Raw genomic sequence first — 71,402 nt, forward strand, 5'->3', positions numbered from 1 at the left:
ATAATGCAGGTTTTACATACTGTATCTCAGTACAATATTACAACACACTGTATTCATTAAAATGCACATTTGATGTGTAGCTGATCAGGTCATAACTGCACATGACTCTTGTACAAATTCCTTAATCTGGCAGTGGCAGTCAGCATTAGTGTCGCCGTCTTCAGGGCCCTCACCTACAACGGTGTCTATCTCCCGGAGCATCTGCAGCTCCACATCTGGATTTTGTTTGAGCAGCAGCAGCATGAAGAAGAGGCTGATGGACAGAGTGTCGGGCGCCGCGATCACCATCTCCAGCACACACTGCACCACGTTCTCAGCAGACAGCTCGCCGTGGTTCTGAAAAACACGCAGCCGACAGTCTTCAAATCCAATGGCACTTCACTGACACAGTGGCGGGACGACGAATATTTCTACCGGACCGACCTGTGCAAATATGAGCTCTGTGGTGAAGTTGATGTCGTCGAGTTTATCGGCCTGCTCCACGTCTCTCCTCTTCTGCCCCACAAGGTCCGCGATGGCATCGTGCAGCTCCTGGCTGTGAGATAACAGACATACAAAACACTTGGTTGGAGAAAAAGAACAAGCGAACGAAATAGCTGAAGGCGGGGATTATGTATGAAGAAGCGTGATCGCACGGACGGTGAAGTGGTGAAGTAGACTTACACTGTCGTCTTGTGCTTCTGGTGAATCCAGTCAAACTTGAAGTAGATGTCGGGTTTGATCAGCACACTCTGCCACGTGTCAAAGTACTTCTGAATCTTCACCAGCAGCTCTTTCTCTGCACACGGAGTTCAGAGATGCATCAAATGAACCCGCTCCCTCCACTGACCCGAGTTCATTTAACCAAAGACTGACACAGTCGTCCCACCCCAAAAACAATATCTCTCTATTTTCAACTCGCGTCACAACATGCTATAGATTAAGTAAGAAATGATTGCGCGCCCCCTCACCATCGACAGGTACGTCCAGGAAGAGTCTGTTGGAGATGTCGACCACGGTGCAGCGCAGCAAACTGAGGACGTCCACATGACCCAGACTGTCCAGGTCATCCAGGTGAGTCTGGGTGGAGGAGACACAAACCTCCACTGTCCTCGGCAAACTCGGACCCGTCAGAGCTGACGGAGACAATCAGATATTTTAAATCACTGAAGCACTGGATCAGATGGTGTTGTCTGCAAGGCTGAATGTGTGGGGACGTTACCTTTGGTGAAATAGGTGCGTATCTTTTTCCATAGATTTACGTTGTTGTTAAATATGATGCCTCTCTCGTTCATGCCGATGCAGCTCAGTCCCTGCTCGCTCCCGAAACGTGAAGAGTAATGTCCATTCTTCAGCACGTGGTGCACAGCTGATGCCCTTTATGGTGAAGAAAAGAGTGAATTAACTGCAGATTACCATTTTTACACTTGGACCGACTGTAGCTTCATACTAAGAGTTAACAAGATGAGCAACCTGCTGATTATGAGCGTCTCCTCTCCGTTGATCCAGACCCTGACAATGTCTCCGTACTTGTTGTTGTAGTAGTTGCTGGCTGTGCCTATGCCGGTCCAGATGAATCTCACGTACGACAGAAGTGGCCCCAAACCCAGACAGAAAGAAGGACCTGTTGTGGCAAGCGACAGTTAATGTACCTCAGCACAAAAGCGGACGCTGCAAAAGATGTCAAAGGCCGAACCACTGAACCCACCTGGTGCAGTGGTTCTCTTCTCCGCGTGGCTCCAGGCAACCAGCAGCAGACACACGAGCAGTATTAGGGTTCTGGTTGCCATAGAGATGCCCGGCGAGCCCACCGCCGTGGCATTCAGGGACGTGGACACCAGGTCTGCCAGTGCGGCCTCCAAACCGACGGGAGTCATCGCCAGGTCACAGGCAGGGCTCCGATCCATTGGAAGACAGATTTTTTAAACGCGACTGCACAAACCCAGCGATCCGGTCAAAGAGATGGAAGCTGCCTCAACAACCTCCGTCTCTTTATAAGCTGTCAGTGCTGGTAACGCGCCAGGTCAGGGTAATGCAAGAGCCACAACAGAGGAGGAAAATGGTAAACAATACACGTCCAACCTTGAGGGTCTGGATCTGTGCCAGTGCCCTTGAGCGAACAGGACTCGGTTCAAGAGCGTATGTGCTGCGATGCGCTGCTGGAACAAGTTTCTATTAGGTGGTGTATTTGACATTTTGATGATGAGAAGCAAGCGTCACTCCTCCTTTGAGCATCAAAAGAATCGGGTTGGAAATCCTGCGAAATAGCATCTGGGCTCCGGGATAAAATGAGAGTTATTGTTTCTTGTCTTGCAAAATTAAAACGTTTTTTGAAGAAACTTCAAACTTGAAGTTTCTGTCATTTTTTTCTTCTTTCAACAAAAGATGAAAGACAAAAGATGGCTAGAATTAGATTATGATAAATACTGTTACTCTCATTACGATTTCTTTAAATGTTGTGTTGGCTTTTGAACGACTACTGTATTCGAAGAGATTATTTAGAATGCAAATTATTTACGATTCCTCCCAGATTCCTCCATTAGACTCTGCACTGTAGATGGAGAAGCAGAGCTGTGATCCGTCAGCTTAGATCTTCACGTATACTGCAACACAATCTTAGAAAGTTATGAAAACAAAATCATACATACTGACTGTTGTGAGATGACAATGATGATAATCATAGCACAAACTCTGTAGCAGCCCTTGCATTTGCTTATTTTGTTTGTTTCATCAAATCTTAATTGTTGCGTATGTAATGTATGTACCAATTTGTAATATCAACACACAAACACACTCACACACACCACAAATATATATTGTCTCATTGTCATATTTACATTTTTCGCGTTATTGCTTTTCGTGCACTATGAAGTGTCTCCTACCACTACTCACTTTTTTAGCCCGCGAGTATTTTATTCTATTTCATCTCATTTTTTCCATTTGTGACGAACACCGTGCCATTTGGCTTTGACGCTGCCTTTGTTCCATTTGCTCTCCGTGTGTATAAAGGACTCTGTGAATTCACCCACCGCCCACACTCGAGTCCAAGAATGTGAGACGTTCAAGTGGCCGACTGTGCGCTGGGGCCCCGGCCTCGGGAGCGATGGCTCGGACCTAGATCGTTCTGAGTGATTACGCAGAAACGAACCCAAAACTGAAGTTAACGTAACCTTGCCTCTGACCTCTGTGTTGTGGTCAACCACATCTTTGTCTCCACCACATGTGTAGGGACTTGTTCAGACATGAAGAAAAACAAAACTGTAGAGAGTCGAGGAAAAGTCGAAATGTCAGGACATGAAGGATGTCTGAGCAGAACCCATTCCTCCTCTGTTACTTCAAATGTTTACATTACTATATTACATTAGTATCTTAGTTGGGTTTGTTTGCTGATAGAACGGGAATAAACCAACATGTTAATAACTTTCATAACATATTTTACATGAATGGTCTGCGACTTCCTGCAGTAGCATATCTTTCTCTTTTTGCAGACGATTGTTTTATTAGCAGCTTTTATTAGGTTTTTTTTATTTTCTTCATATATATAACAGTGTAATGAGAGAGAAAAAAAAGACTTGAAGCTTCTTTCACAGACAGGGCGTTGGGGGTGGGAGGATAAAGTTTGTAGGAAGACACAACTGGTCACTTGGCTGTCCTTGACGTGGAGCTGCAAGATGGACACGGACCCCCTCAGCCCTCAGCGGTAAGAAGAGAGATAAGGCTCATGCTTTCAAAGAAGCTGCACCTCAGGGAGGAGGAAACACAACCAGTGAAGGGTCCACAGCAGAAGATTCGAGTGGGCATGTTGACATATTTGCACTACATGGTTCATTTTAATAGATCCCCACTTTATCTAAATCATTTAGCAGTTTTCCAAACGTTCAAGTGTCCAAATATGAAGTCATCTTTGGTGACTCCTCTGTTACCTTTATTTTTTGTACATTATTATATTACATTAGTATCTTTGTTTTGTTTTTTTGCTTGTAGAAAAGGAATAAGCATGTGTTCTGAAAACATATCTTTAGTATGTTTAAATATTCTCAAGAGTATAAGTAGTTTCCATATGATAGAGATATGGAACATGTAGGAGAAGAGGGTGGATGTGAATTCAGACCCATCGCCCGATGCTTTGTGACCTGCTGGAACAAACTTTTGTTGATTTTTTATTTATCAATTTCAAAGAGTTGGCAAAGAGATGTGATAACTCACTCCCTAACCACCTCTCCGACAAAAGGGAAGACACAACTGGTCATTTGGCTGTCCTTGGCGGACATGGACCCCCCTCAAGCGCCCTCAGAGGAGAGATAAGGCAGCTTTCAAAGCAGCTGCACCTCAGGGAGGAGGAAACACAACCAGAAAAGGCCTACAGCAGAAGATTTGTGTGTGCATGTTGACATATTTGCACAACATGGTTAATTTGAATGGATCCTCAGTTATCTAAATCGTTAAGCAGCTTTCCAAACTGTTAAGTGTCCAAATATAAAGACACGTTTGAGACAGCAAAGGGACGACCTCAGTGCACTTGAGACTGTACTGTGTGTGTGTGTGTGTGTGTGTTTACATGTGCACATCTGCTGGAGCGATTCAAGCTGTCCAACTGTCAGCTGTCAGTGACCCACAGCCTCAGGCAGGAGCCCACACGCTGCAGCCCGGGTCAACAGGGCTCACGACCTGAATCTAACAGTAACGTAGTAATGTCTGCTTTCTTTCACTCTCTCTACCTCTTCCTGTCTGTGTGTGTGTGTGTGTGTGTGTGTGCGCGCGCAAACATTATATGGGGCATTGCATTGCTGCAAGGGCATGGACTGTAAATCAGTGAATCCAGCACTGCTCCGTGTCAGCAGAGAGTCCAATTAACCGACTCACACGCTGTTCAGTTAGTGGAGTGATTATTTGTTTCTACACATATAAGTAAGAGGCAAATTAGTAAGTAAAAAAGGAGACAATAACAACCTCTCACAGTGAAGGACGCGTCAAATGTCTGTATTTTTGTCCGTTGAACTGTGTTTTTTCTGGTGAAATGTCACTTTTCTGGCCCAAATAAAAGCAATGGAAATGGGTCACTGTCGCAGTCGGCGAATAGAAGCTGTGAAGATGTGACAAGGGGAAGAAAGCGTCGCATTTACCAGGGGAGAGATGAAGGGAGGAGACGGCCATGAGAGGTCATGGAATAAGAAGTATGATGATGTTATTTGATTGTGATTTGATATTTTCTTTGAGTTTGAGATTGGATTTGTAATAACAAATAATAATAAACGTACGTGTCAGTCAACTATCAAGTATAGTGTCTAGTGCAATGCAAGCATTCACGTGTTATGTATTTGAGTGTTTTGTCTGTGTGTGTGTGTGTGTGTGTGTGTGTGTGTGTGTGTATGATGTCAGTCTGCCCACGGCGGTGCAGTAGAATGGGTTGTGATGAATATAAATCAGGTGACTGAACAGGCGGGGGTTTCTTCCCAGACAAGCTCAGAAGATTGTGTAATGCCCACTCCTACATTACTGGTTTAAATGCACACAAACACACACACACACACACACAAAAACACACAGACACACACACACACACACACACGCACACTTGGTGAACCACACAACAAGCACTGTATGTACCAGTCTGCCTTCAGATACACCACCCGGGTGGAGCACAGACACTGGAGCTGACCGGACTCTTTCGAATAATCTGGACTGGACCTTTATATTCAGTACAGACTTCCTTCCTGTTGGATTAGTTTGGCTTTAGAGGAGTTATTTGAGTTTCGGTGGCAGCATCTTGGACTACAAGGTGATAAAACTTGGATCTTCTCTGTCCTGTTCACAGCGGTACTTGTACTTCGTTGCCCTGTGAATGCTGCGGTTGGCAGGTGACCCTCAGAAAAGAGGAGGAGAAGTGGTGACCATGTGGATCCCGACACCCAGCATGACCGTCCCTCAGCGGATGGTGCTGTACGGGACGTGTGTTGTGGCGTTGATGAACTCAGTGGGCCTTCTGGTGCTCCTGGTCCAGCAGAATCAGCAGCGTGCCTGGCTGGAGCAGACGGAGGCGAGGTTGACGGAGGTGGAGCAGAGCTCGGTGGTGGAGTTCCTGCAGGAGGTGCCCAGGGGAGCGGCGGGGATGCGAGCGAACGCCGGGGAACACCCACAGTACCAGCAGCAGTACTCGAGGAACAAGAGGAGCGAAGAGCTGGAGAAGGAGCTGCAGGAGCTTCGGCAGGAGGAGGAACAGGTGCTCCATTCGCAGGAGGTCAGCCAGGAGGTGGGAGGGGAAACAGAGAAGAAGAAGAAGGATGAGCTGAAACACAAACACCGACACGGCCAGAGTTACCACAAGGCACATGTGCAGGACGACATGATGATGATGATGACTTACTCCATGGTCCCGGTGAGATGAGACACCTGCTGGCATATAGATTTCTATACTGTACAGTCACTGTGTGTAGTCTCTTGTAACGCTCCTGGGACCTGGGAACATCAGGGGCTCTGCAGGCTCCTTGTGCAGTGCGTGGTTTTGATTTATTGGAGTTTTTCAGTATAAACTCTAAAAAATAGGGACATAACAATAATGCTTGGGCCTTGTATTGTATGGGGGCCAAAGTTACAATCTAGTTTGTGGGCCTGTATAATTTACCATAATTAATTTTATTGTGATCACATGGCGCTTATTCTTAAATAAATCCTTTATTAATCAAATTACAACAAGCTTATAATGAATTGAAAAATGGAACTTTTAAGAACATAATGCGCAGACTGTGGGTGAAATTTAGAATAAAAGTAAATTCACTCTTGTAATTAGCATTTAGTTCTACATATTTACTTCACGGCATTTACAGTTAGTTAGCTACAGTAAGTGATTACTTTGCAGATACATTTTCTACTAACTATGATCAGTTTATGAAACATGAGGCATTGATACAGATTTAAAAGCCAAACAGGATTTAAAAAGAGGTTTCTTTACATGGTCAGTAATAATAATTCTATGTACTATATTAAAAAACTTCTTCCACGGGCATTTTGCTGCACGAAAACGTTTTAGATTTGATACTTAAAGTAAATTTTTCAAATATGGGGTCAATGGTGGACCAGAATTCATTTTTGCTACAGGGCCCCAAAGTTGGTTGGAAAACAATTTTTTTTAATTGTATTCTGATAATTTTGTCCTTCTCTTCAGATCAAATTGCTGATCGACATTTGTAACAGCACCAAGGGAGTCTGCATAGCTGGTATGTCTCAGTAATTTAAACATTATCATGTGTCCAAAATATGACTTTTCATTCTCTCAACATCCTCAAACCTTCCGTTGCAGGACCTCCAGGACCGCCTGGTGAGTGAACTTTATCCTGGATCCAAAATGTTACACCTACCAATGCTGTACAGTACAGTAGGTCTCCTTTGTGGTGTAGTGACCCATATCCTTGCTGAATATGTTTCCCACTCAGCGCTCGGTGAAGATTTTTTTTTTGTGTCACTGTAGGTTTGCCTGGTGCCGATGGTTTGCCCGGCCTGCCTGGCCACAATGGGACTGATGGCATCCCAGGACTGAGTGGACTGCCCGGGGCTGATGGAAAGAGAGGGAAAAAAGGTGAGGAACAAGTGACTCACTATTCTCTTTTCCACTCACCATCCACTTGTATTAATGCCACGGGCGATGCTGGCCACTTAAGTGAAGAACCACTGGCACAATGCAACAGTGAAAGGGTGGAGACAAAAAATCACCAAAATACTGCAAGAACCTAAAATCGCACGCACGCACGCACGCACGCACGCACACACATTACGTACCAATACATTCAGCCTCCTGATCTATCTGTGAATCATACTGACATCAGATTTTCATTGTGAGTGCAGTCTGCCGTATTTATGAATGACTGAAGAGGTCCAAGCAGCTGATGCCTTCCTCTCACATTCTCCACTAATGTTATTCATCTCTGTGGTTTTGGGCCTCGGCTGAAAGAAGCGGAAAGTGCTCTCCCTGTGTTCTCCCACATCGCTCTGTTCTCCTCCACAGCGGACGACGTGATTCACCCCCAGCAAGTCAATGGATTCATTCATGTTTATGAGAATAGGGAAAAGTGTACCGAGGCTATGAACGTGATCTTGGAGCTATTTTTTTGTCCTCCACAGGGCCACCAGGTGAGAACGGAGAGCCTGGTGAAAAAGGAGAGCGAGGAGAGCCTGGTCCACCCGGAGAGGATGGGCAACCATCCAATGACGTCATCATCGAGGGCAAGTAGAGCTTTCGTCACATGGACCATTTTGCATCCCCCCGACTGTGATATCCTCACAATCCACCTATTTCTGAAGCCAGGTGGTTTAAATGTTGTCCCCTGTTCTTTGCATCAGGTCCTCCTGGTCCCCCAGGACCTCCTGGGCCCATGGGCCCTCCTGGACCTCAAGGACCTCCCCGGACACGGCACCACAGAGCCCACCTTCAGGCTGCTCAGACGCTGGGTGAGAGTCCTGTTTTGAGACAAATGACATTGACATTTAGGTGTTGACTGCTGGAGTTGTGGAATTGTAGATGATTATTTGTCCATTTATCCAAGCACTTACAACAGACATGGATGAAAAGTTATTCAAGTGATTAGAAAGTTGAACATTTTTAAATGTGAACATCAAGATACCTTGTTTTGTCAAGTATCGATTTGTGTGGTGATTAAATAACGAAAAATTACATTATTTCCGACAGGGCTGTTACACGCAATTCCAAATGATGAAACTTCATCTGTGATGAAGCTGCAAGAGAAGCCCACGAAAAAGAACGGTGGGTCCACGTGTGCATTATGTGAAATGATGTGCGGTAGAGTAAGTAAGCATCTGAGCTCGTTGTTCCTTGGTTTACCCCTCAGAGTGCCTGATCAAGTCTCTGATCAACCCCAGGAACGTGACGAAGATGGAAAGCACATTCGGCACATGGATGAGAGACACCGCCCAGGTGAACGACGAGCGGATATGGGTGGCAGAGCACTTTTCTGGTAGGTAGGCTTACAGTCCGCACGAATACGGACAGAAGATAGTATTTCAAATCCAGGTTAATACTGTTAATGTAATACACCTATGCAAGACTGTAAGACTTTTAATATGCAGTATTGTTGAACATTTCTCTTGCTCCTCCCCAGGTCGTGTAGTGAAGGAATATGACAGCATCGCCTCCTTTCAGAGCAACAGCAGTGAAATTGTAGATGTCAGGAAGTTCTATCAGGGCTGCGGCCACATGGTTCACAATGGTTCCTTCTATTATCATATTGCTGGTTCTTCCAGCATTGCCAGGTAAGCCTAAGGACGATGGTGAGTTGGGTGCTTTGCTTCAGTTTCCCTTCATTCCATTAACAAACATGCTGCTTCGTTGGCCCACAGATTTGACTTTCACACCAAGAAGCTCCACACTCTCACCATAGACAACGCTCTGTACAACAACCTCGCCTACCTGCTCCACAACTCCAAGACCTACTTCAAGCTGGCGGTAGATGAGAACGGCTTGTGGCTGATCTTCGCCTCCAGCGTGGACGAGAGTGTCACCGTGGCCCAGCTGGACCAGAAGACCTTCTCCGTCACCACCTACATCAACACCACCTACCCTCGCACCAAGGCCGGCAACGCCTTCATCGCCTGCGGTGTCCTGTATGTGACCGACACCAAGGACACCAGGGTCACCTTCGCTTTCGACCTGCTGAAGGGGAAGCCGGTCAATATGACCTTTGACCTGAGGTCTCCCGGCGGAGTGCTGGCAATGCTCTCATACAGCCCGAAGGACAGACACCTGTACGTGTGGGACCACGGCTACGTCCGGCTCTACGTGGTCCACTTCATCTCTGATGATTGAAAGACACAGTCTGAAGATGACCGACGACATACAGATCAACCTCCCGTCTCCCAACTCCTCACTTCATCCTTTGAAACAGGTCATACTTAGTTGTTTTTCAGTCTCATCTTTATCCTCCTGTCACACAAGGAAATCAATGTTTGGTCAATAATTAGCAATACCGTCAAAAACCATATATTGCTGTATTTATATCCTATTTGTAATGTACATGTGAGATTTTTACTAATGGTGTGATAACGTTTTATAATTTTTTTTATCAGAGTTCACAGTTGATACAAATCAAATTTATAAATAATCCTTCGTGCCCGTTGTGTTGTGAACTGTTACATTATTTTGTGTATTTGCATGGCAGTTGTCTTTTATTTATTTTTGTACAGATGTACATGTACGCCTTCCTCGCCCTGGATATATATGTCTACATAGAGTCAAACCTGCCTTTGTAGAGAAGTAGCAGGGTCCCTGGTCACTTATTCCTCTCAACACGAAAATAAAAAGAACAAGTGTCAAATCACCCTGATGAAATCAAAAGAATTTATTCACTTTACAAAGGCAAAACTCTGACCATGACCTGTTCTCTCACACACCTTTAGGCTCAAGTGCCCATCGAAGTGTCCACCCATGATACTGGCTCGTCTTTCATTATTACATGCACACGTACACACTGGCACACACACACACATCAGACACTGGTAGCACTATTGGTAAAACGCAAAGGATACATACAGCACACATAGTGGGCCGAGAGAGGGAGAGAAACACAAATCTCTTTAATAAATACCATACAAACACTTAACAAAAGTCACAACTAATCCAGCTGGTATGATACGAACCAAAAAATAAAGAAATGCTTCCATGTTTGTACAAGCTGTTGTGGTACTATATATATATATATATTGGATAATTCATATATATATATATATATATATTTATTTATATAATTTATATATTAAAACTATTTAAAACATGTTACTACTAGGCCAAATAAAGCCAGACATTCATTTGTATATAACAGTTTCTTCTTCAATAACCTATTTATTTGAAATAAACTTTTAGTGTCTCCAGAATTTGAGTGCAAATATCTATCTCTTATGGACGAAACGGTAAAAACAACTAGCGAGGTAACACCCACACACACTTACGTACAGTAGACTGTGTTGCACATCTCCCAGTCCGATGCAGTAAAACCCCTTACATTCCTAAAATAAAAGGCAATAAGTTAAATAGTTTGACAAAGGAATGGCTAAACAAACAAACAAACATAAATAATTTAAATGTAAAAAAAAAAAAAAAACTAATTCAAGAAAACCTTGTGCAAAACTAGAAGTGAACCTTTGTGTTTCTGCTCTGAGTGGGCGTTTGGGTTTGGACCAGACGGATGGAAACATTGACATCACAGTAACAGGAGTAAAACACATCATCTTCCAAACAGGAATGTTCTAGCAGTGAGTTTGCCGCACAAACAGGCATTTGAGGGCAGGTGAGCGGGCAGGCGTAATGATGGCGCACACAGCAGAGTGAAAACACACCCCACGAACCAACCCCCCCCTCCGGGCCAGGTTGAGCCCACACCAGGTGAGGCCCGAGTGAGTGAGTGGCAGCCAGTGAACTATGGACAGGGGGTGGGGGTGTCAGAACAGGAGCAATACACCATCATCTCTTCCATAAGGGCTGAGAAAAGCCGGGCAAAAAGGCAGGGGGGGGTGGGGGCCAAACCATTGAAACAAAATGCAGATTCCAACAACTCGATTCACACCGGAAACCACTGACTTAATAACAAACCACAGTGCTGGTTACAGTAGATGCTAAGAGATTTCAGCTGTGGGCACAAAATGACGACAGTTACACACTTTTTAAAGTTTTTGCTTGAGCACTTTTACAGAGCACTATCAATAGACCTGTGATTGCACCGCGTAACGAGAACAGGACATGCATAGCTTCCCTATGGACACACTCTAAGTGTAGAGATTCTTCAATAAAATTACAATAAATCTAGCTTTAAAATCAAGTATGATAACTTCTGTTCGCAACTTTGCTTTCAGCCTTTTGGGGAAAAAAATATTTGCAGCTCTGTTTGTCATTCTGGGTTTGATTTACGTCAACAGTAAACCCATGAACACTGCACACTCTGAAAGATGCCAAAAGCGTGGTGGTCTTTTGACCGACTTGTCCCCCATCAATTATTCTACTAATGCCTAGTGAGTGTTACGTAAGCCTTTTTGTGTTTCGTCTTTCAGTCCCTTTCCTCTTTGGACTCTCAAAAGTGGAAGTAGGGGAGTTACAGGACGTCAACCAAGCTGCTGGGGATATTGTAGCGGTCGGGGAGGACCCTCATCTTCAGGGTGCCGTCTGCTCCGCAGGTGAAGATGCGATTCCCCGGCCGCGTCTCCACCTGCATCACACCGGCGCCGATGTTGCGGAAGATGGACTGCTTGGCATGCTCGCTGCTGAAGGAGTGCATGAGCCCGTGGCCGGCTAATTTCCACACCTGAAGACGGAGAAGGCACGAAAAGAGGCATAGCAGATGTTGATTTGTGTTTTAGTTGTCACTAGAGTTGCCAAGTGCAAAATTCAGTATGTAAGTAAGTATGTCTGTTTGTGAACAGCACATAGTTGACAACTGAAACCCAAGAATGCTTTGCCATATGCAGAACAGTATAATGAGCACTAAGCATTTGCCTACCACCAACTTAACGTTTAATAACAGGTTATATATTGTTTGTTTAATCTGAACAAAAACTTGTGTAACCAGCGGAGTGACGTTCAAACAAAAATCATAAAAACTTCGTGGTTCCTGTTTCACAAATGTGAGGGTTTGCTGTTTTCTATTATACTGAATATCTTCGTGTTTCAGTCTGTTGGTTGGATAAAGCAACAAATCAGCTGAGGCTGTATGGAACTAAGATGGTATTGTTATTTTATCAAACAATCGTGTAACTGAGAATTCAACTGGCAGATTTATTGATCCATTTTTATTCCACCCAGTCAATTCACTTCTCCACTATGCAGAATATGAAAAAACAAGGGGTAATTTTCTGAACTTATCTTTTTACCCAAAATAAGACATTAATCCTCAGTATGACTGTGAAAGATCGTGTGCTGTGGCGGGTCAGTAGGTGAGTGTTGGGGCCTGAGTCACCTTCATGTTGCCCTCTGCGGAGCCAGTGACGAAGAAGTCCTCGAAGGCATCCAGTGCGAGGGCCTTGATGGCTGAGTCATGGGCCTGGAAAGTGTGGAGCAGCTGCCGCTGGCGGATGTCGAACACGCACACAAAGCCCTTTCTGCCTCCAGTGATCAGCAGCTGCTGCTTGGGAGCATACTGCAGCACAGTGGCCCCGTTCTCATGGCAGGGGAACGCTGAGAGAGTGTGTGGGAAGCAATGTGAGATTGAATCAAATAAACAACGGCAGGGAAAATCATTCAAATTTGATAGTTTGAGGCATTTTTGGATTTCCTACCGTGGATCATGGTATTGCTTGGTGAAATCAGAGTATCCCACAGGCAAACGTTTCTGTGGGCAAATAAACCAAGAATAGTATGCGTTAGTCTACACTAACCGAAAAAGAGTAGTGTTGGTTGAATAGTGGTGTATCTCAGTGCCGATGCTGACCTGTTGTCGTTGGACTGGCCAGCCGTGGCGATGAGGCTGGAGGACGTGATGAAGGCAAAGTCACCGCACGTCTTAGTGTGGCACTGCCAACTCTGTCGCGAGGAACAGGGTGAGGGGGGAGAAAAAGGAGTGCATATTAATCTTTAATTCTATATCAAGAGGGGTGGTGAATACAGAGGTGAGGGAGGTGGGAGATGACACCACTCACCAGGTACGGTTTGGGATTGGAGGATGTCTGGTTGACCTGCCAGAGACTGAGGAAGCCCTCTCCATCAGCGACTCCACACTACGGGAACGACACAGAGCGATCAAAACAATCACACCAAATAGACAAAACACTGCAGTGTGTGTGTGTGTGTGTGTGTGTGTGTGTGTGTGTGTGTGTGTGTGTGTGTGTGTGTGTGTGTGTGTGTGTGTAACTACCTTATTGCCCTGGGAGTTGAAATAGAGCCGGGTGACTCTAGCGTTGCCTGCTTGTCTGAAGCAAATAAGCTGTTGAGGTCTGTTCCATTCAAACATTCTCACACTACCGTCCTGAGCCCCTGTCATGTCTGACACAAGAACAAAAAGGAAGACCGACATGTGGCAAAAGAAAAAGAGAAAGAAGAAATGAATAAAGACATATTATGTAAAACTCTTCTGGTACACTGGCGATGACTAGATATGCACAGGCACTTACAATACTGATATATGGGGTGGGATGTCATTCTCTTCACATTATTCAGATTCCTCTTCATAATCTGAAAAACAGGATAAAAACATGAACATGAAACACAATTTACCAAGTGTGACCTCACTTGATTAAACATTCACACTTGATTCACATTCATTAAACTTTAACGGATTTCGACTGCTTTATGGGTTTTCACTCAGACTGAAACTTTGACCGTGTTTATTTTGCATATTTCAACGCGAGTCGACAGACTTTTAATTTTCTTCAGGAAGTTTGGGCCTTTTTCAGCTCATCAATATTTCTGTTATGATTTATCAGTTTCTGCAAATGTTTTCCTATTTATTTTTTTGGGGAAGTTGGAGGATGTTGGATTTTTACTGCAGAATAATACAATGCTCTAGACTGATGTTAAATCTCTTGGCTGTTTAAAGTCATAGAAAGCTGTTTCTGCAAACATATTTAATGTTCATCTTGGAACTTGTTGACACGAGGACAAAAATATGAACAAAATCTTTCTTTTTAAAACAGTACAATACACCCCCTTCCATAATTCACTGAGCCTCTATAGCTCCCATTGTCCTGTCTTGCTCAGTGCATCACCCTCAACATTTATCAACATGACTGGGACATGGAGAACCCTGGCTGCATGTATGCGTGACGCAAATCTGTACCTTGGGTAGCCAGCCGCCTGTGAGAGCTGCTGCTATCTGTGTTTATAGGCATCCATCTCTGCCATGGAAACACAACTCCTCCCTAATACGGCCTACATAGACTCAGCAGGCTCGCTGTTTAGTCGTCGTGGCTCAGTTTGGTTCAACAATGATAAGGATTAAAAATACACAAGACTGCAGGACCAAATCCAAGTGGTCCAGTGCCATTCTGAACCTGAATCAGAGGCTCTTTTAAAGTCTACATTTGGAAAAACCCTATGTTAATGAATTTCTAACCCATACAGCTCTTGGGGACCACAGGTTGTCAGGAAATAACAGTCATACCCCAGGTACTGCGCTGCACACAAGCTCCAAAACAGAGCTTAGTTTCCCTCTGGTGGCAAATTCTAAAACTGCATTCCCATTACTGTTTGATTGTGTTGTTGTTGTACGTCTAATGTTTGTAGTGAACAAGTCCGTACCACACTGGCTCCCATGCTGGTCTGCCCACTGCCAAGCCATGGCATGGATGCAGAGACCGGCATCTGCGGTGGTGCAAAGGGGACAGAGCTGGCCTGGGCGATGTTGGTGTGAGAAGAACGGTGGTCTATGTCGTCAGAGCTGCAAAACAAAACATAACCACAACATTTCAGTTAAAGGCGATTCCTTTTAGAGATGTCTGCAGTTTGGGGATATAGAGCATTCAAATTGTTTCTTTGGGGATTCATTTTCCGCCATGAATCTGACCTGCGGGACTCCTTATCAAAGTCCTCCCCTATCCAGGTGTAGGGCTGGACAGCCACTAGAGTGGACACGTCCACCTCCTGGACGTCGTGAGTGGAGGCCAACACTATCTCGTTGGAGTTCGCCTGAGAAAGGAGGGAAGCAGGGAGGGAAGGGAGATGAGTAGGGTGGAAACGATAACGTTAAACTTCATAGAAAAGAGCAGATACGTATAAGTTTTTGCAGAAAGAAGTTCCTGGTAAGGATTATGTAATTTAAAAAAATTATCAGTGTGTCTCTATGAACTCATTCCTTGGAAACAAATGACCATGGTCTCTCCAGGAAATTATTTTTATGGGCTTGTAAAATAAAAGGTTTCCTGATATTTTTTTTAATCACACACACAACTGACCTTATTAATGGCAAATGCCATGATAATATCAGACTCCTTGTGAATGATTTTCGCCTTTCCTCCTGGGTACCCAAGATCCGCCTCCACCTGGAAAAGCAAAGAAAAAGAAAACATCACACTTTAAGAAACGCTAACGTGACAGGGTTCTCATCTTCTTGGAAAAGAAATCAATGCTGAGTAGCCTCTTCTTCAGAAAATACTAAAAATATGGCACTGTCTTTTGGACGTCAAATCGCTCTATCAAAATATTCTCACTTCACACGAAAGTAGCGTAAAGTACAGACACATTCACAAGGGGAGAAGAGCAATCATAGGAGAAGGTAACATGTAAAGATGTAAAAATAAATATAAATGATTGATTTGAGATTCCCCAGTGATTAAAAAAAGCCTCACGCAGCCTTGACAGTGAGCATGCAAGTTAGTAAGTCTACTGAATGTGCCAACGCAAGTCTTTTATTTAGATTTTTTGGGGGGGTCCAGCAAAAACAGTCCAGCTAGAAGGGAAAAGGTGTGAGACACACAGGGAGATGGGTTATTGGAAGGGATCGAATGTGAGGTTATGTGAGTGGATGCTAAAAGTGTCCCAGTGAGAGGAAGAGATCAGATGTTAGATCTAAGTGTAAGAACCTTGAATCGATTTTTTTTTTGCCAGATAAATTGTCAGTGCAGTCACTATTGGTCCAAGCTGGAGAGGAGACAGCGATAGCTTCACCCAGTTTTGTGCCACCTCCAATCATAACCTGCAACCCTGTGAGGCTGGTGCAGAGTAATTTTTTTTCAAGTTTTATGCACTTGCTCCTTCAAGCTTGGCTTTACAGTGACTCTTCCAGACAGACGGACGGACGGCTGACGGACAGAGCCGGGCCCTGTGCTGGTACAGTAAATGATACTACCTTATAGGGACGGCTAGCTCCTGCTATGCAGTTTTGGCTTATACGGTCCATATGGTTCTCTACAGACTACACAACACACACGGAGGCAACACAAACACAGAACACAGCAACACAGCACGACACACAAAACACATGCACGAACACAGAAAAAAAAAACATGGAATAAAAACAAAATGAAAAAGATTGACATGATGTATACTTGGTGATCAGATGTCTAATCTCAATCAATCTCATTAGCAGGGAGCAACAGTCACGTAGCTGGAGATATGAGCTGTGGATCTGCTACAAATCTGAAGTAATCTCAATAGTCCAGTTAGCAAAAACCAAAATGATTGTTGTGATAATTATAAACAAAGCATTTGGGACAATAATCACAGTAGGTTTTGGCTAATTTTGGACAGTGATTACATATTAATCGATAGCTCCAGACATCAGAGATGTCAGTGTTTTTGATTAAAGATGTGTATGGAGTCAAGCCCATGATAATGACAACAAAAATATCAACAACACAGATAAATGCTCAGTGAACACTCTGTGTGCTACAGTGAAATGATGGATGGATTAACATGGGCAAAGACCCGATTTCAAAATACCCCACAGATACAGGCATGTAAACATGAATTTTGGTCAGTGATCATCTTTAAAATATAAATATATTGATAAAACCTCAATATATCATTATCTTCAAGCCCCAAATGCCGAAGGACATATTCTTGCTTCCGTTTTCTGTTCCTCTTGGTAACATACTGTAGACAAGAACTAAAATCTAATGAAATATTTAAACTGTATTGGCCCAAATATATATAATAAATATAATCAGCCCCTTTTACAACACCTGTTACATGAAAAAATGATGACATGATTGTCCTTTAATGACTACATGTATCTCACTCATCACAATCATTATGAGCATCATGTTTCACATCGGCCAACTTAAAGATTCTTTTTTATGTGAGAAAGTTGCTTTTTTTAAATGTAATTTTCAAGAGGATATAGTTATATTTGGGCCAGTACAGTATCTGTGTTAGGGTAGGTGAACAAAAATAAATAAAAAGAAAAATGCATAGATTCTGGTGTAAATGTGACTCAATGGCAGGTTTAATCATATTCGCAAATGAACACTGAAGGGGGGGGAAACAAGCAGACATTATTTTTAAGGGATGTGGGCAGCTGACCTCACTCTGCTTCCTTTTCTTAGTAAAGATGTAACGTATCAAAGTCTCCTGGAGAACTTCCTGTTTGACCAGGAAGTGCCAAAGACGACGAGCTGGAAAGGACTGTTGGTTCTTTGTCCTGAAAGAAAAAATACAGACAAAGATTTGTTGATCACATTCCATTGTTGATAACATTGAATGTGTTAAGATCTGATACTGTCTGTAACAGTTAAGTGTTAATGCTTGAAGTCACATGCAATGTTGCTAAAATCTCCCAGCCATGATGTGTGTCTATATTTTTGCATACTGCATATGATTTAATACTTACTTGAAGGGTGTGTTGTCTGGCTCCAGCATGGCCTTGTGTCGGAGAATGGCAGGGCCACCTCCTGCGCTGAGGTCAGTAGGGTAAGTGTTGATGTAGTTGGGAGGCGGGCCGTCAAACTTGTTCATTCGCTCCAGGAGAAGCTGTTCCCAATTCTCTAAAGTCTTCAGCACAGCGTTGCAGAGAGGGGAAATGACTGGCAGGTCTGTGACATAAACACATTTACATATACATGAATATATACAGTAGTACCTCCAATGTATATTTAGCAAATTATTCTCAAAATATACAAAAATATCTTCATTTAGAATAAATCCTACTGTCTATTTGATTTAAGAAGCTGCTTAGGCTCAATGATGAGGTGAGTGGTACCTGTGAAGTCGAGGCCGGTGAGAGGGAGGAAGTTTTTGACATTGTGATGAGCCAGTTTCACCATGACCAGGCGGATCAGAGTCCAGCTATGCATCACACAGGCAGAAAAACAGAAATGCATGAAGATTAACATCACAGGTTCCAAAACTGGATGATATATATATATTAAAAAAGGACAAAGGCTGGGTTCTACCTGTAGGAGTTGGGGTCAGAGTGCTCGTTTATCTGTGTGTCAGAAAGGAAGGCGTCATCATCATCTTCGTCATCCTCTGCGCCGCTCTCGTCTGAGTCACACAGAGCGTTGCTGTCCGACAGCGGCAGGAAGGGCTGAGAGGGAGGAAATAATGATAGAGAGAGAGAAATCGACTTAAAAAGGCCAGAAGATTATAAACCAGTAAACCAGAGATGTCATCAGTCACTTCCACAGGGGGTCGCTGGGGTCGCGTTCAACTTCTTACCTTGGCCACAAAGTAGTCCCACATGCTCAGCTCTGGGGGAATGAACTTCTCCCGGTATGCGGGTCTTTCCGCGGGCACTGGAGGTGGGTTGACTGGTGTCTCCTTCACGGGGCGTCCAGGAACGAGCATCCTCATGTTGAACCTGCGCCTGTATCGGTCCACGTCCTCTGCTGGGGGCTGGGGGGGAGCCACTGGATGAAGGAGAAGAATGAAGAGATAGTACCTTTCAAACACAGTGAACTCTGATCAGGTCAATTTGCAGCAGAGGATGACCTCAGACTCAACGTCACTTTAGGAAGGTCAAGAAGTAGATCGGAAGGAAGTGACCTGCATTCACACTCCTACACAGAGCACAGTACACTGTACATCCATGATAGTTGGGGGAAAAAACTTCTTGCGGCCGCAATATAACTTTAATAAGTCAGCACATGAAAAAATATCAATACACTTGGAAGAGAGGAGATGCAAATGCACAAATACAACCATTTTGGATGTAGGCACAGGGCAAGACTCACTAGGCTGTGCACAAGCCTGCACCATCATCCTGGGTGACTATCTCTGGCATCGCACCAGACAGAACAAGACAAGACACAAACCAGAGTGGACACAAACATACACGCGCACACACACACTACAAAGACCATTGCATAATTGAATCAGTAAATATTTGATACACAGAAAATGCTTCAAACAATGGTGAAGTTGTTGAGCAGTTGTGTGCTAAGCATTTTTTATTTCTAGTATCCACAGCCCTTGAAAGAGGCAAACGTGATGAGATTGGTGAATGTTTAAAAATGGTTGTTAATTGGAACATGACAGGGAGGCATCAATATGCTAAACACGTGTATGACTGTCTGTTCGTGACATGCATGTAAGTGTGCAGCAGTAGCAGCGATCAAAGGGTAGAGTCTTAACTCCAATCAACAGGCTGGCATTTAAGAAACCCCACCTCCTCCTCTCATCCACCTCTGCAAAAGGCTCTTGGCTTAGCCGAGAGCAATCTGACTCTACTGTGATATAGAGTCTAAATGCCAGCTCATATCTTCCTCCCCCACAAATACAATGTGAGCACAGGTTTGCTCTGGCCTAACCAATATGGATGAGCAGTGTCGGGTTCAGTCAACAGATATTTCTACAAATCTAAAAATCTGGGGGGGAAAAAGCTAAAACGAGTCACACAGGAGCTACGATCTATCTAGAATGTAGCTATTTCCTCTTCTACAAACTACTTGACAAAAACAGAACTAGTTACGCAGTTGCAGCTCTACAGATCAGGAGTTTAATAACTTCTCAGGGTGTACCTGGTTTAGTCTCTGTTTCACATTTATTCTTTGGGGGTTGCTCAGCCTTCACCTCTGAACAATCTTTGCTAGGCCCAGCAGTTGCTTCAGTGGTACAGCAGAAATGACAGTGACATGAGCATAGGGGACATTACAACATATACATGCAATGCAATACACTCACACGCGCACGCGCACACGCAGCTGTTGCCTTATCATAACACTGAACACAGATGACTGTCTTCATAGCACTAGTGGGCTTTGTTGTTTGTAATGGGCATTCAGTAGCAGCTGCACAAAAGAGAGAGGGCTACGTCAAGCATTTGCAACAACGCAAACCTGTACATTTACCATGCACTGCAATCCTGCAAACCAGCACTGCAATCCACCAGCCCAGTTACTCACAGCTGGCCTTAGTTGCTTGTGCCACAGTGCCCAACCCCTCCGCCCTCGAAAAGGGAGGAAGGGGTCGTTTGGGGCGCTGGGTGTCAGTGGGGATGGGAGTGGGGTTTGGGGTGAGGCTGCTCTGCTCAGGTCTTCCTGTCTCTTCTTGAGACTCCTCTGGCCTGGCTGCCTCAAAATCAGCTGGCACTGGGACACAGGGTAGAGGGCAAACTAACACAGGAATCTAAAACAGCAGCAGCATCTCAGGAGCATGAACAGGACAGGACTAGGTGAATATCGGTTTAATCATTTGGATAGACCAAGAGGGATGGAAGCATTGCCTCAGATTCATCAGATCAGAGAGAAGTCAGGTTGTAGAAAGCCAACAAATGGAGGAGAGGGAGGTAACAGGAAGAGCAGAATAAAGGGATAAGGACAGATAATGTAGACCGTGGAGAGGACTTCAAACAACAGTGACATGATGGAAATAAAGGTATAAGTAGATAACTGCAAAATGATAATTTTACCTGGTGGGGCCTCAGGCCTCTTTGGCTTAACAACGAGTTTGGCCCCTCCTCCAAAGACAGCGGCCCACATGCGGTTGTTGAGCGGGTGTGCAGCCAGGCGGAAGAGTTCATTGCTGCTTTGAGTGCCCAGGCCATGAATGAGCAGCGCAAGATAAACAGCCACGACCGCTTCACACAGCAGCACGTTGAGCCTTGGCTGGTCCTCCTCCCTGGCAGACGTCAACAGAGAGATCAGGGACGACACACCTGCAGAGAGAGGACACAGATTGACTGGTAATTTACAAAAATAACTTCTAGTGACATACAAAAACACAATCTCTACACAATACAGAACACCCTTCTTTTCTTTTCTTTTGGCGTTCACGATGGCGTGATCAGTCTCTGCCTTTCCGTTTCCTTCCCAGAGGCCATGAAGCTCCTATTATAGAACACCATCTGCCTCGCTGCATAAACACAGACTGCCCTGCTTTGCTCTGCTCTACCTCATCCGCTGCTTTTCATACACTCAATCATGTCTTTGATGCTTTCACACATTTCTCCATGCGTTCTGTGAGGAATATAATCTCTCACAATTTCAATCTCATTAAAACTATTTTTTGAGAGAAATGTGCCACTAATAAGCAAAACCTGATAATAAAGTTGTTCTTTAAAAAAAACAACTAAAAAAACTAAATTTTTTTTTAATTCTCTGCCTCTAGTATAGAGTTTAACTAATTTCACCCAGTGGTAGGTGAAGCAAGGGACTTGTTACCTGGCCATTGTGCAGGAGCGGAGTTGGGAGTTACATGTTCTTCAATGCTTTCCGTGCGGAGTCGTTTCCTCTCACTGAGTAACAGGCCCTGGTACACCATACCTGTAAACTGGTTGGCCTCTGTCTGGGTGCTGCAAAGCCAACAACAGAGAGGTAAACCAGGAGTCTCAACCACACAAAACCAATGACAACATTTTACCAAAACATTTTATTTCCTAGAATGAAACGAGAAGATAAATAAACTTCTCTTTTCTGTGCTGGAGTCAGAGTGTGGTTTAGACGAGCTTAGCATCAAGCAAATTTCCAAAACTACTAGTTTAACTAACACCTATTTTGTCTTTGAGTGAATATAGCAGTGAGTGAACTTTGGGAACGCAATAGTGAAACCAACAACACCCAAAAAAAAGCATCTATGGTGCTGTAAAACATTTTCATTTCAATGTGTGCAATTAAAATCATGCAGAGACTGTCTAACCTGTGGCTCTGCACTGAGGCACAGTTACCTGTAGCTATGGCTGTCACACAGTGCTTGATAGATGCAAGCAGACAGAGAAGCTGCTAGAGTGTGTAGAGTATTGACCTGAGGGGGGAAAAACAGACACATTTCATTATTCAGCACCAAAAGGAAACATCAGATGGCTGTGAAAATGTTGTACGATTAAATATACACGAAATTAGATTATAACTTGAGTTCTGACCCGATCATCCATGATGTGAGGATGTGGAGTGGCCTCCATGTAGGTGATGGTGTGGAGGATGTCGTGAATGTGGTTGCTGAGGTGGAGAACGGGATTTGCTATGACCGTCTTGGTGGGCGCGATGCAAGCTGATAGCAGAGGCAGCGTCGTAGGCAGAGGGAGGGGAGACTGCAGCTGTTTCACCGTGGTCTCCTACGTGAAACAAGAGAATGTGAATTTGATTTTGCTGAGCAGAGATTGATTTTTGATGGATCCTGTGTCGGTGTGCATGTGGACCTGCTGGCTCTCCTGCAGAAGGAACAGAAGCTCCATGCGAACAGAGGTGACTCCCCCTCCCTTGGCTCCATGGAGGCTGCAGTAGGACAGAAACACCCTCAGCAGGGCCTGGTTCTTCCTCAGCCACGCCTTGCGTCTCTCTGAGTGCTGCTGCTTGGCCTGAAGACGACGTCGCTCCATCTGGTGACGCTCGTAGGCCCCAGCCTCTGTCTGCTCCAGGGCCTCATCTGGTATGTCCACCGATGCTGTACGCTCTCCCCTCCGCTCCACCTCTGAATCTTCCTCCTTCCCCTCCACCTTTGTGTTGACAATATTTAAGGTCAACCCCTTGGAATAAGACCCTACTAAAACCTTGCACAGCGTAAAGGAATATAAATCGAAAAGATGGCTTTTTAATATTATATATAAGTGTACCTTGTAGTTGCAGATCTTATGCATGCCTGCGATTTCCTTCTCCAGCCAGTTGTAGAGCTGAAAGCGGAGCTTCCCTCCATCCACCTCAAAGCCTGTGGCCAGTGTACGCAGCTCTGTCATCAGGATTTTCAAACAGGCACGGAACTTCAGCTGCTCGGCTATCACATCCACCTCTGACTCACCCTGAAACATATGAGAGGGAGGTAAAGCAAAGCATTTAGCCTTTCTTACTGGTCACTCGGACATTTACTGGAGATTCTACAAGGGAAAAGTCTGGATCATTATTTGCGTAGCCCCACTTCAGTGCATGTCTGAAAGCAGCTTATACCACATAACTCATTACAGGAACTGTCCTAGTCCAGGGTTTTTTCTTCACATGAAATCACAACAACAGACTGTTTTCTTTTCGAGGATTAGGAGAGACAGTTTTAAGTTTATATAGTAATACCAGACTTTGCAAAAGGACAGAAAAAAACTGTCAGTTTTAAAAAAGGGACATTTTCAATGTGTCATGCATGTGTAATAACGTTATCGTTCCCGTATTTGTAATTGTTATAATGGATTCTAGTACAACATTCCTACCTGTGATTCCACTCTTTGGAGTCCAGGCCCGCCAATGCCTGAGCCCCCGTCTGTTTTGTTGTCAGGCTCTGGTTTCTTCATTGTCAGACCATCATCATCATCATCATCATCCTCCTCATCTTCATCATGTTCTTTGTCATCTCCCCAGTCCAGCTTCAGATCGTCTTCCTCAACCTTCACCACAGGTTGGCTCCAGTCCAACCCACCTCCACCATCATTTCCTCCCCAGGTTTGGGAAGGGGGTGCTGGTGAGCCCCAGTCCACACCTCCCTGGGTGCCATTTTCCAGGGGCTGGGTTGAATTTAAGTTGGCCTTGGATGACGCTTTGCTGAGAGGTGAGGAGCTACATTTTTTGGTAACTTTGGGAATCTTGGATAGCACTTCCAGAGCCAGAACTGGGCAGCCCACCTACAGAAGATGTAGATACCATTAAAGCCAATAAACACTTCCTAGAGAATATAGACACTTTGCGTGTTGGATTTTGTAATTAACATTTTATCAGACAAACAACTGTAGTGAGAGGGGCAGATTAAAAAAACTAGCATTGAAGTGAGTGGTCGCATTGCTGATGAGCCCACCTTGAAGTGTGCATTTGCTGTAGTGAAGAACAGTTTTCTCTCTATAAGGTTGATCTCAACTGCGCTGCTCTTTTCAGAAGTGAGGCCCACGGTTGTTGCTGTGCCCTCTGGATTTGCAAAGTGGCGACGGATGATCAAAGGGTGTGTCCTCAGGTAGTTATAGAAACTAAACACCACAGGGTTGCAGGATTTAACCATCTCATCTAACACAGGGGGGGGGGTGAAGAAAAGGGAGAGGAAAAAGGAGAAGCCTTTAAGATTGCATACAATGCAAATAATGATCACAGAAAACAGGTTTCGTGGCTCTTGTCCAAATCCTCTGATCATTGATTTATGACTGAAAGGTCTGCAGGCAACTGACCAGGATTCTCATCATCCTCTTTGGGGATTCGCTCCAACAGTGTGTCCAGGGCTCGGGTGTAATCCTTCATAATCCAGTAGGCTATGCTGCGGAGGAATGGGTCGGGGTGCAGTCTGGAACAGTGGTAGCCACTTCCATCCCTGTTACAGCCCAGCACCTTCTCATGAAGGAGGCCTTGGCAAGTGGAGGAATTCTCAAAGTCAGCCTCATACAACCTTGCTACTATCATGGCTAACTGGAGATCCTCCATCTTCTCCATCAGCACCTGCACAACGAGGTGAGACTGGGTTAAAACTGCAGATTAAACAAGAAATGTAAGTACACATTTAAGTAGAGAAATCTGAATAATCTTAAGGTAGCAATTTTCACAGCTACCAAATAATGTAACCGACGCTTACAAAACTCATGTTTCCATGTATCCTTTTTTGACTATCTGCGTATTTTGACTGTGTGATATGGAAACCTCAGGCCAAGGGAAACCGTGCAGGCTTTTTGTGCATGTTATCAGTGTAATTTAGACTTCTCTCATGTGATTAAAAGGCTGCAGGATAAACAGCTCTCTTAAGAACAGATATCTGCACTGTTATTGATGTAGTGATTTTGCTGTCCCATTCAGACAAACCTTTCGCTCTCTGTTTTGTTTTTCAGCTTGTTTACACAGTGAGCGAAATGGAAATGGAGTTCGAGCCCATTCAAAAATGATCAGTGTCTGTGTATCATGTGTGTGTCTGAAAGTACAGATGATTGTGTGTGTGTTTGTGATTGTGTGTGTGTGTGTGTGTGTGTGTGTGTGTGTGTGTGTGTGTTCTTCCCACCTCTATTGCGTCTTTGAGTGATCCAGCCAATAGAAAGAAGGCAGCGGACTGTTCAAAGCGCTGCTTTCCCAGCAACGAGAAAGCATTTTTCAGAGCTGCCTTTCGCCAGCGGTCTTCGCTGAAGTTGTTCTTGAAGAACTGAGTCATCTTCTCCTCGTGCTGAGACCTGAGCAAAGGGAACCACACAGCTCAGAATCCCATCAAGGTTTTGTTAGGAGTCTTCACTGGTATCAAACATAACTCACAAGTAATCATGTGTTCGGTGACAGACAGTCCTACCTGAAGAGCCCCCACAGGACAGCTTTCTTCTTCATGGCCAAGTAGAACAGTGCAGCATCTAAAGGGTCGTTGTGTCTCTGGAAGGCAGCTTTAGCTAACTGATAACACACACAAAGTAATTAAATCAGTCACTTCAGTTTTCAGTTATTGTCTGGAATCATGTTCAGTGCACCTCAAGAAATAAAATATCAAAGCTCTAACTGTGAATCACAAATCTTTATTTAGCTACTGTTAAAGACCTTTGTGCATTAACTTTTATTGTTTTCTCTTTCTTTTTAGAATAGCTGCTTAACAATCATATACTGTACAAATGTAATCTTCATTGTGGGAAATACATTTTAGCTAGCTAGTACAGAGAAGATGAATGTCTCCAGATACAATAAATGCCCCACTGACTTTGAATCCTGCAGACAGCGCAGGTTGAGCAACAAAAGATTTACAACTGACAGGAACACCTGACATGAATGATCATCTTTTTCTAGCATCACCGGGTGTTATTTTTTTTAAATGCACCTTGTATTAATATGTCTGAATTTGTTCCGGTACCTTCTCGACCATTTTCCGCAGAGTGTTGATGTTCCGTATCCACCAGCCCACTCCAACAGCTCTTAGCTCAGACCACTGAGGGTCGCCTCTCTGCATGGCTGGGATCATGTTCAGCTGCTCTTCCTCCGCTTCTGAGTGGAAGGCCCATGCAAAGTGGCATGTTGATAGGCCTGGCAGGGCAACCGACAGGGGTAGAGGGGAAAATGAGATATCTGAAGTTCAAAAATCTACAACTCATAATCGCAAGATCTGATTGTGTAGTGGCAATATTGTCACACAAAGAAAAGGAGACATAAATAATATATGTGTCACAACAGCAGTAAAATGAGCAGCGTGTTTTACCCTGGTGGAGTAGCTGCATGCGGTACAAAGGGGGCAGAGAGGTGAGCAGGCAAGTGTGAAGACGCATGGCCAGCAGGTACCGCAGGCCACACTCATCGAGAGCCTCACCACCTGTACAAAACACAACACCAGGGAAGTGTCAGGTCTGTCACTGTAAAATGCCAGAGAGCATAGACCTTTACAACTCCTGTATCACTTGAGTTCATTGAATCCTGTCAGAGTGAGACTGTCTCTGTCCCTGAACCTTCTTACCCTCCCTGTGCTTACTTAGCCCTGGAACAACCTGCTAATGTCTTCTTCTCAAAAGACTAAATAAAAAGGATGGAAAATTGAAGAAAGAAGAAAAGATAATGGAAAAAAGGGCAGTTCAAAAGGAACAGCATAAGCACTGTTGTTTATGTTCATAAATGTTTGATGGCTGGAGATTAACCCAGGAACATAGTTTTTTAGTTTGTCTATAACCTTTTGTCAGCTGAAATACAATATTATCTCTAACCAAGGGTAACAGTTAATGAAGTGGTAGACACCAAGGGGGGGGCAACATGCCAAATAACAATACAAGCCCATTCTGCTGGTATGACTCCATCTTGTATCTTGCTGTACATAAGTAATAAGACAATATTTAATTCATCCTACAAAGAATTATCTTTCCCCCCTGGAGGATCAGAGATAAAGGCTACATCCATACTACCACCTTTTCATATTAAAACAGCGTATGAAGACAAAAGCGATTTAGCTCTGTATTGGTGTTAAATCCTTGTCCAGACCAACACGCCTAAAATCATGTCACATGACCATTCACACACAGTACACATGCGTGCCGCTGTAAACACAAAGCAGTGTGTCTACCTATTAGTCGCTTATGGCAGAGTTGTTCACTTACAGAAAAAACTACAAATGACAAAGAACAATATTGAAGAGTAGGACAAGGGATTTTTTTTTTTTCTGGTGGAATTGTTACTGACAATAATAGTGTTTACAACGTTTTTCTTTCACCACTGGAAGTTGAGTCGTGACTGATTAAAAAATCAGAAAGTGAATGCGGATGACTACTTAGGTCGAGCAGCATTTCCAAACTTCTCAGTTTTAGGTGCTCGGAAACTCCGGAGTAATGTGGACGGCAGGTGTAAACGTAGCAGCAGTGATACATAGTAATGTGGATGTGGCCAAAGACTAAAGACCCTGGAGCTGGTCAGTGTCAGGTCCGGCACTTCGCAGAGGAGGATTCTCATACATGAAAGAACTTGAATAAATCAAGGTCACAACCAAAAATGTAAATGCTTGGGTTGCCACGGGTGACTGCCACGTTGATTTGAGCTAAAAATCCACACTTGAAAAAAGGGCAACATAGATAAAACTAAAATGTAAAAAAAAAATAATAGAAAAAAAAGATCAGCTGCCAAATAAAACACCCGAGAAACTGAACTATTTTGTTAGATGGAAATATGTATGATATACTGAAAATTGTGAAGACAATCAAGCATTTGATCATTAAACCTATTTCAGTGCTGTGTTACGATATAAGGTAGGGTGTGTTTATTGTGGTTCGATATCATATTTTAATGTGCTAATGACGCCTGTCCAAGAAACACAGACACAACAGTCTTTGACCTCAGTAAACATTGGTACAAATATCTTCTATGTTATTAATCTTCAGTACATATCACAAGTGCGATTACAACCAGCAGATGTACTGACTGACCTGTGTACTGTTGATCGGCGGAACTGGTGACCTCAGCACTGGTGGTTGCAACAGTATCGGCCAAGGCCACCAAGAACATCTGCTCTAGTCTGGTCAGCCCTGGTAAACTGGAGTGCATAAGGTGACTGGACAATACCTGGACACAAAAGTGAAGACGGTACTGTAAGTAGAAAGCGAGCAACGAGGAAACTCGGAGCAACAGGCTGAAAGGCATGCAATGATACCTGATGATTACCCTATTTTTAAACAGTAGATACTTCCTCACTGACAGAATATTTCTCTCATATATTTTGATTCTTAGCTGCTGATAAGCAAAGTATTACGATATCATCACTCACATAATTCCAATAAAACTGAAGAATGGAAAGGACATCTATTTTTTTATTATTTTTTTAGGGAGCCCACATGGACATTCCAATTTCCATTTTTTATTTTAATTGGAAATGGGAAAATAAAGCAATACCTGGGCATGCTCTGGTCCAAAGTAGGTAGGTCCATATTGAGAAAGGTTTATAACTCGAGACTTCTTCTCTGGTTTGTCGGTGGCGAAGTTGACAAAGTCATCTGTGGTAACTGCTTGCACCTGTTACCACAAAAAGAAAGAGTTTCACATTTCAGTGGACAACACCTTTAACAACAGAAATCACAGCTCTCTTAGTAACGTACCTGGAAAAGGTCCGCGTACTGGTCTTCTGTGAGGTTCTGGGATCCCTCGCCGTCAGCCACCTTATTTCCTTTTGCAGCCTCTTCTGCCCCCTTGTACGAGGTGTCCAGATCAGCCAACATAAGCGCGTACAGGGGCAGAGGAGGGATTGAGTTGATCTCCGTGTAGTCCCTGCCTCCGTCACGGCCTGCCACAATGGTGTCTTTTGCTGTGCTGCCAGTCACGCTGATGGTTCGGGACAGATGTCTCCTTGCGCCGCCCTCACCCGCCTCAACATCCCTCACCACGGCAACTTCCCCGGCAATACACTTTACCAGGTGAGCGAGGATGGCCTGTATAGAGAAGAGCAATGGACGGTGTTTACAACAAAGCAGATTAAATGAGATAGATCGTCACATGTCCAAAATGATCTATTAGACAGTGTTTTGGGGCTTCTGTCTTTTTGGTTAGTCTAGTCCAGAAAAGCAGGGCCTCATGCATCTAGTTTACTAGAGGTTTTAATCATTTTTACTATTTCTAAATAAAAAAATGAGAGCGTTACATAATCACTTTGCATACTTTGGAGTCACTGAATGTGGCAGACTCAGACTCACCTTGGCACGGCGAACCTTGCCCAGGTCCATGAGTTCTAGCAGCTGGGTGGGATGGTACTGTGGTAGAGTTGGGGACAGAGAGTGAGCTGCCTCAAACAGTCCCCCTTCCTGAAGTCCCGCAGGAGCACGAAGGGCCTCATCCACTGCAGCGCTCCCTTCAAACACACTCTTGGACCTGGCTCGCCCTTCAAAGACTGACGAGGAACCTGCGGTTTGAACTCCAGCAATGTCTGCCGATGATAGGTTGCCCTCCTCGCCCTCACCAGGCTTCTTGTCTTGATGCCACTGGGCATACACATGCATTTCGCAGTCCATGCCGACCACCAGGATGCCGTCCCGTACCCAGGACAGGGAGACCGGCAGAGACGGTGTGCCATCCACTGAGGACAGGAGGTCCACAGACCGAAGCAGGATCCAGCGTGAGCGGATGCCCTGTTTGATACTGCCCCCTAGAGGAAGGGTGATGACAGCCACCCCCTCTTTGCTGCTAGTCGGCTCATTGACCATGCCAGAGATCCGTCCATACATGAGAATGTTGGATCCAACGCCCACAGTGAGGATGTGAGATCCATCCTCCTTGGACAGCCAGTCCAGATGCACGTAGTGCTTTATGTTGGGGGAGCTATGGTCTCTGCTCATGTACAGGTCAGACCTGGAATGGAAAATATCATTATTAACTCATGAGACATTCAAAGTGGTAAAAGTACAGTTGCAGAGAGAACATGACACAAACACTTAAGCTGTGTTTCCCCTGACCTGCTGTAGACAAAGAGGTTGGAGTCCACACTGACTCTTGGATCCAGGGTTGACGAGGGTCTGGTGAACTCGTCCAGGTGGAGAGTTTGCTCTAAAACCCACTCAGATCCACCGGTGGACTCACACTCATAGATTGACACATGCATAGAAAAGTCTTTTCCAGAACCCTGCAGCTGAGGACAAGAGGAGCACTTAGTGTAATCTCCTGGAATATGTCAAATCTGATACTGTAGACACTGTGAAACAGTCAACCAGGCAATGTGGGCTCTGAAAACCCAGACTGCTCTGCATAAACCTCATCCCACATAATTCAAATGAATAATAGATACGGAAATGGACATAGATCCTCAGATAATCAGGTTTCATCACTTCCTTTTTCACTAAAGGCTAATGACTGTTTACACAGATTCTAAACACACTGCAATGTAGAATGTGAATAATGCATATGTTTATCTAATTCAGTTCCTACCTCACCACTCTCTTGAGGGTGATATATGGAATTGCTATATATTATCGCACAGTCAAGGCAACACTCACTTCATTCACTGCATTTACATATCTATTGGAATTGTCCACCCCAAGGTAATTGCCACACTTAAATAATCCCCACATTGCTACAGATTTTATAATACAATTCAAAGAAAATGCCTAAAAAAAGCCAAACTCTAATTTCCTACCTGTCCTTGCCGTGGCTGTTTAAAGGCCACAGCCAGTCTGCCGATGTAGGAGCAGGACACAGCTACAGGCCGCCCTGACACGGACACAGCACTGTTGTTGTCCATCTCCTCATTCATCAGGGCCCAAGGCTCCCAGCGATATGCCCGGTTGTCGCGCTCATTCTCACAATACCCATCATCGCCCTCCACAGCACATCGCCAGAACCGCACGCGAGAATCAGAGCAGGTAGTAACAATCAGGTACGGTGCCAGGCACACAGGGTAGATGGAGGAGGAACTTAGATGACCTGACAGCAAGAGAAGGCAGAACCAAAACTGAGAAAAACACGTTCTGCGATTTCTCTTTCATTTGGTAACAACAGAATGGTGTGGGTCATATGTGTGACAACTGTGTGCCCATCCCAACCTGCAGAAGGGGTGGCCCTGGTCACTTCCACCCCGTGGGGCAGGTCGAGCCGCTTGCTGTACACAAGCTTGGAGCTGAGGATGAGTTTGCTGGCTGATTGCAAGTTGGCTGTGGAGGCTGACCGAGGCAGGGGTCTGATAGGAGAGGTCTCAGGAGATGAGTCGGCATTCGCAACTTGATTGGGAACCATTAGCTGACTCTGGAAGCTATAATCTGGCCTTGGTTCATCTGTACAGGGAGACACAGGACTATTATAGACAGTCTAACCCTCAGTAGAGGCAGCTGGACAAAACTGGTTTACAATGCATGTTTTCATATTTAATAACATCCTGAACACTTCCAAGTAAGGCAATGACTATTCAGCTATGTTGACCCTACACTTACCAACACAGGCCTGCACAGACTTGAGGTGCAGGTGCCACATCTGCAGGACAGAGTTCCTGTTGAGATCCTTCTCTATCACCACCAAGAAGAACTTCTCAGAGAACGGCGCAGGTTGATAGTCTGGATTAAGTAAAATGACATTATTATCTTTCACACACACTAATGTATGCAGAGTTTTAATTCAACAATGTGCTTTACCTTCAGATGGAAAGGCCGGTGTGTATGCTTCCGGCTCCTTCTGAGGTTTGTAACCTAGAATGAAGTCCTCTTGGAAGACATGCAGCAACTGGGTGTTGGCGCCACACTGGATGCACATGGACACATCATCAAACAGGTCACTATGTTAACTGATCAGAAGGTTTCAGGATTTAAAGCTGAGTTGCATCTAAAAAAACCCACAGAGCAGCTCCGTACCTGGTTTGTGATGACGTCCAGCTCTATGATACAGCCAGGTCTGGCAGTGGACTGCTGGCTGACGATGTTAAAAACTTCGCCCACCAGTTTCTAAACAGAGACACGTATGGAAATGGTAACGTATCCATACTAGTGTGGTGAAACAATACTGCAGATTATGTTTTGAAAGATAAGGTTAAGGTGGTTGTTCTGCAGCAAGAGAGAGAGAAATGTGTATGTTTATGTCGAACATAGCCACATTTCCATGCATATGAGATCTGTGTGCCTGTGTAGAGTGTATTAAAGTTATTGTGAGTTTGATCAATGTGGTTGTATTAGATTTGTGACGTTTCATGGTTGATGTACACTCATCTTTGCTTTGAACACCATTCATGTTCCTTAAAGGCCTTTAGTTTCAAGACTTTATGTGTAAGAATCGGATACATAAAATCCACTAAACAGAGACATTAAAGATATTAACACATCCCAGTGAGCAAAAAAATAACAATTTTTGTGTCCACTCACAGATGTTTCAGGGTCTGACAGCTCATCCAGCAGTTTTCTGGCATCCACCACAGCTTGATAGAGACGCAGGTTTTTGCCATCTGATGCAACGAAGCAGGCGCTGGCGCTGTTACAATAAGTTCCTGAGGGACACAACACAAAGTTTGTAGGAAAGTCCTGCAGTGCCAAAGAATGTATTAATCACTGTTTTGGGTTTTCACAGAAAGTTGAAGAATCAAATCCCGAGGCATGTGTCTTAAAAAAGAGATTTTAAACTTGAGAGATATTTCCTAAATAATTAAGTTCCTTTCTCAGGCAACAGAAAACCAGGATCTACAGAAACTAGATCCTGGTTGTTGCAAGTTTAATTGGAAAATATATTTTGTTACTTTCCAAGTCAGTCATGAAAAAAGTTTTACATTTTGGTAGGCAACATTAAGCGTGGACTTAGTACTTTTTTAGTGCAAATCTGGCTTCACTTTAAGACTTCAGAGTGTTGGAGACACAGCACATTGAGGTTGAAATTTACATCCCTATTAAAAATGTATGGTGTGTTTACCAAGCACAGAGCTGGGTACTAGTGTAGGCAGCCAAGCAACATTGCTGAAAGCAGAGGTGTGCAGAGAGTTGATGCGGGCCAGTTCGGAGACCCCTCCGGTGCAGGACAAGGGTCCAATGTGATCCACCCTCCACAAGATCAGCTCACTGTAGATGGCGTTGGGGTCGTGGAAGGTCCTTGTAGCTGCATTACGAAGCTGCTTCCTGCTAAAGCACAAGTAACACATACATGTACATGCTCATCTGTGGCATTTCAACCATATTCTTTCTTCTCATCTCCTTCTTACATTGTGTACTGTAAAAACATACAGATACAAACTAGTAGGCAGTCTCTGGCCTCTCATGAAACTGTAGCTGTATGTGTTTCTATACCTGGGAAGTCCCTTTGGTACGGGAAAGGTAGGAGGCTGCTCTCCCTCCAGGCTGCCAGGAGCTGATGGAGGTGTGAGCAGGGCATTGTGATGAGAGGAGGTCAGCAGCAGTGGCAGCACTGTGTGACAGGCTTGGTCATTCAGATGGAAGCGGTGGCCACAGTACCGGAACTTGTGAGATACGGTCAATACGTTTGAGAAGGCAGAGCGCTCGGCAAACGTCACTGCCCACTGCAGACAGAAGGTACCAGGGAAAGTTAAGTGAGGGGCTGGGACTTCTGGATACACACAACCTTACATTTTACAACACAATCCATTCATTCAAATTTTCTTGAACACCATGGTCAACATTCCCGGCAAACTGTTTCTGACAATCTTTTACCTGGTTGAGAGATCCATCGACATGCTTGGAGACCATCATGACAGCAGGACTGATACCAGGGCGAGGGTTGAGAGGGGGGGCCAAGGCGGGTGAACACAGGCTGGCCGAGGTGGAAGCAGAGTGGGCGACACGTTGGACCACCCTGCCCTGCTCCCCTCCACCGGCACTCTCACCCTCAGTCAATGTACAGGCGTACATCAGGATGTTTTTACTCAGTGAGTTGGCATCACCCGTAGGAAATGCCACTGGAATACGGGAAGAGAAGGACACCTAATGGGAGAGTTGGAAGGAGATAATAACCACTAGGAACACAGACACATGTTCTCAACAGTCCTTCAGATCTATAGAGACATAATGAGCAATGTCAGCTCTCTAGTTCATCAAAACCCCCTCTGTTCATCAATGGTGCTAGCCATTGCCCTAACCTGTGACAATAAAAAACATTGTCTGCAGTAGCTCATATTGCCCGCCATTAATTAATGGTAATTCTTTGAGCAACTGCATTACAGGCCAAAATTAAATTGTGTCTTTCCTCAGTAACACTCTTCCACTTAAACTTTTATAAGTCTTATATATGGCTGGAGAAGTGCTGAGTCACCTCACATTTTATTTTAACAGCTACAATGCTACCAATGTGTGTGCATGAGCAATTCAATACTGAATTTAAAGCAGCACTGAGAAGGAAATAGGTTTCTTACTTATTTGTGGAAATTAAAAGCAGGATCTTAAAAGTTTTTGGTTTTTTTGTATAAGTATTTTTCTGCTCACCTGAACCTGTCTGAAGATGCCCTGGTTGAATTCGTCCAGGTACTTCACGTGCCAAACCAGAAAAGATCCATCAGTGGGATGAATGGTGAACAACATGTCTGGGCTCTTGTTCCACTCTGTGGTCAGAGTCTCCATCTTCCTCTCCAGCAACATGGAGGGCAAAGGCATGCTGGAGCTGGATCCCGGGGAGGATGCCTTGGTGCTTCCCTGCTCCCCCGGCTCCCCCTCTTCACCATGCTCTGAAGAAGCTTTGTCAGATATGTCGTCCAGGTCTAGAGAGGGCAAAAAAACAATGGTATTTTTTTAAACACATGATGTTGTTTTTAAACTGATGTGTTTTAAGGAATGAGGCCAGATTGTCGGTCATACCAAAGTCAAACTTCATGTGGGATCCCTCAGGGTCCAGGGGGTCCTCGGCAGTCTGGTCCAGCTGCTGTTCAGAGAACTTACGGAGCTGCAACATAAAGAGGTCCATTGAAGAGGTGAAGCTAAGGTCCTTATTGTTGAGCCAGTGAACCACAAAGCCCCCGCCACCACTGCCATCGTCTGGGTTGAACACTGCAGAGTCAGCCAGCACTGTTGGAATATCTGACGGAGGAAGACGGAGGTAGGAGGAGGAAAGGATACATGGATAAAAGTGGTGGGGAAAAGGGCAATTACAATATTTTTCAGACAGCTGCATTTAATTACATTACTTACTGATGTGAAGCCATTTAATAAATTAAGTTCTCTAATAAGGATGACACTGTAAAACGATGATAATCATGTGAATTTTAAAATGATCAATATACAGGATCTGTAGCCCCTACCTGTGTTGGGGTTGATACTGGCTGAGATATGGAAGTGACACAGGGCATTGGCATGATGGGCGATGTGGCGGTGAGTATGTGTGTCCTGTGTGCCGAGCTGAGAGGGCAGCAGCTCACTGTGGGCCACCAGAGCAGAGGACCGCCGCCGGCCACGGCGCAGATGCTTCAGGTGGTGGATTGACTAATCAAGCAGAGCATGACGATAAAGCACAGAGAACATTTTTTTTGTTATTACTGATCAGAAGCAGCTTTCTTTTTCTTTGACATTTTATTTTATGATTTTCTTTTCTGGAGAGATCTGACTGAGTAAGTAAGTGCACCTCCAACGCATGCTGGATCTTGTCCTTATTGCCAGCCAGGCCTGGCAGGCTTGAACTGAAGGAATGTGTGTTCTCAGAGATCTGTCCCCCAAGCAGACTGTCTTCTGGTAGCAGGGTCTCCGACCACAACCTACACACACCGTCCTCGCAGGAGGTCAGCAACACGTTGCAAACCGAACCCCTAGGAAGCAGCAGGAGAATCATGTTTTACATGATGAGTAATGACTTTCATTTTATTTTTTTATTACTATAATTTATAAAATACACTACAGATTCACTACAAATATATTAAGTTCAGTGTCCATGTAATTCTTAATAGACATGGCAGGGTATGACTTGTTGGACAGTGTGAGAAGTATTATGTAACATTTTTTTTACGCCATCTTACCATGCAATGAATTATACTGTATAAAGAAAACCTATTAGGTAGGAGTGGAAGTGGGAGGAATAAAATGTAACATTTTTTTTGGATTCTCAGTGTATGAGAGCACATAATCACGGTGGAAAAAACGTTTAAATGGTTTTGCTGGTCAAACTAAATAAAAATTAAGAAACAGAGCTCCTGTTCATTAGCACAGGACTCAAAGGGGGGATAATATTTTAATTTCCACAAATTAAGAAAATTAAGCCATGCTTTACAACAAACTTGTACAAGAAAGAGCTAAAAGACACACGCTACTTGACTTCCTGACAGTGTGAATGTGTGTGAATGTGTGTGTGTGTGTGTGTGTGTGTGTGTGTGTGTGTGTGTGTGTGTGTGTGTGTGTTTTCTTACTTAGGCATGTACTTGCTGGTCTTCCTCCAGGACATACCAGTGACCGAGCGAGGATGGGCCAGGTAAACAAAGGAGAAGTGAACAGGAGGATGCTTTTTGTCGAAGGGGTCGTGCACCACCACTGCAGAACGCCAGCCCGTGGTGGGATACCACACCTTAAGTAAACAGTCATCCTGCGTACGCAAACACACAGCATACATCATGAACGAGCATTAGCACAGGCCTCACAATTACAGAAGATGTTCGACAATTTGTTGCATGAATCCTATACCTTCCCAACTGTTGCAATGTACTCCCCATCAGGAGACCACTTCGCAATGTGAACAGATGCAGCCGTTCTAAGAGAAACACGAGCATAAACAATGATATCAGCAATATTCACTTCTCCAAAGGAAACTCATGGAAAAATACAGCGGTTCTCGTGTCAGCTGTATGCGTGTGTACTATGTGCCCGACCTACTGCTGGTAATTTCAGAGACTGCACTTCCCCATTCTAGTGGATGACAATAACTAATAGGGTATAACATGACTATGTCTGTTTACAAAGCTCTAGGCACAGGCCACGGACTCAAACGAGTGGCTTACAACAATGTATGTAAACATTTCAAGTAAGGTTGTGTGCAGATTCGTTTGGATAATCAGTAGGGACTAAATCTTTACTGCAGTAGAAGGAGAAAAAAAGTCAGCTATCAGAAAAAACAGACATATAGCTCCTGTTTCACTTCCAACTAGCCAAAGAAGAAGAAAAAAAGCAGAACCCAGAACTAGACCGTTCCATCAAAGATCCTGAAAATCAATATTCAGTCACACAACTGACACTTAGCTTTTATATCTACAAGGACAGGCTAGGTTTTGTTTGTTTTCTTTCATAAAATTATGTTTGACTCCAACAGAACAAGAGTTGAGAGGAAGGAATGAAAAAAATGAGGACACACAGGTCTGATCAATCTACTGGTGAGCAAGTTGTCAGGATATTTACATAAGGGACCATCTACTTCAAAAGCAAACAGTCTGTCTTTATAACAGTACTTGGCTCTTGAGTAAATTATCTTTGAATCTTGATTCTGTTGCTATCTAATGCACAAAACATTGAGCAGCAATCCTGTCTGATGCTTTTACAGTGTGCGCAAAAGCAAAAAACGCACTTGCACTGCCAGACACAGTTCCAGTCATTGAGGACAGGGTGGGGCTTGTCCTCAGTCAACTGTCCATCCTCCTCCTCTATCAGGGCATCTGCCAGCGGAGGAGCCCACAGCTGGAGTCGCTCAGTTGCTGCTAGGATACGGTTCCCTGAGGACACAAAAGCAGCTACCTTACACACCTCACGTCCCACACCGACTACTACAGCACAGAGAGCCACATGTACACAGTGACTCTTACATAATGCACATCATTCCAGACAAACCAAATGGGGGCTGTGAGTGGGAGCAATGGGTAGGATTGATTGGATTGATTTAGACAAACAGTCGGCAGAATCAGTTTAACACAGAAGGCACAGGCGTACCTTGTGGGTCCCAGGCCAGGTTGTAGGTGATGGCATCGAGGAAAAACTGTCCTGTCTTTTGCCATTGATAGTTAAGCTGCTGTTAGTGACAGAAGAGCAACACAAACCATGCAATGTTACTGGCACACGAGTGGGATTAAAGTCACGTGGTAATTGATTTAAAACACCACATACAGAATGACTAAAAGACTGACATTCGTGCTCACCTTATGCCGTTTGTTTGGGTTGGTGGAAAGTGGTTCAAAGATGCAGACTGTGTTTCCATAGGATGCAGCAATCTAAAAATAAAGAGCTGTGTTCATCATCAAAACATTACTCACCCCATCAGTGCTTCTGCACAGTCATTCCCACCGCAGCGGGGTAAGTGGGCAGTGGTGTTGGAAAGCAGGACAGCAGAGGAGAGCATGGCCGTACGAGACTGGAGCAAACACTCTAAAGTAACTGATTGTATCTAATTGCTTCATGGTAAAAAAAATGTAAAATGCAAAGTGAGAGTGAGTGTGATTTCAACCCTTACCCTGCCAAGCTGGTGGGAGCACTCCACACAGCCCACCTGTATGTTTCCATTCTGAGCTCCAGGGATAATCTGCACACACTCAAAGTCACTAGCCAAGATCACAACATCACAACCGGAGCCATAGGCCTGAAAAAAAGAATGAAGAAAAAATGCATTGACAAAAACAATTGCACATGATTAGGAACCAAAGCAAATTGAGCCACAGTCAGCAAATTAAACCAAACAACTGAAAATTGGTGAATATCAATGCAAACTGCATTTTTGATTTCAAAATTTGTGATATAACTTCATATTTCAAATAGTTTCTTACATGTTTATATTTCAAAATTAACAATTTAATTGGATACACAGTATAATGTGATATAAATAACTAGAAGCAGAGCATCATAGCATTCAATAGCACCAATATGAATATTGCATTAGCAGAGTGAGATATTGCATTGGCAGGTTGTTGTGGAAATACTAGCACTTAAACCACATAATAGAACAATATGACCAACAGAAGATGCTGGTTCACAGAGCCTGTGCATGAAAAAAATAGAATCTACTTATGTTCAATAAGTACACATCAACTGCACGTGTTTAGTACCCACACTCAATGGGGCAGACCTGTGTGTAAAGATTTGGATTATGGACAAGGATGGTAAATTGATACAATGGTGGTTTCTGGCAGTAAGCAACCATGTGCAGAATGGCAGCGATGACAGCGAGCCAGGCAAGCTGGTGTCGAATCAACAGTACAGTCAGGATGACGGCTTGTGTCTTTCATTATTCAGGAGAATAGGAGGAGAGGCTGGGAACCACTGGGTCACACGACAGGACAACATTACAGGTGACAGGTGGGGATTGAGTTATAGTGAAGACTGTCATCGGATTATACTTCAAAAACCATGACATAATATTTGAGAGACAGGTAGGAATAGAAGTGGGGGAGATGTGGTCTGTGCTCCATTATTACTACAGCATTTTCTTGTGCACATTGCAGCTGGAATTAAAAGCAGTCACCGTCACGCACTGTCTAGGACACACACACAGAATCCATTCTACTCTCTCAGTAATTTGGACCTAGTAGGATCTTGAGCCATGCTGATAAGATTGAGTGTATCTGCCATAAACTGAGTGATGGAACATAATTGTTTCTGTATTGAGTTTGTGCGTGTCCTGTATTTCTTTTATTATCCACAGAACGAAATCCTAAGGGATGGCAACACAAAGTAGGATGATTCATTAGTAGTAGTAGCAGAATATTAATATAGAGCATCATGGTAAACATTGACACAACCTACTGATATACGACGAGAAAAAAAAAAAACATGTCTAACATGTCCTCATCACCTTCATTTTTGAGTGAGTTTATGTCTCAGTTGTTTTTATGTTGTTTGCTTTTTGATAGAAGATATACGTCAGTCATTATGAGAAAATTACACCTCTCATCTCTAGCATCTCAGAAAGGCTCCTACAAATAATGCACTACTGTGAACATGCTCATATTCTGAGGGGCAGAAGGAATTCAATTAATGGTGGAAAAAAAACATTTATGGCTATTAGCTATCAAATAAAAATTTATTTCAATCAAAGGCTGTCCTTAAAACAAATAAAACTAAGACACGACAGTCGGGACCCTCGGTCTAATTAATTTAATGTTTGGCTTGCCGTCAGGATATTTGTTTGATTCAGCAAAAGACAGCATTAAGTGTGAGTGTACTTGGATCTATACCCAAGCATCTAATAAAGGAGTGCAACCCTGAAGCAGCAAAGTTCCCTCCCTGTCAATCATGTAAGCTGCTTACCTCAAGAAAGACGCAGCCTTTGGATAAACCTCTCTGTAACACAGTGGCAATGACAAACCCATTGCATCTAAGACAAGTAGAGAAAAAAACTTTTTATGTAACTGTGATTATTATTATGTAAAATGTTAACTATATTTTACTGGGGACATTTTTTGCATTCTGCTTAAATTTCTTATACCTGGCTCCCTATATGTGAGCATGCAAAGTTACCCAGAAATACAATTTTAAGAGAATAAGGATATGTATAACACTACTGACCAACTCTGGGAAACCCCTTTGTGAAGTCCAGGCAGTCAATTTGTTCTATTGTAAGACGGCGTGGTCATCTATTTATGGCATGTTTATGATGAGGATGAGTGCTAAAGAAGTCAATTAACATCTCGCAAGTTAAGAGCATCTGGGAATGCTATTTCCTTAATGGCAGCCGCCCTGAGGCAGGGATGCAGCTGTCCCTCAGGGTAAACGTATCTTAGAAGAAAAAGAGACAATGCAGTCATGTGCTGTGGTAATGAAAGTAGATAAGAGGAAGACAGAGAGGGATCACTTCTTCTCCATCCAGTGCCACTTGCCTAACACTATCACGTGGAGATATTACCACATTCACAGCTGCAAACATATGTTCCATCGTCATGTTTGTGCTTTTTGAGCAAAACCTTAGCTGCAAATATTTCAAAACTGATTAGTTCTGACCTTTAGTAGCCTGTTCTTTCTGTCAATCTGTATTAAGACATTATCACTGGCAAAAACCTATAACACAGGCCTGTACTTTGATCCCACTGTTTATAATCATTATATACAGGCCTTGTTATTCTCTGCAGCACGACTACGGTGAAACAGCCAACGTCAACAGCTGAACTAAACCAGGTCCAGCTCGGATAATGTCTCCATACTTTCTGTTGGTCATGACATCTGCAACATAATCAATACAGACTAGACTGGCTGCGTTCGCAGTTACACAATGGAGCTCAAAAAATAGACAGAGGAGGTAATGTTCTGTTTGTTTATCTAGCTATAGTTATCACAAATGCATATTTAAAAGTACTTTATATCTTTGACATTTTTTTAGGCATGGATCTGGAGCCAATAACCATGTCCTCATTTATAAAGCACATAACTCTAACAACTGTGAGAGAAAGAATCTGTTTCTATTCACTCGGTTCCTGAGTATACATGATACATAAAAGCTCTGTAAAGTTTCCTCATTTGTGTTTTGATATTATATATCATATTTTATAATTGGAGGCAAATTTCTGTGTGTCTATTTAACATACACAAACATAACTCCATAACTAAATGTATGCATACTGTAACTGTAATCACTGCACATATCTGCTTATATCTATTCCCCAAAATCTTATATTAGCCTGGTCATAAGTCAGTGTTCATAATGCTAAAATTTTTGCTAAATTCTTGCTATCTTACTTGTCTTACATTATCTCACAATTTCTGTGTTCTGATGTAGCTCAAGATCCAGATGTATTAAAATCATCATTTAAATATTTCAATTTAGAGAATGATGCTGCCTTGGTGGTGGGATGTACTCTCACTCTCTCTCTCTGAGCTATTTTTAGAAGATCACACATCTGCAGTTCTGCATATCAAAGCCCAACAGGCTGTTTGTGGGTACATTTACAGCATCAACCACATGTCAAAAAGTAGAGAAACAGAATAACCGTCTTTCTCGCCATGATTTTTACAATTATCATCTAGTGATTAGTGTTTGACTTTAACAATATAATCAATATAATCAACAGACACAAATCGCAAAAGTGGAGAATAGTCGAATGGTTAAATAACAACACACCCAAACCATTTTGAACAATCAGAACTGGCAATTTATAAACCATTGTGAGAAAGAACATTTGCTTTCGCCTAAATACTTAACAGATCTCGTCTTACTTCGTGCCATCTGGTTCCTTCACAAGCCTACTCATAGTTCTGTCAATTGACTGTGGATTTTTCAACACAAAACTATGTACACACCACACCACCCACTGGCCAACCATACTGGTGTGTGAGAGAGAGAGAGAGTGTGTGTGTGTGTGTGTGTGTGTGTGTGTGTGTGTGTGTGTGTGTGTGTGTGTGTGTGTGTGTGTGTGTGTGTGTGTGTGTGTGTGTGTGTGTGTGTGTGTGTGTGTGTGTGTGTGTGTGTGTGTCAGGTTCTGGCCTATGAGCTCTAGGGGTCAGAGTGAGTGTAACTGCATTGGACATGATGTCCACTGTTCTTCAAATACCCTCTCAGACACACGGATAGAAAACACCAGGCACAGAAACTGGGGGCTTCTGGCAACGTGCAAAGCTTGAGCTTCACAACCAGCTCTGTTCTGTGTTGCTGAGCAGATATGACCTCAGGTACAAAAAGGCCAGGCCTGTTAACATTCAAACAGCCCGACTTGGGGTCAGTTTAAAGGGAGTGGGTGACCACTGCTTTGCACAGAATTTCAACATTAATTAACGGGACAGTAAATCACTGCACTATACTCTAAGTGGGCCAATTAATTGGTTTGGTTGATTGATTGTTCAACAATCAAAATCGCGAAAATAAAAATGTTCATGCTACATTTGTGTGAACATTAATGACGTGTAAGACTGGCATTTTACAACGTAATGAGACGGGCAACAGAAGTTATCCTGACCAAAACAAAACTGCGCGTACACAATTGTACATTAAACATATTCCAACAATGTAACCCACCAAATCCCACATCAGGATGTTCTCTCACTAAAAGGATTAAATCCAGAGCGACAAAAAAATCACTTAAGTTGCTGGCCAAAGGATGTCATGCCTAGTAAACATGTCAGACTGATGTTACAGTGATAAAGGCTTGATTCACTTTTGAGATAAGATTACAGAAGCTTCCTTGATACTCCTTGAGTCACGTTTGCTGAATTATACAGTGTTAATGTATTTTCCCCAAAAAAAATGTTAACCTAATTACCTTGAGAGCTTAACTAACATGATTGTATCCCTCAGCCTTTAAAAATCAGTTGACCTCTCCTACATTCTAATGGAAAGAGGGAATCAAAAAGTATAGGAGGGTTGTCTGATTCTGAGAGAAATGAAAAAAATATATATAAAAAAGAACGGCTCCACCACCTCACTAATGGGCAATAGGAAGAACAGACCAAGCCCAGATTTGGCAGCCATTAGACAGAATGATCCAGGCACGAGTAGCGTACAACTTAGCTGAGCAAAAAAACATACTGCGAACCTGCAATGGCACAGTTTAACTGATCCAGTCACATTGCTCCAGGTCTTAAAACTGAAATATCTGATTTGGTAGCATAATAGTAGCATCACTTTGCATTGCTCAGTCTTTGTGCAAAATAAACCCTAAGCTCCGGGTGAATACTATCGGAGAGAATGTTTCTTTGTCATTTTAAACATTATGGTAAACAAACCGAGACCCCGGCCCCCAGAGGACCTGTCAAGATGACAGCGCAATATTAAACCACTCAGGTAAAGGAGAATATGGCTTTTTGAGGGGTTTTATGAAAGATCGTCCAGCTATCAATAAAGTCATCAGCGTTCATCATGTGCTCGCAGTAAAAGAGTTGAGTAAGATTTTTACTACACTCGTCTACCCACAACATTTGTAGGGATTAAGAAGCGTTAAGCACCTCTGTCTACTTGCAAATCACAAGAGTCTAAAAATATTAAGAACTTCTAATGACCATAGTTACAGTAAATGGTGTATATATATACACATATATATATATATATATATATATATATACACATGCAGTATAGCTCAAAGATGACAGACACGCACTTTGGTTCTTGCGTGTAATGTTTGATCAGCATGTGCACAAATATACATCCATGACTGATGGATCTTCACTCAACCCCATGCTGACAGATGGGCACCAAGGTTTTTTGTTTTTTTGTTGCTGATGTAATTCTCATCACGCTGCCACTCGGCCCCTCTGGCCCGTGTGTCCATATATGGCTCGCTACGTCACGGCTGGCGCAGCTGATGCTGCCGGGACGACGGCGAAGCTAATGATCCGCGGAGGAGGATTTAACGGTAGCGAGCTGAGCTCGTTCTGCACACACACACACACACACACAGAGAGCAATTCAGCCTGTGGTGGTGCGCATTTCGGCCACAACCCCCCGTGCACGGTCGCCTGCGGTGCTGGTGCACTGCATAATTTGGTCGGAGCGTGTGTCCCATTGCCAAACACCTCACGATAATGTTTCGGCTGCGCAAAAGGGGTTCCCTTACGAGATGCGGCTAAAGGTCATTCGAGTGGCTAGTTCTGGAGCCCTGCATACTATAACGTTAAAGGAGTGGATACAGCTGAGCGTCCGCTCGAGTGTGTGTGTGTGTGTGTGTGTGTGTGTGTGACCGACTGCCGGTGTGGTGAACCCGGGGGGCTCGTGATGAGGACGCCGCCCCCCGAGAGTGGTGTCGAGCCGCTCGCTCGTCAATCCGTCGGTGCGGCAGTTCTTGGCTAGCACACGGCGCTTTAGCCCGCACGCCCGCCCGCTTACAGCCATCACAACTAGCTAGCTAGCTAGCTAACTCACCCAGCTAGCTCGCTAGCTGGCGAGCTAGCCGGGCGTTAGCTTCGCTGGGTGTCATCGCGAGTGGAGTATTGTCAAAATAAAACCTCACCGTGAAAGGAATGTCATTCACGCTCCCCACCGAGTAGCAGCAGTCTCCGGGGTTCACCGCTCCCGTCAGCACCTGGTGCAGATGCATGTTCCCCCTTATCTTTCAGCAGCAGGAATGGTGTTTGGTTTTTTTGATGTTATCTATTTTTAATTATTTATAACAAGTCCACCCTTTCGGTTTCTCCGTCTGGCGACGACCGGGGATTCCATCGGTGGCTGTGAGCTGTGAGCGCAGTCCTCGGCCTGGCGAGTGTCCGTCTTCCTCCGCCGGACTGGGGGGGATTGGGTGTCGATGTGATTTCACCTGGTCCTGTCATCGATTCAATCGCGTGAAACTCTCCGCCCGCCGCCTCCCGCTGTCAACACCATCCCCGCGATGAGTCGTGGGAGCCGAGGCAGCAGCAGGATCTCCGCAGCGGACCTGACATGCGCGTTCACGACGCTCTTCCAGGCACGACAGAATGGCCCCAGATCCCGGTCATCTAGACTGGGTCAACAGCAACTCCTGCATTTACTTTCACCCCGCACCCGGGGGTTTCGTTTGTGGGCTCGCGTGTGAATAATACAGACACACGTTTACGTTGTTTTATATGTTATTTAGAATGTGTGGATAAAAACAGCTGTCAGTGATTGGTAGTGCAAAGTGCTTCTTTCCGGGACACTGTACTGCTGTTCTAGTATCGCTTTTCTATGTTTACGGCGTGACAGTTCTGTAGTGCATCGGTCGTAAATGTTGGGTCGGCCTGGGGCAAACCCGAACTCATGGGGTACTGTAAATAATTATCTTATGATAGAAAATCGTCGATATAAAACAGCATTGAAATGCAGCAGAGAGCTGTCACACTAACAGAAAGAAAGTCATGGAGGTGTACACTCTCAAAACTGCTGGGTTATTTGTGTAGTATTTTTTTTTTTCTCATATGGGCCCCTATATTTGAACTATAAGGCATGCAAGAAGCATACCTTATAGTTTAAATCTTTGATTTGAAATGATACAAATGAAATGATCGACTAGCTCACCTTTAACCTCCGATTATGTCAGTTGAAACAATTCATTCATGAATCAATGACCTTATCAACAGAAAAGTGTAGTGTCTTTTTGTCCATATATGGAATGAGAGGGGAATATGTGTTTACATCTCTTTCTTTGGAATGTTATGCAAGGGGCCTTTTGAGGACCCTTACCACTCCTTTTCTTGACCCTTTAAGTTCCACGTCTCACATAGCATAACTTGATTCGAACCAGATGTTCCTACTCAAGCCAACAATGGGCCTATAAATATAACCCCCAAGAAGTGTCGGGAGGGTTGTCCTTTTGGCCGGGCACTCTCCAAGTTCTGCAGGGCTTGAATCGATGCTGGTCTTTTTGTAATAAACCTTTATTTACAATCAAGACGGTGTCGGCGGACTTCTCTTCAATACATCTTCACATCATCGCTACTTAGTATACAACAAAAGTTTGACGGTAAAAATACATCTCAGTTTGTTGCAATATCTGTTTCTGTTAAGGGCTGGTGGCCTCAAGTTACATTAGCAACCACCAGCTTGACTCTGACCAAACTGTATGAGTATTGACAAAGAAAATCAATGCGTGGATTAAATAATTCAATATATCTTGATTCGGATATGTGTTAACACTGTCCATTGTGAGTTTCACATTATTATTATTATTATTATAAATTAGCCCAATGCTTTTAAGAAATGTTCCATGTCATTGACAGCACAAGACACCATTAGATGTGGTACAGTGACAATGATGTCCACTGTATTCAACATTCTTCAGAGAATATTGAGTGAGAATTAGATCTAGGTGAGGATAGTTGAAGCTGCAACTGTCCCTCATCTCGATTCTTACTGATATGAATAAAGCACATCACCATAATAATGTTCATCCCGTTTACACGCCTTCTGATATATCCACTGTCACTGTCTCTGCTTTTTCGTTCTAGATAATTGATGAGCGGATTGATAGGGACGATATCCAACCAACCACCACAGCGTTAGCCTAGTTATTTGAGGCAGGCTGACATCACCAGGCAGGACCTGCCTGCCAGCACACATGACACACAGGACGGCAGAACGGAAAACTGTGAGGCAGTCGCCCAGAGAGAATATGACACATACATATAAACAGTGTCAACAACAATGGCCCGGCACACTCGTCATGTGGCATGTGTAATATTGTGTCTGTCCATTTAGCATTTTACTGACTGGTTTTCTTGAACGGCAAGCGTCAGACGTTACAGCTGTTCTTCAACCGTAGACTGGCCACAATTAGTGATGGAAATTTGCCTGTTTCTGTTCCTCTGTCTTTGGCTGATTTTAAAGGGCCGTCGGCTTAAGGGTGTGTCAGTAGCACCCTCTAAGCTGTAGCTTTTTACCTTAAAGCACTCTTTCTGGCTGAAAAAAAATGGAATTAAAATCTATTGATAATTTGCTGACCCCGACTCATCAGCCTGAAGGGGAAAAGATGCACAGCTTCATGCAGGGAATCAGCTTGTTTGTTCACGTGTGCCTGTTCATTTTGAATATTCTTAAAGATGATGAAAGACATCCATGAAGGTATTGTGGAATTGGCCAAGAGTGCTGAGAGCTTTGCAGAGAAGTAACCAACGACGAACACAAGGACAGTACTGCTATAGCATAACCCGTGAAGAGTAGAAGTATAATTTGAACAGGAAAGGACCCTCGTACATGTGTGTACAGTAGGTGTGAGAGACAGAGGCAGGGGTGGTGGACAGCAACATGTGAATAACAGCTACTGTACTTTTGGATATTGCAGTATGGTTGGGAGAAGGTTGATGCAGTGTTGTAGTATAGTCCCTGCGCTGCAACTGGGAGACATAGCCTTGATCTACAGTGAACAGAATTAAATGCATTATAGATTTTCTCATTTCATGGGTGGCTGCTAGCTGGAGGGAGCTCCAGTGTGGCCCTGAGGTGCAAGACGTTCTGCTCCCCAAATGTAATGGAGTTTTTTCCCCCCAACAGTTCTAAGTAAATCAGTGCATATTGCTGAATTTGCTCAATCATGACATATCGATATTTACAGTTTGAACACCTCTGTTTTTGTGTCAAAGTAGAACAAATACAGAGATAAATAAAAGTTTGAGCACTATAGTGTCTTGTGTCTTCACATTAAATGAAAACAAGTGAATCTGACATTTCAATAAGACATGATTAAAACCAAATAATCCATTTATATTTCAGATTTTTTAAAATTTAATTTAACAACAACAAATGTCATTCATGCTGGCCCGTGTGTTTTGGTTTATTGTGATTACTGGTATGTGCATTTTGACTTACTGTTTCAAAATAAGTTGTGTGTAATGAGCTGAGAGAATAGAATAACAAAAATAATTACTCACCAGCTCTCTAAAATGTTTAGCTTTGAAAAGAGTTATGTTAAAAAATGATATAAAAGAATGATTATTTTTGCATATAATGCTAATGGAGCCCAGTAGAGAAACCCAGAATATCTATCATGTTGACTGTTACTTTAAGAATGTAATAGTTTGGGGATAATTCTGTATTGGGGAAAGAGATTGTCCAAGATAGCTTTCATAACTACTAAGTTTCACTATAAGCTATCAGCTTTTGCACAAAAAACACACACATGGTCACGATTTATTCCTTATCCACACATGTTTATTAAAACTGAGTTTTCTCCAATGTCCATTATTTTAAAAAAATCTCTGTACAACTGAAATTGCAACTTTCATGCAAAAAGCAACAGGTGGTGAAATAATGCTGACCATAAAACCATTATGGCCAATCAGTAGCTTGAAAAAAGGCTATTAGCATTGTCAGTAGGTCGACAATGATGCTATAGCATAGCTGTACTTCCTTGCATTACAAGCCAAAATATTTATTTCCCCCCTTTGTCCAGTGATCTAAAATGTTGTTTGAGTGAATAAAAGGCCAAAACACATAGAAAAGGCAACATAATAAATACTAATAATATAATAATACTGATGTTTGTGCAGATGATCACAATTTTTGTTCCTGTAAACAGTTCCCAGCGATAACAACGTATTGAAATGATATGTACTATAACTGTACAAGTGCTTTTGGTTCATTGGTGTCTGCTTGGAATGGAGTTGACATGTGTCGCGATAATGGTGGAAAAAAAGTAAAGCCATGTTCCACAGGACAATGCTTTTTGTATGCGATTGGTTATGAGCCCTTATCCGGGCACTTGAGAGGAGATCTCAAACCCCCGAGGAGACAGAACAAGAGAGGGATTCGGAAGCGGCATCAGAAAAAGGCCATTCACTCTCATTAATGAACAGATGTGTGGAACATGCCTCTGGTCTCAACCATGCTGCATGCAGGCTCTGTGTCTCGAGCTCCATCTGCCTGATTGTATGCGGCTGTTACACATGAAACTAATGAGGAATAACAGCAGGATAAATAGTAAATACAATGTGTGAATGAGTTTTTTTTTAAAAAGAGGCACAATTCAAGTCACCACCACCAACAACAACAACAACAACAACAACAACAGGATTGGAAGTTGATGTCTCTATTTGGACTAACTCTACAACCACTAAGTATCTAGAGTACATGTTTGTGACAGAGGCTAAGTCTGCTTACATCAGTAATACCTGTAAACACATGAGTAAAACAAGCAGTTTTGTTCAAGCAGCTGCATATTACTCATTTCATCAAATTCTCATTTGCCAGTCTTCTAAGCAGTCTCTTAAAGTTTGAAAACATTCACGTTCAGACTCAAGTATTTTATTGTCAAAATGGAATTATGAGTGTCATCCTCAAGTCAAATTGTGCCTGTTATAAAGATTTACAAAGGAAATATACAAAATACAAAACTAAGCAACTATATTATAAAAAAAAAATTTAAAAAGCAAAGTAAATCTAATAAAATAAAGTTCTTCAGTATAATATAAGGAAGCACAGGTCGAGGTTACGAGGGCGAAAAAGAGAAAACACGAGCATGATGAATAATGTAAGTAATATGAATATTGTACAGTGTTTAATGGTGACATGATAAGTATGATATGAAATATTGCACATGATACATGTGATAACGTTGCACAGCGGAGTCTTGTCAGGCTGAGGAGTTGTTTAAGTCAATCATTCAGTTAAAGCCGGGTTTTCCCACACAAAAAAAAAGGAAAACGTGGTCAGATAAGACCACATCAATAAAAGGTCTGAGCAGTTTTATTGAGGCACAGCGAACTGTCCTTAAACTTTGATGAAAGGTTAGAGGCTTTTGAAACCATGTAATGACACTTGTTGTGGTCAGGGGCAAGGTCCACTCCTGAAGGAGCGGAAGCCGTTATTTAACCTTAATAGCTTTTTTTGTGTGTATGCAACAATGTGAAAGTGGTAGTGTCACTGCAATAGATCAGTAAATTACATTAGATGTGTACATTTTGAGTCAAAGGCTTAGAACTACGCACATTGATAGTTTAGAATAACACGTCAAACCAGACTCGACGATGACAGTTTCGGTTTTAGGAATATGTATTTTTTTGTCTACTTTTCCAGACTAATATAACCTGGTTTTATAGCGTTTAACTGCCTTTGCACTTTACCCCTATACTGCAGAATGCCGCTGTGAGAATTTGAGCTCAGGCTTCTTATATGACACACATTGCTCCCGTGCTTGCCGCCCTTCATTGCATCTACCCACTGGGAGCAGAATTGGGTTCAAACCAAATCTTTTGTTGAACTCCAAAGCGCTGCACGTGGGAGCGTTTTCCTGTATCTCAATGTGAAAATAATGTCACATTTGTTCTTCATCCGAAGCACCCTATTATTAGAAATGCTTGCAATTGTTGTTGCCAACATGGGACATTTGTTGTGTGATATACATCTCTCCCTCTCTCTCTCAATGTTTGCTGTGTACATCTACACTGGTTGTCAAATGAAACCATTTTCCCACAATTCCTCATAAATGCTTTAGAATGTTTCAAGTATTTGAAAAAAGAGTTCTGGTTCATTATAAGGTTCAATAATATATGTTAAATTCAAACTGTACTGTAGTTTTACTACATCTGTGTTAATATCTGCAGTATATTTGAGTTTTAATCCATAGTACGGTATTTCTACTTTGTATAACACCATGTAAATGTTGTCTTGAAACTTTAAATCTTGACCATAATTGAACGTTTTTTGTTGAGTGTTATATAGAGTGATGGTAATTCATTAATATCTAATTAAAAATCCATATAATCAGAAATTCATAAACTACCTGAGAGATGGACGGATACTAATGTTTTACTCACCTGCAGAAAAAAATGACAGCTACTCATAATTTGATAGATTTTTCTTTATTTTGTTAAATAACCCTAACCCGATACTCCCCATTTGAGCCTCCGTAATTTTCCTCCGCATTGTTTGATATTTCTTTTTACTTTTACCTCTTATAACTGCTACAGCATTACATATAGCATTATACGCCTAATCTGTTCTCACTTTCTATTTCCTCTCCCTCCTCTATCTCTGTCTCGCACACACTTGCAATCCTTCACAGACTCTCACAGATTTCTGTCTGCAGAGATACTGAAGATTGATGACAGCTATTCCAGAGAGCGTCGTCTCCGTCTTTGACGCCGTCCTTTTCTTTCCCTCCTCTCTCTACAGTCTTGTCGCTCCCCCCCCCCCCTCTCCCCCTCTCTGAAGAAGGTCAGCCTCTCTTACTGTGGTTAAACTACTCCATCTGTCTCTCCGCTTTTCCTGTCCAGCCCAGCCTTGGGCCGACTGATGAATCTCTCACACCTGCAGTTGTTTCAGGGATAATTCACTGTCACTGCTGATGTGTGTGTGTGTGTGTGTGTGTGTGTGTGTTTGTGTATGAATTGTTTCCTTTCCTATTCAGGGGATATGAATCCTATACAGGTTGGTTCCTGTGTTCAAGAATACAATTTAATTTTGTGTGGTTGGCTCTGAACACATGACTGCATTTGTGTTTGTGTGGCGAAGCTTCCTATATCCCATTTGTACCAAAAGAGGATTACCATGTTTTTTTTTCATCTCCACCTTATTGAGCTTTATTGTGTTTCTCCTTCATCTCATTCATTTTCAGACCGCCTGCAGATCCGTTCGATTTTCTTACCAGGTGCCCGTGCTCGCAACGCGTGCACATGTGTTTGCTCTCCAGGTGACTGTGCACGTGATTGACACACGGCAGTGAAAAGATTTTCAGACACAAAATATCAGTTCTTCTAGACAAAGATATGGATGGTGGAGGCGTCCAGATGGTGGGTGTGAGCAGATTTCTGATGTGGCTCTTGAAATGTGAAGAGAAGATCAAGGACATGGCACGAAAAAGACACCCACACACACACACACACACACACACACACACACACACACACACACACACACACACACACACACACACACACACACACACACACACAGGTACAAGAAGGGAGAGCATGTTAAAGAAAGCAAAGTCATGTTGTTTATAATATGCAGTGACTTTCTGTACATGCATGCACCTCAAGTTTCAACTTTGGCATTCACTTGCGCACGAATCTGCAAAATTTGCATGTCGATTTATTTTTCTATAATTGTAAACATTTGCATAGAAATAGGTTCACACGTCTGCTTTATTCATTTATGCTTTGTGGGACTTCAGCAATTTATTTCTGTGTTATCGTTGCCCATATTCTCCACTGCAGAATACAGGTCACATCACCCTATTAATATTGTAGTTCAGGTAAAACCTCGAGGAGATGGTTGGGTCAGATTTAGAGCTGCTACAATGTGTTTTATGAATGGAGGACACGTATATAGACTGTTGACTATGACGCGACTGTGAGATCAGTCACTAATACTGAGTTTGCAGATCAGGGTCACGGGGTGGAGAACCTGGAGCAAGGCCGGAGCCTTAGTATTCTCCAGTGTGGTTCTGTGCATCCGTTCCTACTTCCTTATTTACCATATGTTGACTACCGCAAAGCCTGTCTCCTTTTTTTGGGAGTTGTATAATAAAAAAATACCTAACATAGGGCACCATTGTCCACCCGTGCCTTATTTCCTGTAACTCTCTCTCTCCTTGCAACTGTCTAAAAAGGCAACATGCCATGCAATAGCCTTTGAAGCAAATACACAGCAGATATTTCTAAGAAAGGGTTTATCTAATTTCAGCAAAATGGCATCGTAGTAGCTCGTGCCACAGAATTATTAGTAGGATTTCAGGCATTATGACGATGGCAACCCCTTGGGTCCCACACAGTCTGTTATTAGTCTGAGGCTACACTGTTGTCAACAAGTGAAAGTGCCTATTGAACTGACAACCTCACATTGTTCCTGCATTATAAGTAAGTCACTAATCGACTGGAAATCCAACGCTACATTAAACCTCTGTATACGTAAATCAAACAAAATGAAAAATGGATTTTAGACTTCTAATAGAGAGGTTTAGGTGATGTTACCCCACTAAGTGAACTGGTTTTACTCAAGTCACCCTGGACAACAGTGTTGGCTTGGCAACTCTTTTGAAGTACTGTGTTGTTGACTTTGTGCCCCACTTTTTCATCGAAGGTACAAAGACCAAATCATGTTTGGTATTTCTGAATAGGGAGAGAAGCAAGGTGGCATGGTAGTGGTTCATCTTTTTGCCGCAGCTTCGGTCCCTGATCAACTTTGGTCCCTAAATCTATCCAAATGGGAACATTTAGTCTGGGTACACAACATCTACCACCTGGATGTGTTGGTTGCACCATCAGCAATTTATTTTTTTTCTTAATGAGAAATGAGGCTTTCAGACTTTGCATGCAAACTAAAGTAGTAATTGAGATTCCACAGTTTTCTAGTGTACGTGAAGTGATATCCATATTATCTGGTGTTAAGATTCTTTGGCAGCACAATGGTTTGTTAACATTAAATATGAACCTATTTGCCAGAAGAGGGCACTGTTGACCTGTGGTAATTCACTTGAGGGACTGCTTTAGCACCGATATGACATAGGAAACAGGAAGCAGATGTAACTGGTGAGGGTGGTTCCTTTGTGTTGTATTGGTGTACGAACAAACTACACATAGGATGTTAGTATCTTAGAATTGGTTCATACCAGGAGAAGTACTTATTGTAGTAGAAATATACCTCTGTGAGCACGTACGTATGTCTATAAATGAAACTCATTATTATTATTATGATTATTACTGCATGCTTGTGAGATTTATTCTTGCCGACATGGGCCAAATTTGTTTGAAAACGGCTCTCTGTGTTTGTATGTGAGTGATTTTACTGTAGCCGAATGTGTGCGTCTGCTCGTGTGCATGTTCCAGCACTCACATATGGAGTATGCATTTTACCCGTGTGTTTGGCCCGGGCAGACGGGTGAACCCCAGGAATGTAGGAGCCTATAGAGCCGGAGGAAATGGTTTTACCACACAGGGCATTTGCTGCTGCTGGGCAGCTCTGACCCTCCCTTCCCCAGCTTACACAGCTCTGTTGATTCAACAGTGGGATTATCAAGATTATGTCATGACACAGACCAATGTGGTAATAAAAAAAAGAAAGAGAAGTAGAAAACAGACATTGGACATGGACAAAAGCGTCAGCTAAATGAATGTAAAGTAATGTAACATTACGATTAGGAAAGCAACCCCCACGTAAAAGTGTTGGCTGTATGTTGCACATTAATATCAACAGAGGCAGCAAATACACTTACAAACATTATATTATCTGTAGATGAAAATGTTCAGATTCACTACTTTTGTCAGAGTTACCACCTATAATACCCCACAATGAATAAAGGAGGGAAACTACTTTAGAGTCAGGACGTGTATTCAGACTTGAAAGGTTTCTTCTTTGAATGGAGATTAGATTTGAGAGAAAAGGATTGCAATAATAGATGGTGTTTTTGAATTGTGCCTTATTTAAAAGCGGACTGTTGTAAATGGTCCTGTCTGTCCTGTGTGTGTGTGTGTGTGTGTGTGTGTGTGTGTGTGTGCATGTGTTTGTGTGTGTGTGTGTGTGTGTGTGTGTGTGTGTCTTTATGCTCTGGCTGATCATTAATCTGAACTATCAGGACTGATAAGATCTTTCTAAAGGGAGAAGCAACTAAAAGATCACTCTCTGACTGGTGTGTGCGTGTGTGTGCGTGAGTAAGAGAAAGGAGAGTGTATAAAGCCATGGCACTTTAAAAGACCTTGAGTTTGATGATGGTCATACGGCATTCTTGTAAAGTTAAAAGGAAGCTCATAATAGACTTCTTATCTGAGCTGAGGAGACAATAAAAGGAAACAGGTCTGTGAGGTGGAGAAATGGTGAAGACTATTTGTTACCTGTTCAAACAGGAGCCGTTAAGCCACTGACAAAGAGAAGAGAAAAGTCTGGCAGGATGAGAGGCAGTCACATGTGCAGAGATTACTTATATATATATATATATATATATATATATATATATCTTTACCCTGCAAGTCCTTTGAGACAGATGAGAAATGTTTCATTCCATTCTATAACCTATTCTGTTCAAATTATTTAAAAATTGGGTAAAGTAAAATACTAATCAGCAAACATCTTTTCCAAGAATTTAAATGCTCATTTTGAAAAAGGCTTAAAACTGGCAAACAAAACTGTGTAACTGAGTTTTTTTTAAATATTTTTATTGTAAAACTATACTTTGAATTATGTGGTAAACACAATTAAATGATCCTGCAACAAAGCAATACAGTTGTTTGAAATAAAAACTGTTCTGTCAGCCATCCTTCATTATTACTGTATCATCGTGCACTTCGTAATTTGAGAGACTGATATCTTGGGTTTAGTCACATAATTTACCCTGATGATATGAAATGAGGGCCCTCAGCAAGCAATGTCTCAGATCCTGTCATTCAGATGTCTTAGATTATTGTTACATCTACAGTATATGTGTGAAGAAACAGTTTGTCTGTCTTTGCATTAAGCCAGCAACACATTTTGCTTAATGTCTGTAGCGTGGATATTTTGGAAAGAGAAGCTTTCTTTTAGAATTCACTATTTCTAAATCACTCATTTTAACAGAGTCCTAGTTTTAAATAGCTGGGTACATCAATCATATTCCAACCCCTACTAGAATCATTGCGATCCGAATGTCTCTTGAATATCATTAGGGGGCAGTAGAGACCAAGGAAAGAAGCTTAGACGTAAAGAAAGGGGCAGTGCCATTTTAGGGGTTGACTAATTCTGATGCTTCAGATTTCTCTAAAACCATTTCTGTCATCAACAAACATGATAATAGCATTCATTGTCATTCATTCTTTCTCCTACCCAGCTATGGGGAGACAAATGAATTCAAAACAGTTAAGTAAATCAGCCAAAGATGGAGAAGAAAAAAAAACAGTGACCAGAAACAGACATGTACAGGAGCACACAGAGAGTGTGTGAGGAAGCAGCCTGGCAGCCCATCTAGCTTTGCTTTTATGTCCTCGTTGTGTGCACTGAATGACACTGTTATGATTGTCTGTAATGGTTTCTGCCAATGATATACGAGGGAGGGATCCAGCTGCGGGACTGTTCTCCACTCGGCCGAATATCACTCCTCTCCTCTAAATGGCTGCTGTCAGAGACGTTCTTGAGTGTATATAAGCTTGTACACATGGACAGTGTACGTGACCTGATCCAGATCAGGCGCGTCAGGAGCAAGCTTTGGCCTCTCGCAGCCTGGTAGCAGTTTGTTTCTGTGATTAGATTGTGCTGTTATGTGATTCCCCCTGTAATCACCTCGTAACAACTATGCAGTCTGTGGTCCTCAGCAGTCACCCCTCCACCCTGCCTCATCTTCTTTCCTTCCCCTTTCGGTCCCTGCATCTCTTTTCTGACCCAACACACTTGCCTCTTGTGTCTTGATGCAGTGTATCCTCTCAACCTCGCACCCCCGGTATGCACCTTGCCTACAAGAATGAGCAATGAGTGAGAGGAAACTGTGCAGCATGTAGCTCAGGGCACACGGTAGCCATTATGGGGCTACAGCACCGCAGGCGTGCTTGATGAGGGGGAACAACGGAGCCTTGCCTTGGGACACCCCATTAAACTCCCCCTCTTTGTCTTTCTGTCTCTGGCATTCACACACATACTGACACACACTCACAGACTCACACACACACACACACACACACACACACACACACACACACACACACACTCACTGACACACACACACACACACAGACACACACACACACTCGCACACACACACACACACACACACACACACTCACACAGTTCTTTGGTGTGTTCCTGTACATGACCCTAGGCCATGTGTTTCCTCTGGACGATGGTGTTACTGTTAGTTATCCTTATTGCTCGTTCCTCTTTTACCTTCTTTTAAGAAACAACATATTTAAAAACATTCAAACATGCGATACAGAAAAGAAAAAGACATCCTTTGGCTATTTTGAGATTATTGCAGGTTAAATCAAGTGAAACTGCCGAGGATGTATTTCAAAAACAAATAAATGTTTTAAAGGGAACACTTTTTGCTGCAGACAAAAGACAAAATAAAAATCAATTGAGCTTTTAAGAAAAGCTTGGAGGATCTCATTTCATAGCTGTGGATATTGATCATGAATGATGCTTGTTTGCAAACAGTAAAGCCGAGATGGCTTACTGCGGCTCCCCTCATTACACCGGCAATATCATTTTTCAGGGGCAAGTTGAACATTTTTTTCCCACAATTTCTCTAAATGAGAAATGGGCTCTGAAAAAAAATACACCTCAACCATTTGAAACACACGAATCTGAAATGACCTGGTGGGGTTGAACATCCATCCCTCCACGTTCTCTTATTCATCTGGAGTAATTAACATGCTAATGACTTAATAAAAGTCTCCTGGTCCTACGTTGCCTTTGGAGTTGAAATATGACAAAGCACTTTCTAATGAGAATGTGCTACTGTTATTGCTTTTTATTGAACTCATCTTTCATCATAAAAACTTTTATTGAAATCTTTTACAAAGGGTTTCTATACCTCATTCTGAGTGAAAGAATTGAGTCTGACCAAAGAGACATTAAAATTACACTTTGAGACAAATTCTCAACAAAGGTAGCAAGGGAGCATCTTTAGCACATTACCAACTAAAGAATTGGTGGGTGGGGGTTTTGGTGGTTCTGCAGTATCATTTATCATTTGTTTGTTTTTTATCCCTAAGAACTCAATTTTACACCATGAGAACCAAAACTTGATTGTTTTCTCAGGGGAAAATGAATCAGAGGAACACGACCCTGCTAGATAATCAGTTGTCCTTGTCAATGTCTTCTGTAGTTATTTGGTTAGCCAGTTATTGGCTATCCAGTTATTTAGTTAGCCAGATAACTTAGCCACTTGTATGGCTAACCAAATATCTACCTAAGATAAACTCAGGAATCCCCCATGGATATGGTTGGGAGGAACTTGACTGGCCTTTCCAAACTAAAATGTTGGGTTTTGGCATGGGATTGGTTTGTTTAGGGGATGGGAAATGGTTTGGTGTGTTAAAATCAACCATGGTGTGTATCAATGATGCTTGGTTTACCCCTACAGGACAGTGGAACCGTGCATTTCAGCCTGTAAAGTTATTGACCCCAGTATCCCAACAGCAAGATCAGCCTTGTGCGTTGGGCTCCCTCGCATTTAAACTAAATGCACTTTCACTGGCCTTTCAGCACTGGTCCGTTCCACCAACCCCAAAAAAAAATTAAATCTGGGTCATACTCAAATTTTTTACTTCTTACTCCAGAAACAAGTTCATAAATTGGACTTCATATGAGCACTGTTAGAAGCCCAACGGACCAAAACAATGAGCAAAAACCGCAGCAGTGCAAAAACAAATGACTTTTTTGATCATTTATTTTAAGTTGCACATCTCTTACAGAGCATCACAGTGTGTGACACAAATATGCTCAGGGGCATGCTCCGGTTGACATCGCGAAACGGCACAAAAGCAATAAGATTAAGGGGGATGTGATTTTGAATTATGGCTAAGATTGGCACTACCTCTCTGAGATTTTTTAAAGGTTGCCTCTACATTACCTTAATGATTCAATTCCCTCTTGCATGTCAACTGACTGAAATCAAACACACCCACACAAGATGCTGTGACCGAAGCACAAACGTTTTTTGAGGATTTTCGATGACGTCAGAGGAAATAGAGCGGCTGAGTGGACTGGTGGTCATGTGGACTGGTGATCATGTGGACTGGTGATCATGTGGACTGGTGATCATGTGGACTGGTGGTCATGTGGACTGGTGATCATGTGGACTGGTGGTCATGTGGACTGGTGGTCATGTTGACTGGTGATCACTGGTTTACTTTTTAGAACCAACTCTGTTACAGAACATGTATATATTCAGTCCTGCACGACAGACATTTCCCTTTAAGACATTATGAACCGTTAGCAAGAATAAAAATAATGAAGTGCAAAACCACAAACAGTTACCATCAATCGTTCAACAGCTGACAGTAGAGTTTTATGGAGCTAAAGAATGGAATCAATCAAACAGATTGGTGGCGCGAAGAGGATGATCTGAGACATTAGCTTTATGTCACTGGAAACACATTTTTTCAAATTCTCTTGGCAGGACTTAATAAATATTCTGAATATTTTTTAGGCCAGTGTGATGACCACGGCCACACGTGGAAATGATGCTCAAACACTCACCTGACTAGTTTGCGACCCACATAGTTGTTCTAGTTCATTTCTCATGTCCTCAGTTTGCCACGCATTTTAAATTTCATTTGCAGTCAACCACACTCAGTGAATTATCATTAAACTTGATTTCTTTGCAATATTTATTTGTCTAGGTCTGTTTTATCAATCCTTTGTTTTTTTGTCTTTGAGTCGCCGTGAGCATGGGATGCCACTTCCTGGTTCTACTAAAGGTGTGGCTGAGGACTGGAACCAGCTGATTGGGCTAAACCATATGATGGGGGACATTTGGGTTTAGTTGGTTTTGCTTTGTATTTAGTTGTTGTTCATCTTGTCTACACCCATGCTTATTATTAAGTATATACCAGTGTATATGTTCCCTCATATGTCATTGTGGGAGGTCTGTTTGTTCAGTTAACACCTTATTTGTTTAATTGGTATCTTTAGTATAGCTTTATTTTGTTGACCTCTTACAGGCAGAGCTGTTAAAGTCTTGGTTTATGTTGTTTTTTGCATTTCGGGGGAGTAAATAAAAACCGTGCTTTGAGAACCAAAACTCCTGTTTCCCCTTTGCCTCACTGCTTGGTCCCTGACAGCCAGTCGTTTTTTTATTGTTGTGTGCATGTGATTGATACCAATATTCACTTTGGATTAACTGGTGACAGGAGGTCTCCGATCATCACACTTCACAGACACACAGGTCGGTCACTATTTGTGGAAACAACAAATTTTTTAAAAATTGCGAACACAGGAAAACATGACCACCAGTTAAACTGGTTCTGTCATGCATTGAGGATGAGCGAGCTGGAAGGTTGAACCCAGCACAGATTGATAAGGATTTCACGTAGAAGACTCTAACCCTAACCCTAACACAATGAGGGTTAGACCAGTGAATGAACTGAGTTCGCACCACAAGTGCATATGCCGACATAATGTTTTATTTTGTAACCTTAAGGTGTAGAAATTAATCAATCAATGTTTAATGGTATTTGATATACGATTATCATCATATTCCCAAATATATAATACTTACAATATCTTATAACCTTTAGGGAATTGCTGAATTAAATCCAAACTAAATCTGCTGATTTTAATTAATGGTCTTCATTTATAAAATAAACAGTATATATGTAAACTATGTTTACATAGTATGTGCTTGAGGTGTAAATTATAAATACAGTATATGTTGAGTATGTGTCAAACAAAATCTGGGAGTATATCTGGATCCCATAAGAAGGTGACCGACCTGACCAGACATGATGAAAGTACACTTCAAACTCACAAACATTACACCAAGCTCTACCTGCTTCAGCAGTCGGCACCAACTAAACCAAGTTCACAGAGGGATTTTATGTTTGCTTTCATCTGTGGTGTTTCTCCATATTCGGGGCCTGCTTGTGTACAAGCTTTGATATGAAAAATAAAATCATGATGTTACAGCAGTGGCTAACTGATGTTCCAGTGAGTGGGGGGAAAAAAAAGATTATGATCTCCTCCCCTGTCAGCACGGAAAGGTGCAGCATCTCAAATGCAAATTGTTTGGAAATCATATCCATATGCATCTCTGTAAACCACAAAACAGATGAGACCTGACAGCTGAAACAAATTCAAAATGCTGGACAGCTCACATTTCTCCTGAAATGACATCCTCAATTTGATACTCATACGCCTGTGATCCTAACACCATTTGGCACACAGAAATGACTTTTTCATGAACACGCGTCAAGTAAGGTCTGTGTGGACTAGAAAGTAACACATCCAGAAAAATAACAGCCAACCGGGCAGAAAAAATGTACCTTCTTTGTTCTGTTCATTCTCATCGGGCTTGTTGATTTGATGTTGGAGCAGTGTTCGCTATGTGTGCGCATTTTTGTGTTTGTCTGCGAGCGAGTACGAGCTACTGGGACAATGGACTAATTGTGTGAGATAAGGAGTCATAACTAGGGAGATATACTGGGAGAGATGGGAGAATGTAGAGGACATCAGAGGACATCAGTGTGTTCTTGCAGGCATTATCAGCACACTAAGTTTAATTCAAAACCAACAGCGCAACTCACCATAGTCGATAAACCAGTCGACTTCTGGCTTCTGAGTACAAAGTGGATTGTACAGCACATTAAAATATGTGTTCCAAAGTGGCCAGAAAGATACATATTCTTCCTTTGACACTTGTTGAACTTTATGTATAATTATTACGCTCCAGAGAAAATGCATGATGCAATGTCTGACCAAAGCTCGGCAATAAGACCATAAGCATCCCGCCTCCCTCTCTTACAGGTTCACTGATATTCCTTTTTCTATTTACATCTGAATAATTCTCTATCATGAGTCCACCTGAGTCAGGATTGGTTGCTTTACACAGACAGTTTCTCCACTTATGAAATATTAACTCTTGGTCAAGAGCGGGAGGACCATTGATCCTGATCGTGGCTTTGAGAGGGCAGCATCTAACGCAGCCCTGCTGCAAAGCATGACATGACAGGCATGTGAGCAAAGGCTCCACATAAAAGGACACAGTGGAATTAGCATCGCAAAGCACTGCAAGAACCTTTCTTCTAAATAAAGGGGGAGGGAATCTGTGTTTGTGACTTCAAACTGACAGCTTTAGGTAAGACAGGCGGATATCTGTGCTGTGCTGTGTGTGTGAGAGAGAGAGAGAGGCCGAAGATGAGAGAGGGGCCAAAGAGATGCTCCCTCAGCTTCTGCTGGCTCAGCAGTTACTCAGGCTTCTAATTAGGGTCTCCACCACAGAGGCCCCTTCACATCCCCGGTCTGTGGAACGGCCAGATTCTGTACCGAATATGCCGTGACACTGGGCAAGTCAATGATCTAAGTACTTGGTCTGTAGTGGTTTTTCAACAGATGCTATCTAACTAACATTTAGTCTGAAATTGATCCCCAGAGTAGCCTATCACACACACACACACACACAGACACACACACAGACACACACACACACACACACGTCTAGTTGTAAGGACAGTGATTGACATAATTAGTTCCCTTGCCTCTTACCATAACCTAAACCATCACAACTAAATGCCATACCCCAACCCTAATCTTAACCTGTCTCTGACCTCGACCTTAAAACAGGTCTTCTAAAATGTATTGATTTATTTTATGTGGACTTGCTTTTTGACCCCCATAAGGAAGACATGTTTTCGGTCACCTAGACCACACACACACACACACACACACACACACACACACACACACACACACACACACACACACACACACACAGTACAGAAGGCTATCAGCCAAACATGGCCAAAAGTGTTTTATTGTGTTTTTCTCCCTAATCCGAACCATCTGGTCACCTAATTGTAAAGACTCCTGTTCTGCTCCGGAACAGAGTGGAGAATTTACAACGTTGTGCATTAAATCCACTCAGGTTTCGGTGTGAGCTGCAGCCCTCGTGCTAAATGGCGACTGCATGTTATTCCTGACTGGGGAAACAGGAGTTTTTGTGAGGCAGTTGGCATCTTAGCTGCTTAAGTCACAGTGGGTCAGGGTCAAAGGGGCCAAATTTCACCCTTTAGCCAAACACCAGCAATCAGAATTTCCAAACCTGGTTGGAAAACATTACGTAAGAAAGGGTTAGGAGTCAGAGGTGAAAATAGTTTGGGCACCATGAATGGAATCAGCAGATGCAGCCGAGACATTTTAATACAGCAATTTCCTAAGGTTATAATTTGCTCTGCTTGTGTACTCCTTTCATTTACCACAGACACTGATATTACATTTTGAACTTTATCTTATGGGAGCATTTAATAGAGTGGAAAATGGAGTATCCGTTTGAGATGACATTTAAATGTAGAATACGGCTGTTGTCGCATGTACCAATTAAATGGATGAGATTATTTCCACTATAATTGCTAAAGGTATTACTGTTTCCTTGTTATTAAGATATGGTATGTCACAGTAAACCTTTCACTCAAAATGCTTAGCCTTGCGCAGAGTTCTTTTTCTTTTTTTTAGTCTGGGAAAAAGAAATGGAGATTTATTAAAATATATTGGTTTGAGTTTAAAAATAAAAAGTGAATCACGGTGAATATCTCCTATGTAATAATGCAGATGAAGCCCATTCCTCTATAAATCCATAGAACAACATCTGAACATAATCTGTGCCAAATGTCATGCTAATATAGTGAATCAGGGCAAATTTACAGGCTTTGGTAGGGACATGGTCACACGGACTCTGTTCCATGTGAGGTTTCTTACTGCAAAACTCATTTAATTTCCCTACATGTCTCTGTGAGTGTGTATTACAGCTAATAGAACTGTTTTAATGAAGACGAGTGAGCATCTGTCTCTCCATAAACGATCTTTGTAGTGCAACGTAATGTGGTCAGACCTTTGAACAGACTCAACAAGAAGTACAAAGGCTGTATCTCAGCAGCGCATTGGTCAAACTGGTTGATTGACACTTCTATACAACCATCAGAGCCAGTAGAATCAACGGATTCGCTATCTGTGAGGGGGCGAGCCCACCGTGACGCCTGTTTTCCCCAACGCCATTTGACTTGCCACTTCCGCGTTGTCGAGGTAGTCGAAGTAGGACGGACCAGGCGGATTAATATCTTGAAATGACGAGCGGTCTTTGTGCTAAGCTAACGGAATCGGATTTATGGATCAAAACACAACTTTTCCTGCGAATTCTTCGACGGTAAGACATCATTCATGTATGTCGCTGTGTTGATACGAACGTTGGTCAGCGGCTGGTGAGCTGACTGTTTGTCTGCGAGTTAGAGGAAGGACAGTGTTGGAATCTGCAGAGGCTGGGCGTTAGCATGATGTGTAGCTTGTGTTGTTAGCATGTTGGTAGCAGCAGCTATCAAGTCTGTCATCGTTAATATATTATCATGTAAAGTTGTCGTGTTTATGTGATATGCTGACTCAGTTCCTGGTGTTTTACTTGTGTCTCGTGTCGGTGAAGAGGGTTGATGTTGCCGTGTAGCCGAGTGTCTCCTCGTTCTGCGCAGGTGCCGTGTGGCTTCATAGCTTCATGTTTAGCATGTAGCACGTGTGATTCCAGATATCATTTTACGAAACAAACGTTTTCTTTGCTCTTCTTCGGCTGCGTATTTGATGGGTTATAATAAACACACTATTGGAACCAGTGAACTCTGAGATTTCATATGTAGCTTGTGTTGTTAGCTTGGAATATCATGACTGTCACATGTGGACATATCGGACAGTAAGGAAGGACAGTGTTGGAATCTGCAGAGGCTGGGCGTTAGCATGGTATGTAGCTTGGGTTGTTAGCATGTTGGTAGCAGCAGCTATCAAATCTGTCATTGGTAATATATTATCATGTACAATTGTCGTGTTTATGCGACATGCTGATTCAGTTGCTTGTTGTTTTCATTGTGTTTCATACAGGTGTAAATGGTTGATATTGAGGTGTGGCGCAGTTTCTAACCGTTCTGTGAATATGCTGTGTGGCTATATTGCTTCATGTTGAGAAAAATGATGAGTGATTTGGTCCAATTGTGTCGGAACCAAGGCCCGATCAGGTTCCTATGGAGCAGCTCAAGTCAAGCAGCACTTTATTGGGACAACAGAGCTTTTGGTTGAAACAAATTAGCAGTGACAAAACTTAACGTCTCACATCCGCTCAATAATTTATTTCAATTTTCTATTTCCCTTCGACCTCCTTTCCTACTTGCTAACGGAAGCAACGTGACCCACCAGAAGGATAAAAACTAATGCAATAAAAAAAGTTAGAGAGCAAAACAGCCTGTGTGCAGATTTAAACAGAGAACAGTAAGTAAATTGCTGAATTCAGCCAAACTAAAATCAGGCCGATTACATATCTCATATTATCTCAGCCTCATTTCACTTGTCATAACAGGGATGGGCTACACACAAAAAGATAACTTATTTTTATCTTTCATTCATTTTGAGCAGAGATATCTTAACATAAAATATTGCACTGTTTTTGCAGTTTTTCCGCTAGATTTAGGAAATTCCATTTATTACATCACAGCCAGAGAGTTTCACTTGTTTTAGATTAAGCCCCTGAAATGCACGTACAAGAAAAAGAGCTAAAAGGTGTCTCTCCTCCAGACGCACCGTGTGCGGGAGGTTACGGAAGAAGGTCACAAATTACGCTCTCTTCATTCTTCGCCTTTGTCTCTACTCAGCTGCCCGAGTGGAAAACGGGAGTCATCCATCTGAAATATTCATATATACTGTACACAGGGGTGGACTGAAACAATAAATAAATCTCAGGAATTTGACTCCACCGCAGGCAACCCTCACACAAACCAATCCGACCGCTAATTTGGTTGACTAATCCTCCTTGTTGATGTAACGAGGAACCGGACTTGAGTTACATTTGGCCACTATGTTCACTGTGTAAATACAAAACTTTCTCCCTGACCAACAGTGAAATTATAAAATAAAACCACTAGAAATTGCATGTTATTACAAAGGATAGTTTCTGGTGCTCTCTCTCTCTCTCCCTTTCTCTCTCCCTCCCCGAACGAGGGTAAACAAGAATCACGTGACCGCTGTCTGGTTACGACTCTTCACTTTTACGACTGTTGATCAGTAACAGATGATTATTATTATTGATTAAGACAAACTTGGTGTAAAAAGACAGGGGTTACGATGGCAGCGGCGCAGCACACACACACACAGGCTTGCGGGGGGCCTCGGCAGTTCAGTGAGGTGTAACCGTCACACACAGGTGAGGCGATGCAATGGGTCCGTCGACTCATTCTTGCTTGTCGTATCATCGCCGATCAAGCTCGCGGCAGGCTGAAACGGCCCTAAGGCCACTGGGAAATGTCCCGGTGCTCCTGAAGCGGAGCGCCACTGACCACACTACAACTCTTTCACACTGCTGGGGTCAGCCTGTTTTGAGCTTACAAGTATGGAACAGAAACAGATCAGAGGTCTACACATTACTTAGATGAACAACATGTTTTTTTTTTATAGCATGTTTATACTCACAACACATGTTAGAGTAGGTTCAGGCTCAGGTAAAATGTGCTTGCGTGGTCAGCGGAACAGCAATCAGCCCTTGATTTTATATCATAAATAAAAGAACAGATGTCATGGCGTAAGCAGCGAACTCAATTATTTATCTCCCTGAATGTCTTGAAAAGTGGGCCTGACGAGGCAGAGGTTTAATTTTAGCTCTCTATAATTTGCAGTGCAAAAGGGAAGTTTCCGAACAGCCAAACCTCATTAGGAAACACCATCATGACTCACTGTGGAAAGAGTGAGCCACAGAGACAGAGAGAGAGATATATAAAGTGGTGCCATCCTGTAATTTAACTGGTGTACCTGCTGCTGCATAGAAACGATCAACGGTGCCCTTAGAGAGAAAATTAAAATTTTATTTTTTTGGCTTTCCTTAACAATCTGCGGCTGGGAGTGGTGCTATCATACTGTGATGGTCATCAAGATCCACAGTACCTTCAGGCCCTGACACCTAGAAACAGTAATACGAATACAGTCATTAACATCACAGTTCATAGGGGATTTATTTTACGATAACACTGTATCCCACTAACGCTCATTGTCCACTTAACTGAGTGACAAAGATGAAAAATGGGTAAATGTATGGAGCAGCAGTGACAGGGTGTCAATGGTATTCTGCAGGGGTGTAACATGCAAATATAAGATCTGCGATTTTATGTAGTCAGTGATTACTGTTACAGGTACACAACTATATACCACTTTTATAATGCAGGTCTTTTATGCTGAAATGACAATTGATTAATCAAACAATTAAATATTAGCTAGCAAGACCGAACCAAGACGCATCAGAAATATTCTAAAATTCCAAAACTCGCTCAATTTTGCTTTTGAACAATTGTTGTCAACAAAAATGCATTTGAGATTTGATTGTAAGATGTTCTCTTATTAGAATAATGATATTAAAATAAGTGCAATAGTGCTACGATGCAACCCATCTGGACTAAGCCATGTGTTTCTTGCAGACATGGAGAGCCCCCAGCATTATTTTAAACATAAACATTGTTTGTTATTGTTGGACTATTGAGCCAGCAATGAAAATGTATTTATTACTAAAGTAAGGTGAGTTGCAGAAATTTTATTCAAAACTTGGCCCTGGGTCGTGCCAAGACCAGCGCCGGGCCACAGTGGCATTGCAGATTATGTGACGCCCTCTGGTCCACATATAGATGTTTTGTCATACACATCCATTAATAAAGAAAAACTAAGACGAAAATGTATTGAGTATGTAGATAGTATTCTATTTACAACAGTTATTGGTTACAGTTTTAAAAGCCAGCAAGAACTGACGATTGTTGACCATTGTTTTGGTTCATTCATGCCTGCTGGCATTCAGCAAGAGAAAGACACTGATGTTAATACATTATGGACCAAAACAACAACATCCATAGTGTGAATGGGTTGCCATCTTGCAGCACTTTATCCAAATCTCATATTGCACCCATTATTTTGGTAGAAGTTAAATATAGATGGCTGACTACTCCCTGGAGGATAATAAATTATGAAGCAACAATCTCACTGTTGGCACTGTTGGCTGGTGCTTCATCACACCATTATTGCTTGGAGAAAGTTGGAGACAGTCAGCTCGGATGTGTTCATTTCCCTGATCAACCTTGTGTTGCGTAAATGCGTGAAGTGTTGCTACACATCCAAGTAGAATTAATTCTACCCTCCAAGATGAAGTGAATGTCTCATAGCCCACAAGTTCTCAAATCTAAATAACAAAACGGGTTGTTTATTGCTGACTTCTAGAGTGACCGACGCAAAAATGACTAAATTTGGTCCAGACTGAAATATCTAAGCTATTGATAATCATGAAAGTTCCGTCACCAGCGTCTTCCGCCCCTAGCGCTGTCACCTAGAACACAGCTGCAGTTGCCCACAGTACGAGAAAGTTCGTCACAGTGAAAGCTGGAATAAGTTGGGCAGGGAAGGATCAACACGTTGGACCCTTCGTTGCTTGGGAATGGAAGGAACCTTTGGCAGCCACGTTTGAATGAGCCGTCAAAATGGGACTGCCGAGTGGCGCCGCTGAATCGGGACACAGCTTGAGTCTTATGCACCCAAACATCCATCCAGACCTCCTCCCTTGGACTCTTTGTGGTCATTATTTATGTAACCACAAGAGGTCACTGGTCAGGAGAATGTTACTTTGACTTTGAACAAAACTTTGATGATGTTTTTCGTCACAGCATTAGCTGTAACTGTCATGTTGTTTAATCACACAACAGTAATAATTAACAAGAAGAATGGGGCTCAGCAGTTAGCTTCCCGCGGGGCCGAGATTATGACCATGTTGATGATGACTGATCTGTTGTTCCTCGAGGCTTTACGCTGCTCAAAAGGAGAGAAACAAATACATTTCATATTACCAGTGGTGCACACCAGCACTCTCCCAGCCATTGTGCCCACACATGTGTGAAATTAAAGCTATCACGACCTCACATCTGACTGAGAATGCTATTTCTCTTCAAATATTTCAGCTGGAGAGGTATCAGCGAGGACACATTTTCCTGCCTTTATGGCCGACGAGTCACAAGGGTGATAGCAACAAGATGCATCTAAATGTACTGTAGGCTAGAAATAGACAGTGAATGTGATTTTGTGTGTGTGTGTGTGTGTGTGTGTGTGTGTATGTGCGTGCACACATGTTCACAAGCTTGCCTCGGTGTGTATGTGTATCCATATTCATTAGAAGTCCAGAGAAGAATCCAGTAATGATTGTGTCAGAGGAGATTAAAGAGACTGACCTTTGGTGACTTCGTGTGTAGTGTAAGATGGGAAAGTAAAGTAAGAAAGAAAGAGGAGGAAGCAAAGAGGGTGAAAAGAGGCACAGGAAAGATGGATAAACATTGCCTCTCATCTAGTGTGGCTCACGCCACTTTGTTGTTTCAGCACGGGCAATGAAAGCTGTTCTCTTGTTGGTACCTGAGTGAAAAAACACTGGGAAGTGACCGCAGGTCATTTTGAAGTTGAGTTTCAGAGCAGAAAACAGAAAAAAGCAAACAAAAGGAAGCCAAACAGAGCAAAACATCTACAAGCACTGCAGGCACTGCACATTTAGTTTGCATAGAGTAGGACACATTTAAATCAGCATCAAGTGACTCATTTCAGCCACTCGGGGCCATTGAAAAAGGATGTAAAGACAACACTGTCATATTATCACCTCATAAAGTTGTTTCAAAGAACATGTGAGTAAACAATTCCTCATTTGCACAACCAACAGATGTGAAGCAACATTAGCATTCATTCTGAGTCTCTGTCCTCCGGGTTGATGCGAGTCCATTATTCACACTATTTTTTACCTCTGTTCCGATATCAACCAACTCTTGTCTGGCTCTTGAGCTGCTCTTTTTCTTGTCTGTCTGGCAAACAGTGGATTCGTCAGATTGGAACTGGATTCAGCTGCCTGCTTTAGCTGGAAATAAGTTGATCAGAGAAGTATTGTGGCCCCAGAAAAATTTTAACAATGAGCTTCAAAATTGGTTGATAGTCTTTGAGGCAGACTACGTTTACGAGAGAAATTAGCTTTACACATGTGATATACAAATGGAAAATGTATTTATCTGTTGTAAAAGAAATTCATTTTGCATCTTTGTGTTAATCCTGTCAAAAAGTGTTCCTTTGGAGCACTGTATGCATATATCTATTCTGTTTACACTGCTCATCACCAATATACTGATATGATGCCAACTTTGGAAATTCTATTGCAGCTCTAACATTGATTTTTCATCCTTTTCCATTGTGCTCCATAAACAACGGTTGGCTATGGTGAAAGCTAGTCTATTCCAGGAACAGCTAATGGAGTTTCTGCTCGGATCACTCATCACCGAAAATGTCGGAATGCCATTTGTCTTGCATCAAAGAGAAAGAACTTTTGAGCAGTGTGTCGAGGCCAGATTTGGAACTCGGGTAATTGAAGGAGTCGGTGTTTCGGAGGCTGTTAGAGGCTGTGGTTATTATTTTGTGGTTGCAGAAATAGAGAGGACTGAGTGAAATACAGTAAGAAAGACACAAATGTGGAACCAGTTTCTCTACAGGGTTTAGTGAGATACAGTAACTGCGCTGTAAATACTCCTCGGGTCTCTTGTGAGCACTAGCGCACAGACACACACTTTCTCTGAGAGAGCAATAAGATCCGGTGTCTGCTTGTGGAATGATTTGCAGGGATTCTGTTGTATTTATGCCACGGTCGGCCTTTGTTGCCATACATAAACAATATCTGTGCCGTACGTGCCGAGCTTGAGCCGACTCTCCTGTGACCTTTACCTGCTCCCGCTCCTCTGCTGCGGCGTGAAAGTGACTGGTGAAAATCAATGGTCTCTCATCAGACACACACATACACAGAGAAACTTACATGCACACTCACTGCCGCGACCACAATGCCGATCTCGCGGGGACACGAAGTCAGCGCTCGTCCCCTGGCGTCCCTCCAG

The 71,402-nt window shown here is 42.8% G+C and overlaps 3 protein-coding genes and 1 long non-coding RNA gene across 10 annotated transcripts in view; 2 read left to right on the forward strand and 2 right to left on the reverse strand.

Moving 5' to 3' along the window:
• The window catches only part of LOC118301847 (aromatase), a 3,579-nt gene extending 1,687 nt beyond the window's left edge, over positions 1-1,892 (reverse strand). The window contains exons 1-7 of the mRNA XM_035627469.2: positions 1,688-1,892; positions 1,453-1,603; positions 1,202-1,356; positions 951-1,115; positions 664-778; positions 424-535; positions 174-336 (exon numbers count right to left, since the gene is read on the reverse strand). Coding sequence (XP_035483362.2) covers positions 174-336; positions 424-535; positions 664-778; positions 951-1,115; positions 1,202-1,356; positions 1,453-1,603; positions 1,688-1,886 — 1,060 coding nt within the window. The 5' untranslated portion in view covers positions 1,887-1,892. The remainder of the gene's footprint in view (positions 1-173; positions 337-423; positions 536-663; positions 779-950; positions 1,116-1,201; positions 1,357-1,452; positions 1,604-1,687) is intronic.
• A 3,676-nt stretch (positions 1,893-5,568) lies between these two features.
• On the forward strand, positions 5,569-10,794 carry gldn (gliomedin). Its single transcript, XM_047331436.1, has 10 exons — positions 5,569-6,355; positions 7,142-7,193; positions 7,277-7,294; positions 7,445-7,552; positions 8,095-8,196; positions 8,314-8,421; positions 8,660-8,734; positions 8,820-8,945; positions 9,090-9,240; positions 9,328-10,794. Exons 1-10 carry the CDS (start codon positions 5,822-5,824, stop codon positions 9,791-9,793), a joined length of 1,740 nt encoding a protein of 579 aa, XP_047187392.1. The 5' UTR covers positions 5,569-5,821; the 3' UTR covers positions 9,794-10,794.
• dmxl2 (Dmx-like 2) lies at positions 10,311-45,938 on the reverse strand. Of its 7 annotated transcripts, none has more exons than XM_047331431.1 (55): positions 45,389-45,938; positions 38,977-39,102; positions 38,666-38,737; positions 38,460-38,535; positions 38,101-38,245; positions 37,227-37,293; positions 36,956-37,128; positions 36,181-36,361; positions 35,861-36,041; positions 35,421-35,639; positions 35,052-35,323; positions 34,284-34,553; positions 33,903-34,132; positions 33,532-33,737; positions 32,994-33,115; positions 32,490-32,579; positions 32,274-32,379; positions 32,076-32,195; positions 31,692-31,919; positions 31,286-31,572; positions 30,609-30,781; positions 29,853-30,504; positions 29,262-29,591; positions 29,059-29,178; positions 28,596-28,731; positions 26,894-27,004; positions 26,552-26,721; positions 26,006-26,103; positions 25,727-25,892; positions 24,912-25,176; positions 24,551-24,753; positions 23,973-24,380; positions 23,391-23,573; positions 22,977-23,273; positions 22,701-22,892; positions 22,506-22,582; positions 22,003-22,133; positions 21,252-21,497; positions 20,746-20,931; positions 19,061-19,251; positions 18,796-18,929; positions 18,603-18,688; positions 18,234-18,435; positions 17,927-18,044; positions 16,752-16,817; positions 15,859-15,945; positions 15,471-15,592; positions 15,206-15,344; positions 14,080-14,140; positions 13,824-13,951; positions 13,609-13,686; positions 13,401-13,492; positions 13,249-13,301; positions 12,930-13,147; positions 10,311-12,278 (listed from the first exon to the last, which is right to left on the reverse strand). In XM_047331431.1, exons 1-55 carry the CDS (start codon positions 45,473-45,475, stop codon positions 12,069-12,071), a joined length of 9,387 nt encoding a protein of 3,128 aa, XP_047187387.1. In that variant the 5' UTR covers positions 45,476-45,938; the 3' UTR covers positions 10,311-12,068. The 7 variants fall into 7 exon arrangements, with proteins under 7 accessions (XP_047187387.1, XP_035483361.2, XP_047187386.1 ...); XM_035627468.2 differs by having other exon boundaries at positions 33,532-33,734; positions 38,460-38,538; XM_047331430.1 differs by having other exon boundaries at positions 38,460-38,538.
• Positions 45,939-64,379: 18,441 nt separating this feature from the next.
• The window catches only part of LOC118302453, a 27,002-nt gene continuing 19,979 nt past the window's right edge, over positions 64,380-71,402 (forward strand). The window contains exon 1 of the long non-coding RNA XR_004790552.2: positions 64,380-64,642. This is a non-coding gene — a long non-coding RNA (uncharacterized LOC118302453). The remainder of the gene's footprint in view (positions 64,643-71,402) is intronic.

This window comes from Scophthalmus maximus, chromosome 4, assembly GCF_022379125.1.
Source record: "Scophthalmus maximus strain ysfricsl-2021 chromosome 4, ASM2237912v1, whole genome shotgun sequence".
In the NCBI taxonomy this organism is placed as follows: Eukaryota; Metazoa; Chordata; class Actinopteri; order Pleuronectiformes; family Scophthalmidae; genus Scophthalmus; species Scophthalmus maximus.

Bases quoted from the DNA above. Each gene is read 5' to 3' on its own strand.
- gldn (XM_047331436.1), top strand. From the start codon at position 5,822: ATGCTGCGGTTGGCAGGTGACCCTCAGAAAAGAGGAGGAGAAGTGGTG. The intron at 8,197-8,313 runs GCAAGTAGAGCT...TCTTTGCATCAG, and splicing joins CAATGACGTCATCATCGAGG to GTCCTCCTGGTCCCCCAGGA. The intron at 9,241-9,327 runs GTAAGCCTAAGG...GTTGGCCCACAG, and splicing joins GGTTCTTCCAGCATTGCCAG to ATTTGACTTTCACACCAAGA.
- dmxl2 (XM_047331430.1), bottom strand. From the start codon at position 45,475: ATGCATCTGCACCAGGTGCTGACGGGAGCGGTGAACCCCGGAGACTGC. The intron at 35,324-35,420 runs GTATGACCGACA...TGCCCTCTCTAG, and splicing joins CCACATGAAGTTTGACTTTG to ACCTGGACGACATATCTGAC. The intron at 13,302-13,400 runs GTCAGCATCGGC...ATTTGCCCACAG, and splicing joins GGCCAGTCCAACGACAACAG to AAACGTTTGCCTGTGGGATA.